Source organism: Dasypus novemcinctus, chromosome 10 (genome assembly GCF_030445035.2).
Source record: "Dasypus novemcinctus isolate mDasNov1 chromosome 10, mDasNov1.1.hap2, whole genome shotgun sequence".
In the NCBI taxonomy this organism is placed as follows: Eukaryota; Metazoa; Chordata; class Mammalia; order Cingulata; family Dasypodidae; genus Dasypus; species Dasypus novemcinctus.
In genome coordinates, this window is record NC_080682.1 from 22,870,760 (window position 1) to 22,942,848 (window position 72,089).

At 36.8% G+C, this 72,089-nt stretch overlaps 3 protein-coding genes and 1 pseudogene across 3 annotated transcripts; all 4 read left to right on the forward strand.

Moving 5' to 3' along the window:
• Positions 1–19,015: 19,015 nt before the first annotated feature.
• Positions 19,016–19,954, forward strand: LOC101432483 (olfactory receptor 5M5). Its single transcript, XM_004484646.4, has one exon. It carries the CDS (start codon positions 19,016–19,018, stop codon positions 19,952–19,954), a length of 939 nt encoding a protein of 312 aa, XP_004484703.1.
• Positions 19,955–42,344: 22,390 nt separating this feature from the next.
• LOC101447184 (olfactory receptor 5M8) lies at positions 42,345–43,277 on the forward strand. The gene has a single exon (XM_023586387.1). It carries the CDS (start codon positions 42,345–42,347, stop codon positions 43,275–43,277), a length of 933 nt encoding a protein of 310 aa, XP_023442155.1.
• Positions 43,278–57,126: 13,849 nt separating this feature from the next.
• LOC101447623 (olfactory receptor 5M8-like) lies at positions 57,127–58,062 on the forward strand. Its single transcript, XM_004484669.4, has one exon. The coding sequence runs from the start codon at positions 57,127–57,129 to the stop codon at positions 58,060–58,062; it is 936 nt and encodes a 311-aa protein (XP_004484726.1).
• Positions 58,063–68,984: 10,922 nt separating this feature from the next.
• Positions 68,985–69,754, forward strand: LOC101410667 (olfactory receptor 5M5-like; annotated as a pseudogene).
• The last annotated feature ends 2,335 nt before the right edge of the window (positions 69,755–72,089 follow it).

The following is a 72,089-nucleotide window of genomic DNA, read 5'->3' on the forward strand; positions in this document are numbered from 1 at the left end:
CATCAACAGATAAATGGATAAGTAAACTGTGGTATATACATGCAAAGGAATATTACTAAGCTGTAAGAAGGAATGAAATATTAATACACAGGATAACACGGATGAATCTTGAAGACCTTATGTTGAGTGCAGTAAGCCAAGCACTAAAGGACAAATATTATATGACCTCCCTGATATGACCTAAGCAAATTGAGCAGACTTACAGAGCTAGAGTCTGGAAGATAAGTTACCAGGAGATAGAAAAGGATTAGAAGTTGGTGAGTTGATGCCCATATAGGCAAGATCTATGATAAGGCAGAAAGTGTGGTTGGGCAGTGGATTAGTGTGAGTGTGGTACAGTGATGTTATTGGGCTCAGGGGTTCAGAGCTGTGAAGAGCAGTAGGGCAGGTGGGCTTGGTTGGATTATACATGGAACTGGAGGGAGGGTTGGGGGATGGAGCAGGTGAACTCTGGGAATTTGCAGTTCTGTGATTAAAACTACAACATTGGAAAATATCTTTTGGCAAACATGGCAGGGGAGGATTAATGGTGTAGGGTTTTAAGTGTGGGGGATATACAGAACAGGGCACACTTGGGCCGTGCTTCTGTGGAATATGTAAATGTTCATCTTGTTATGACTTGTTATATCAGTGGGTGGAGAATATAGGAAGTGCATAATAAAAGAAAACAGACCAACATGTCAAGCCCTAAATATATTGAAAGTACCTATGTATCTTTTTCTTCAAAAATTGAAACTTAGTGGTTACCATAGGTTCTGAGGGGAGGAGGAGGGAAGAATAGAAGAGATGGAACATAGGGCAATTTTAGGGCAATTTTAGGGCATTAGAATTATTCTGCATGATCTTGAAATAACAGATACAGGCCATTTTAAATTTAATCAAAACATATAAAAATGTATTTTCCAAAATGTAATCCATAATATGAACCATTGACCATGGTTAGTAGCATGCTTCAATATTTTTACATCAATTGTAACAAATGTACTATCAGCATGTAAAATCCTATAAATAGGGAAGAGTGGAAAAAGGTGAGAGGGAATACCCTATATTTTCAATGTGACTTTTCTATAACCTAAAGTTCCTTTAAAGAAAAAATGAAAAAAAAATAACACACTGGGGGAATGCATGGAAGAAAATGTCAACTGTACAGATAAGACAATGTAAAGTGTAAAGTGAAGAAAGATACAATGTTTAAAAATTTTTATATCTTTGCACATTTTTCCTATTTTATTTTAAAACATTTTTATTATTTCATTTTCTTATTAATTTTATTTAGTAATTTTGTTGGCTTTGTTTTTGGAGAGGTTTTGGGTCACAGAAGTGTCACAACTGTGTCAGGAGATGATCACTGGTGCAGGGTGTTAGTGATGGGGGGATGTATAAGGTGGGGTACACCTGTTCAAGTGTCCATGGGGCATAGGCTCAGTGGGTAGAGAGCCACACAATAACTGAAAGAATATTGAATTCCCATCCTGGGGAGTTTTGCTATGTTCTCTAATAGGATGGTAAGAATCCCCTGAGTCCAAGGGCAGAGCTTAGTAAAGGAAGAGAGATCATTATGCCAGGCCCTTGATATTGGTTACTGTACTTATGAACGTTTTCTTGTGAAATTGAAACTTAGCCTAGTATATACTGCCTAAGAGTTACCTCTTGAAAGCCTCTTTCCTTTTTCCACAAATGTGGCCTCTCCCTAAACCAAACATAGCAGATAAACTCACTCCCTTCCCCCACAGCATGGAATATGACGCCCAGGGATGAGCCTCCCTAGCACTGAGGGATTATTGCCAAGTACCAATTATCTTGTCCAAAAAGGGGAAAAGGTAAAGACAAATGAGTTTTTATGGCTAAGAGATTTCAAAGTGAGTCAGGAGGTCATTTCAGAGGTTACACTTAGGCACATCTCTGCAGGATCCAATTGACTGCCACCGTAAACAGTGTCTCAAACAGCAGGCTCTAGAGACATCCAGACACTATAAACAGGAAAAACAAGCTCAGGAATCTGGCACCCTGTCATTGGGCCTTACTTTGGAATTGATGCTCCCCAGTATAATTGAGTTAGACTCATTTATAGTTTCTCTGTACATGGCTCTTCTGCCCCTTTTATTTGAACCTATAATCAGCATTATACTTCTTAAATATTTGTTCCAGAGACAAATCTTTGGACTATTCATGTGCAAGTTGAGTCCTGAATCTCAGCAGAACTGCAAAACCTACTTTCCATTTCACTGTACTCACCCAGGGAAACTAACAAGGAGATGACAATGGACAATACCTATCCCAAGGACAGAGAGTCTGCAACTGCAAGCAAGATAATTTCATCCATCTGCCCCATGAGATCTAAGCCCTCTCTCAATTAGAAACAGAGTGGGCATCACCGTCCCCCAAATCCTCAAGATTGGGGAGTGAACAATGGACTAAAGTGGACATTATTATTCAATTATAGACTTTTATTATTTTATCAATGGAAGAACTTTTATCATTGAAATAAAAGCAGTAGCCATCAGAGGTTCTGAGGGGAGGGTGAGGTAAGAGGGACATTGGAATTTTGCTACATGACATTGCAATGATGGATACAGGCCATTATATATTTTGTCATAACCTAAAAAATTGTGTGGGACAGAGTGTAAACTATTATGTAAACTATAGTCCATGGTTAGTAGAAATGCTTCAATATGTATTTGTCAATTGTAAAAAATGTACCACACTAATGAAGAATGTTGTTCATGTGGGAACATGTGAGAGGGAGAGGGGATGGGGCAAATGGGAATTCCTTATAATTTTAATGTAGTATTTATGTAATCTAAGGCTTCTTTAAAAATAAAACAAAAATGAAACAATGGGGATTTTTTATGAGCATACAGTATACCTCATATCAAACATCCAAGGCATAGAGTACAACTGGATTTCAGAAAACAAGTGAAATGTATCATGAGGAAACTTATGCCTCATTTTTCTATTCTGTATATATATATATATGTATATACAGAACATATATATATGTGTGTGTGTTTCTAAAATTTATAGTAATAAAATTGTAAATACTGACCTTCTCCCCTGCAACCTTGTCAATTTCTCTCATTATTTCTAGTTGGATTTCTATTTATTTCCTTTATATATTTCCTAAAATTTACTTCATGCCCTATGGGAATTTAGGCATTTTTTAATTCTTCTCTCAAATACTTATGAATTTTATTTCTCTTCATTTCCTTATTGCACTGGCTTAGAACATTAGTACAATTTTGAATCAAAGTCATGAGATCAGATACCTATGTATTGTCCCCATCCTGGTGGTGAGGGTGCTCCATATCTAACACATCACTAGGTAGGATGACACTAGCTGTAGGTTTTCCATACATGTCCTTTTTCCAATGAAGTAAGTGTGTTTTCTTTCTTTGCTGAAAATTTCAACATTAATGTTTGCTGAATTTTGTGAAATGTTTTCTGCATCATTTGAAATTGTCTTATGATATTCTCTTTTATTCTGTCAATGTGGTGAAATATTTTAAACTTCTATTGCCTTCTTGAGATTAAATCATATTGTAATGTTGTTTTATCTTTTCTATTGATGAATTCAATTTGTTGAAATATAATTAAGAATTTTTTCATTTATACTGAGGAGAGAGAACTGTTGTATAATTTTCTTTTTTAATAAGGTCTTTGTCCAGTTATATTAATAAGATTATGCTGGTTTCATTAAATGAGTTGAGAAGTGACAACTTCCTCCATTTTCTGAAAAGGTTTGATAAAGACAGTGCTATTTCTTCATTAAATATTGGTTAGAAGTTAGTGAAATCATGATGATCTGGAATTTCCATTTTGGGAAATTTTTATTTTGAGTTCACTTTTAGATATTCATATTTCCTATTCTCTCTTATGTATATTTGGGTAATTTTGTGATTTTTCAAGGAATTTGTCTGTTAATACTGACAAATATATTCCTATAAGGTTTTTTTTAAAATAATATGTCCTACTGTCATTTTTATGTCTGTACTCTCTTTTCAAGTTTGTGCTTTCTCTGATTTTTTCTTTTGCTGATTAGTCTGATAAGAGATTTAAAACTGTAATGAATCCTTTCAAAGAATCATTTCATTTTTTTCCCTTGTCTATGTTTTCTATTTTAATAGACTTCTGTTCTAACTACCTTATTTTTACCGCTTTGGGGTTTACTTTTTTTCTCTTTTAATTTTTCAAAATGAAATTTTGAATTACTGATGTGAGATTTTTTCTTATATAAGTGTTTAAAGCTATACATCCCCCCCAATGCTGTGTTAACCTCTACTTGCTAATTGTAATATTTTATTTCTGTCACTCCATTTGTGTATTTTGTTATTTCTCTAGTGACTTCTTCTTTAACCCTTTGAGTTAATTAGAAAAGTGTGCTAAATTGCCATATATAGGGAGATTATATTGTTTTCTAATGTAATTCCATTGTTGACAGAACATGATTCTTATGATGTTAATCACTTAAAATTTTTGAGACTAGTTTTATGTATCAGCATATGGTCTGTAACAGTGAATATCCCATGTATATTTGAAAGGAATGTGCATTCTGTATTTATTAGGTGTTATGTTTGATAAAAGTCAATTAAGTAAAATTCATTTATACTATTATTCAGATAGTCCAATTCCTACTGTTTTATGACCTACTTGCTTCAAAATTTAGCAAATTGTTAAGATCTTCAACTATAATTATGCTTATTTTTCTACTAATTTCTCTTAGTTTTTACTCATTAAATTTCAAAATCTGTCATTAGGTACATATATATTTAGGATTTTTTGTGTCTCCCTATTGAATGAACCCCTCTTCATTAACTATTCCTCTTTATTTCTGGTAATGTTTATTCTCATTTGGAGTATTTTCTTTGATACTTATATAACTATACTAGATTTTTCATTTTATCTATTCCACAATATTTCCTTTTTCATGCTTTTTATTTTTGTATTTTGTATTTTTATATTAATACTTGCATTTTTGTATTTTTAAAGTGCATCACTTGTCAGCATATAGCTGATTTTAATTTTTGCAGTCTAGAGATATGTGACTTTTAATTAATGAGTTTATTTACATAATATAATTATCAATATATTGGTATATTCATATAAATACACCAACTTCCTATTTATTCATCATTCAATTCTTTTTTGATGTTCTCTTCCTGTTTCCTATTTTTTCTGATATCTTTTGTATGAATTTAACATTTTTTAATATTCCATTTGATTTCCTTTATTTTTAACCACAACACTTCTGATAATTGTTATGACTTCTCTAAGGATTAAAATACACACTATTAACTTATCACAGTGTACTTATACTTCATAATTTACCACTTCGTATGTCATGTTTATGCTTCACTATGGTAGTATAAGTATATATCACCTCCTACCCTTTGAATTGTTTTTGATTTATTTTAATTCTACATACATTTTAAAGCCTGTAGTATATTCAGGTTATTTTTACTTGACCCAGGTGCTTGTGTGTTAAGGAATTAAAAAGAAAGAAAAATAATAGTTTTATACCTTCCCCAAAAGTTCCCATGTCTAATAGTCTTCATTCCTTCCTGTAGTTGCAAGTTTTCATCTGATCTCATTCTGCTAAAGCATTTATTTCCTACAGTCAAGCGTGCTGGCAGCAAATTAAGTCATCTTTCATTTATTGGATGATATCTCAGTTTTAAATATTTTCTTGGTGTATACTTTCACTGAGTATAAAATTCTGGGTTGATTTTTTTTCTCTTTATTAATTTTTTAAACACTTAAAAATGTAACATCACAATAACAAACAAAAAAATTAAAAATAAAAACATAAAGACCTAAAGAAAATAAAACAAAACAAAATGTTACTCTACTGACTTCTGACTACATATGTTTGAGATACGAAGTCAAACATCATTTGGGTCATTGTTCTCTTGTGTCTAAGTAACATTTCCCCCAAATTTTCTCTTTATTATCATTTCCCAGTAATTTAAATATTATGCATCTAGATGGAGCTTCCTTTGTGTTTAACTTGCTTGGGACTTGTTGAATATTTTGATCATTAAGTTGATGTTTTCACCAATTTGGTAAAGTTTTTTTCTCTTTGTCCCCCATACTCATAATGTGTATGCTAACTGATTTGTATTTTTTCTCTCTTTTATTTCTATTCTTCACATTGGACAATTTCTATGAAGTAGTCTACCAACACCAAGACCCTTTCTTCTTGCATATCCAATCTGATATTTAGTCCCTCTAGTGAATTTTTCAGTTCACATATGGGCTTTGTTCAGTTTTAGAATTTTTGTGTAGTCCTTTTTCATTGTTTCCAATGATGCTATTCTTCATCTTTTTAATTATAAAACTACCAAAAACATGTTTTCTTATATGTTCTTAATATTTATAGTAGTTGCAGTCGAGTCCTTTCTCTGCTAATTCCCTACATCTGGATCATCTTGACACTTGTTTATATTGACCACATTTATTTGTGTTTACTTTTCACTGATTTCCTGTTTTTCACATGTTTATTATTTACTATTGTATGTTGGAAATTGCAGATGTTACAATGTATATTATCAGGAATTATGTTCCCTTCCTTAAAGGAATGCTGACTTTTATCTGGGCATGCACTTCATTCTGGTGGCTCTCTATGTTCCCATGGAAGATAGATTTTAGGTTTAGTTAGGGCATATGTAGAGTATCCCTTATTCTGGGGTGGGTCTTGCTCCTAAAATGTGACCTTAATGCTGTATCAGCTGGATGGTTGGATTATTGATAAAGTATTTACATGTTATATGCATTTGAAATCCAATACCTTGTGATATCCTGTACCCAAAATATCTCTATTTTCCTTTCAAAAACAGAATTACTGTCTGCTAAGTATGGGACACCTTTTCTCAGGGAACTCAGTCCTGTGTTGCAGATGTTAATGCCCAATGACAGATTCCCTAAAATTTGGTCCAGTTTTAATGTTGTTTCTTTTTGGAAAAATTGTTAAGTGCCAGTACTATTCTGTAATTAAAAACAATATTTGGTAAGCACACTCATAAAATGACAGCTACATCATGAGGGTTGCTTGGACAACAGTGATAGTGAGGCACACCCTGATTTCATAAATATTGACATATGAAGAAAAACAGTACTTCTTAGACTCCATATAATATAGCAATTTAGATTTTTAAAGGAAAATCTAGAGTTGGAAGTGTCTGTTTATAAGCAATGGGAGAATGCATAAGGAAGAGAAACAAATCAATATGACATTTTGGGGACTATAGTCAGAGCATATTTCTCTTAGATAGACTAAAGCAAACAAAGCATGGATACATTTAAATGTACACAACTTACTGCTCCGGGAGAGTCAATATCCTTTAAAAAAATGTGTTACACATGAATTTGAATCTTGGTTCTTAAGTTTGCTATATGTAATTTGGATATGTGACAATTTCTTTGTTCCTTAATATTCTTACTTGTTTGGGAATAATAACCCCACATCCTAAGACTTTTAAAATTTATCTTATTCAAATAATACCCCATGCAATAATGTTACTATAAATCAATGTGTTTTCATAAATGTGTACACCTATAATAAAACCTGCACTATAATTTAGATATGGAACTGTGTCATCACTGACCTCTCCTCACTAATTTCCTTTTTATCTGTTTGACACCAGGCTGTTCCATGCATTCCCAGGATCTGGTAATCACTGATGTAAGAAATTTCCTCACTACTGATTAGGTTTTATTTTTTTCTGTTATATTATTTAATATAAATGGAAACATACTGTGTGCTTTTCTTTGTGTATATCTTCTTTGACTTAGCAAAATGTTTTTGAGAATTATCCAATTGTTGCCTGGATCAGTTGTTTGAATTTTTCCATTGCTTGGTCAGGTTCCATTTTAAGGATATACTATAATGCATTCATTCCTTCATCTATTGTTAGAATTTGGGCTATTATCATTTTTAGGCTTTTATGAAAATGAGCTGTCTATATTTCTTGGTATGGATGTACAGTTTTACTACATATGAGTGGAATTTGGGTCATTATAAAGTGTATTTTTATTATTATAAGAAACTGTCAGTTTTCCAAAGTACTTGTTATATTTCACTTTCCCAGCAGCAATGCATGAGTTTACTCACTCCAAATTCTTGGAAAAACTTGGTAAAAGAATTCCTTTGATTTTATTCATTCTAGCTGGTGTTTATATGCCTATCATGATTGAGGTGAGGCAGGCTGAAGTCTGGCTGGCAAGCATAGCCGCGCCCAGTGGGGGATATGCGCAGCCCACCACTCGGGTGTAGGGCGGCTGGAACGGGTGAACTGCCCTCAGCCATGGAACGGGCGCACTGCCCTCGGCCCCGCCCAGGCAACCGACACCGGCTTGCTGATAGCCAGCAGGAGCTGCCTACGCTCACATCCCCCCTCCCGCACTGTCAAGCCGCAGCACAAGCCGCACCATAAAAGGCAAGGAACTAGTCCCTACCAATCACTCCCAGCCCCTTTCCCCTTTCCCGCCGGTGCCGCCCCTTCACCAACCTAGAATCTGCCTCTTCCCCCCACCAACTGCTCGCCACTGCCAATCCAATCCCCCTTTGGCCACAGCCAATCAGTCCCCTGCTCACTCCCCCATAACCCTATATAAACACATGTACTTCCCTTAATAAATTAGGCCTGCGTGCTCACCTCGTCTCCGTGGTGGTTTCTCTGCCGTGCGCCCTCCACGCCTGCGAGCCCCCGCAGGAGCCTAGGCCTCTCCTGCCCCGTCGTCCACCGGACAGGATGTACCGACCGCACATGATGGTTTTAAATTTTATTTCTTGATGACTTTTATGCTGACATTGATTTATTCCCCTTGAATGTCCCCCCCAAAATATAACAATTTTGACACTTGTGTATTCTTATGACTGTGTTTGTTCATCACCTTTGATAGTAAAAATGGCAAAATAATTGAAAACACTTAAAATATTTAATAATGAGTTATTAGTTAATTGAATTATTTTCCTATGGTGTTATGGATCTATATATGAAGAGAAATTATGTACAAGACTGCTATAGGAAAAAAAACACTTTCCTGCTATTTTGTAAGAACAAATAAGCTCCAAAAATACAGTATACATGATGAATATTTTATAAAATATATAAACATAGAGGAAAACTATGATGTACTTAAGGGTTCACAGTGGTTGCTTCAGGGTAAGGAATTATGGTTAATTTATTTTATTTTGTGGTTTTATATTTCTTTTACCACTTTTGTGGAAAAAATGCATATATCATTATTACTATTTTATCATCATTATCATCATCATCATCATCTGATTTAAATTGCAAGTTAAAAATAAAGTTGGGAAGCAGATTTGACTCAACTGATAGAGCGTCTGCCTACCATATGGGAGATCCAGGGTTCAAACCCATGCACAGTGCTGATGCATGCAAGAAGTGCTGCTCCATGCAGGGGTGTCCCTGTGTAGGGGAGTCCCATGTGCAAGGAGTGCACCCCGCAAGAAGCAGCCCCATGCGATAAAAGTGCAGCCTGCCCAGGAGTGGTGTCACACACATGGAGAACTGATGCAGCAAGATGATACAACCAAAGGAGACACAGATTCCCAGTGCCGCCAAGAATGCAAGCGGACACAAAAGAACACACAGTGAACAGCCACAGAAAGCAGACAATGGGGGGAGGGGGGAAGAAGGAGAAGGGGAGAGAATTAAATTAAAAATAAATAAATTAAAAAAATAAAAAGTTCCTTAATATCAGCCAGCCTTAAGGACAGTGTGATTTCAGGTGCAAAAAGAAAGATCTTCCGCCAAACAGACGTAATTATAAACTGAGAAAAGATGCAATTACACCAATTGACAACCAGGACATTCTACCTTCACATATTCAGCATGTCTTTTTTTTTTCTTTGTTTTTTTTTTTTTTTGTGCTTCTTTTTTTTCTATTCAGCCTGTCTTGTTCTCTTCCTTACATCATCAAGGCAACGTGGCTCCAAAGTCATCCCTTATTATTGCATTACCTTGCTAAACGTCTCTAAATAGAAGTGACCATTTTCTCCATTATGTCCTTTTTCTTCCTTGTAACTAGAAACTTCAGTGCAACTCATATGCGGTTCAATACTGTGCTAAAAATAAAAAGGAAAAATGGTTATGAATTGGGGGAGGTTTAAGACAATGAGAAGAAGTTTGGGGGTCTTTGAAAAACTAAGAAGCATATAAGCTTTAAGTTAGGAGGGTGCTACTCCACTCCAGCCATTAGTTCTTTTGCCAGAATGCAAGTGAAGTGTCATCAGACTATTTTCATTTTTAAAAGTACTTCATACTATTGTAATTTATATGAAATTTGTCAATCTTAAAACACTGCATGAACCACAACAAAGGACATTGGTAGTTGAAATAAAACTATTTTTTTCAATAAATTCACTCAATAAATGTATATGGAAAACAACATATTTTAGGCATTCTGCATAATGTTGTGTATGTAGTGAACATCAAATGTATTTCTTTTCCTCTTGGGATTGAGTGTGGAAGGTAAGACAATTCTTAAAACAAATAAATAAATTTAAAACTAATATTCTGATAATTGTCATAAAGGAATAGATCAGTTTCACATAACAGAGGACAATTATGGTAATGAACAAGTTTCAATACAGGGAGAAGAAAACGTTGGTCAGGAATTGACTTTTAAAATGACAGATGGGGAGGCAAAAATTGATAAGAGTTTGGGAGAGAGAGCACTCAATGCAGTGAAGAAGCCTGTGGAAAGGTTCTGACATTGGAAAGAGCTTGGAACAAGACCATCATGGCCAGACCAGTGAGCAAGGGGGGAGGGTGACAGAATGATGAATTAGAGGTCAACCATAGAAATAGCTTTGGTTTCGTCTATCATTTGGAGATTGGGCCACCACTGAAGCACTGTCATGTCTCTCTTGATTTCAGAGTTAGACTAAGAACAATTTGAGCATATCAAAGTATCTTATTTTTCTTTGTGTCACTTGGATTCTTGATAAAAGGAAATAAAAGGCTGACAATATTTTTATCTTTACCCTATTTATTTTTGTTTGTAAGCAAATAAAAGCTTATTGTAGAATGAGTTTCATGCTCATATTTTGGACATAAAATGCCAACACCTGAATCTAAAACCTTGGAATGTCTCTGCCACAACTCATCATGTGCCTTTGTCCAAAGGATTTTCTCACTGAGTTTTATAATCTAACCACTCTATTCTAGGGATGAAAATCCTATTAGCAAACATTTATTCACTAGCCATATTGTGGAAGGTACTATGTAAAACACAATTTGGACCAAGAAGGGACCACAGAAAACATGAAAGTCCATGAATTATATCATTAATTCTTATCATTATTAGTTATACTAGTCATCTGATTGGAAAAGATGATGGCAAAATGTGAAAATGCCATGAGAATAAATTCCTGATCACACAAAGCAAAAAACCCAACATGATAGAAACTGATGTAATCACGTTGCCCAAATCCTAAGAGTCTAGTGAGTATGAGTCTATACTAATTACTGTTTTTCCCTGGAGTTGTCTCGTAGTAATATTGTAAATATTTCTTCATGTTGTGCTGAAAAAAAACTTTAGAGTTAAAAGTGAGTATAAATCACTCTCAGCAATTCATCTCTTGAGCCACTAATTTCTCTGAGTGAATCTATCCAGGGCTCAGGTAGGAATTAAAATTCTGAACTATACTTGCATTTTCTCTTTATGGTTCAGTTTTAGATCTTCATCAGATGGAGTCAGGAGAAAAGAAAAGCAGATTTCAACATTATTTTAAATACTCAACCTGTTAAATGAGTTGGTATGCATTTTTATTTAGATTGATCACTGAAAAATATTATCTTTTATTGGAATTATACATTTTTAGTGATCAATTTACTTTGCAAATAGCATTTTACCAATCATTTGACTACTGAAAGCATATTAAGTATACATTGGAGTAAGAACTTGAATTAATCAACTTATCAATATATCTAGAATTTTTGTTCAAGGTAGCCTCTGCAAAAACTTTATCAAATAATTCAAAATAGAAATAGACAAAAGCAAGGGGGAATCATACTCATTCTAGCAAAATAGAGCTCTTATAGAAATTTATGCATTTCTCTTTAAATTACTGGAAAGAAAAATTTGAGGGGTTGGCAAATTTAAAATTAACTAAGAGGTACAATCACTAGTAATAAGTGTATATAGTATAGATTGGTAATGAGCATATATGTCAAGTCCGAGTGTTAGAAATGACAGTCACATTAGATATATCCTTTAGTCAATATAGATGAGGAGCCAAGTACATATAAAGGAAATTACTTAATGCATGTAGAAAGTTTATATTATAAATAAAACATCAAAAGAGTTTCTCCTGAAATGTTATTGGCTATATAAATCCATGATGTGGGTAATAAGACCTAGAATTTAGGTTCATGAGTAGTCGTTCAGTAATCTGCTCTGCTGTGATGTTTATGAGACCTCGAATGCAGGACCCACTGGGAGAAGATGCTTGATCTTATCTTGGCAGAGTAGACAAGAAAGATACTCACTACTATGAAATGTATATTCACAGGCAATTCGTGGATACTCCGATAACATGACTTAAATTAGTTTTTATTAATTTTTGTACTTAAAATATTAATATTTTCCCCCAACGATTCTGGCAGACATATCTATGCCCAATTGAGGTAGTTTCTGGAATGAGTTACTTTCAATTAAAATTCAGTAATCCTTAATTCTATTTTCTATAGAGTCTTCCTTGACTTTATTGTCCCACTCAATCCATCTTATAGGACAGCAACATGGTGACCCTAGGCACAAGGATTAGTAATTGACAGCTGTTCAATGCTATCCTACTACCCAGGACATCTACATTTTAACTGGAGCTTTAAGGGGACAAACTAATTCTAAAATGAACATTTCAACAAGTAATATGTTGGGAACCATGACACTGGTAGAGTTGAGCATTGTAATTCTATTGACTGCTTTTTTTTCTTTGAGTGGGGGAAGAGGACATTTTTGGAACTGAATTTTATCAAGTGTTTTTTTTTTTACTACTTTACCATAAATGGCATCTCTGAAATTCTGCTTAATAATCACTACTATTCCACGAGTAATGATTTTTGGCTTCATTACAAAATCAACAATAAACTCATGACTATGTATATCCATATGAATCAAATTTATCAGAATGAATAAAATATGCGCTTTCTCTGTTATCTTTTGTTATCTATCCTCATTCCAGTCCCAAGAAAAGAACTTTGATATTATTGAACCAATAAAATCTAGTGGAGATTTATTTCAGTTGTGCATCCAGCAATAAGGATCATATATTTTTGAAAATTCACTGCTTCTTCCATTGATTCCTAATTACCTATAACCTTAGATGGGACACCAATGTCCTTCCTAGGAGAACATTTAAAAGGCTATCTGGTACCACCCCACCTAATTGAGGATTAGTTATTTATCTGATTGATATTTGTTATACGGAGATCAAAATATCCATGACCATTACACAACTGGTTCTACAATCTCTCTACTACTTCTTTATGAATTACTTGCCATGCTATATTGAGATAAGAATTAGGAAATGGTAAGAGCCAGGTGGGATATATTTTTCTACTGCTTGCAGAATTTGAATAAGCAAGCTATCTTTCTAAAAAGAAAACAGTGTACTCAGTCCAGTAAACTGGAAAGGAAATAGGAAGCTATGAAAGTTGACTTTCAAGGTCATTAAACATGAGCCTATGACATATTGGCAGAGCAAGCTCTTAAAGTGTTTGTGTATAGAAATAAGAATCCTCAGCGGGATTTCTGTTATACATGTCATGATCATTCCATTTTAATTTCAGCAGAAAACAGACCTTAGCTCTGATGCAGCAAGTTTGAGTTTATCATAGGGATTTACCAAAAATATTTTACGATTGCTGACAGTATTTATCTTATGCACACTTAATCATCTCATTTAAATGAGTAAGGATACACACATATACATATACATGTGCCTTTTTGTTAACTGAGAGTGTCTAGAAATGAAACTGGACTTTTAAAATGTGGTTATATACATACATAGAGGTAGTAAAGGTATTAAGTAGTAAGGTATTTAAGAAACTTTAGGTCTTGAAGAATTTTTCCTATTGACATTTGAGAGTGATGTTTCCCAGAGACCTTTAGCACTGAACATGTGAATTAGGCAAGAAACTCAATTAGACGGGTCTTAGGAAGGGATTATGGACGATGAGAAAGGGTTTACAAAAGAGAAGGGGGAGAAAATAGGAGGTGTGATAAAAGAACAACTTGTAATAATTGCAAGAGATAAAAGATAAAATGTGTGAAAACTTTCTGAGATATTTTTAAACATCTGGAACTTGCCTCATGTGCTATATTCACATATATGCAAATTTGCCATATGCCTTATCCTAAACAGATGCCTCATAGGCAACCATTAATATTTGTTAAATATGATACATTAATCAAACAGGTCCTAGTATTTAGGGCCAGTTATACAGATTGCATGTTTGAGACCAGAAAAGACTTATGCCCATCTGCAATTGATCTACGCAGCCTTTAGGTCACATTCTAATCTATTTCTCCCAATTCTCTTTAATTTTTTCTGGCTGTTTCTATTCCTATCCCCTTTTCGAGTGGCTCTTGCAAAGTCAGTATTTGCCTTAAACTTTTTTTTTTCTAAGATCATGAATCAGTGATAAATTCTAAGGTGCTTTACAACTCTACCAATGGCAGAATTGAACGAAGGCAGTTTTTGAAGTAGTGCTGAATATATATGATCTCTTTATATTTTGTTGAGCTCTTCAGGTGCAATGGTTCTAGCATTATCTTATCATTATGGAATTAAGGATTCTTAGACTAAAGAAAACAGTCGAGATGTTCCATAGTCTTTGTTTTTTTACAGTTATTAGATCACACAAAAAATACATTAGAATACAAAAGAGGTTCCCATATACTCCACTCTCCACCCCTCCACCCCCATAAATTTTAATTGAATTTTTTTGAAGATACATAGAACACAAAAAATGTTACGTTAAAAAACATGAAGTTCCCATATGTCCCTCCCCACACCCCACTCCTCCCACATGAACAACCTCTTTCATCATTGTGGCACATTCATTGCATTTGGTGAATACATTTTGGAGCCCTTAATGAATCAGCTTGTTAAATGCTGCATGTTCCTGCCCACACCTTTAGCACATAGATGTCTAAAAGGCTCTGGGGATTCCTACAATAGTGAAACCCATTTTGTCTCTTTTTCAAAACAAAGAATTTTCCGTATTTATTTTGTCATAGACCTATTTTGTTTCCCATTGTCCAGTAATTTTGTTGATCACAGTTTTGAAAATACTAATCTAAAAACACAGCTGGCAACACACAACATTTATTTGTGTCCCATTTTCCCATTCTTAATTGTAATTGCTCTGTGGCTGATGCAGGGCTTGTCTAAATGGAAAACGAAATAGAAGCAGTGTAATTACTTTATTAAAATAAAGTGTCTACATGCATGTCAGGTGGTATTATTATTATTATAACACATTTATTTTTTTCCTAAGCTATGGAGAATGGGTTGCTGCATTTTTGTAAAGAAAAGGTTTAGGAAATGGGGAGAATAAATTCCATTTTCCCTTTTGTCATTTTAAATAAATTAGCTGAATGCCCGTACGGCATTAAAACAGAAGATTTACATATATTAACGTGAATATTTTCCAAAGTGATCCTTCATCCCTGAGAGTGAGAAAAAAAACACTTAATATACAAATACTGATCCTCTTATGATGTATTTCCTGCCAAATTCAGGGTTGTAGATTTACGCCCTGCAGAATAATTCTGTTTCAAAGTAACAGGTATGTCAGTTCTAATACATTACCAGATTTTGGTACACACACAAACAGACTCCAAAACACTAGTAGAGACAGAGTCAAAGCTGTGTATCTCAACTTTCAGGAGTATCTACATTTTTTTGTGCTGCCATAAAAGGACTTTCTTACTTTGCCTGCTTATCACTTTTTATTTTTTTATTTTTTATTTTTTTAGTATATATTTTTTTTATTGACTTTGTAATAATATTACATTAAAAATATATATGTGAGGTCCCATTCAACCCACCCCCCCACCCCCCCTCTCCCGCCCCCAACAACACTCGTTCCCATCATCATGACACATCCATTGGATTTGGTAAGTACATCTTTGGGCACCTCTGCACCTCATAGACAATGGTCCACATCATGGGCCATACTCTCCTCCATTCCATCCAGTGGGCCCTGTGAGGATTTACAATGTCTCGTGATTACCTCTGAAGCACCATCCAGGGCAGCTCCATGTCCCAAAGACGCCTCCACCTCTCATCTCTTCCTGCCTTTCCCCATACCCATCGTCCACCATGTCCACTTTTCCCAATCCAATGCCACCTCTTCTATGTGGACATTGGATTGGTTGTGTCCATTGCACCTCTATGTCAAGAGGAGGCTCAGATTCCACATGGATGCTGGATGCAATCCTCCCATTTTCAGTTGTAATCACTCTAGGCTCCATGGTGTGGTGGTTGTCCTTCTTCAACTCCATCTTAGCTGAGTGGCTTATCACTTTTTAAAAGACTTATTTGCCACAATAGAAACTTCATCCCTACACATTTGTGGGCTATCTTTGCATTTTCCTACAAGACTTCTATCTCTGCATATATTGTTCACACTACCTGGAATATCTCTTTATTTTTGTCATCTGCGAAAATCCCTAGTTATCTTTCAGATCCCAGTTAAAGGTTTTTTTGTTTGATTCTATTATGATTTCTGACCACAATTAGACTCAATTTGTTCAAATTATTATTAGTATATTATTTGCATTTTAATTAACTTTCTCTTCTTAAGTCTCCCTTATCACAAGCATATAAATCAACTTTCTCAAGGCAAGTGTTGATTTCAGTTATATTTATTTTCCCAGCAAAATAATTTGTAGACGTATGGTGTTCAATGCCATTTGTGTACACACACCTTATTTCTTTTCTAGGGATTAAATCATGTAGCATCCTGGTAGCATCAAAGAGACAAAATAGCTAACTTGTGAGAGTTCCTGTTTTCATTCCTTACAGCTTAAAAACTGAAAATGTCTGTTTGCTGACGGTGGGATTGCACTGAATTATTATCTGCAGCTTAGTGGATCAAGCCTGTAAACTTTTTATTATATTTTGGTTAAATAGTGTGCTAAAACTGAATAAACTGCTAAAATTTTATATTTAACATATTGCCTATTAAAATGATGAATTCTGAGAAGTCTTTATAATTGGAAGCTTTTAAATTCTGGGGTTAAGAAGCCCACTTTACCACCTAGCAATAATTCTTTTGGACTGAGTAGCTGCTGATTCTTTAGATTAGAGTCACTCTCCAGGTCACATCAGTTCACTCGTATGCTTAACTCACTTACCTCATTTCTGTTATCTAATGGCCTCTGTAGGCCTCTGAGATATAAATTATCATTTATAAACTAATGTGTGACATGACAAAGGATCCGTGTATGATCTTGCAAAATCCTTCCATTTTAACTTTTCATTAATCATTATTATCTGAACTGATAATATTGTAGGAAAGTATAATCCTTGCATTATAATTAACATTTTCAAAACTTATATTATGGATATTTCTACTTTTGGTGATTAGTCCTTTTTTAAATAACTTCTGGACATTCATCTCTCTATGATAAAGAATACTGAACTATTTATGCATGTTACTTAAAAACTTAGAGCCAAATTTTTGCTTACCAGTAAGACAGATTTGCCAAATTCTGTTATACACTGAAAACTCCTTAAGTTCTTTCTGGTATAAATGAAGAACATAGATGGATAATCAAACAAATACGATGATCAAACATTTTTTTTAAAGATTTATTTTTTATTTCTCTCCCCTTGCCCGCCCCCGCCCCAGTTGTGTGCTCTTTGTGTCCATTCACTGTGTGTTCTTCTGTGTCCGCTTGTATTCTTGTCAGCAGCACCCAGAATCTGTGTCTCTTTTTGCTGTGTCATCTTGCTGTGTCAGCACTCCATGCGTGCGGTGCCATTCCTGGGCAGGCTGCACTTTTTGCATGCTGGGCAGCTCTCATTACGGGGTGCACTCCTTGTGTGTGGGCTCCCCTATGTGGGGTCACCCCTGCATGGCATGGCACTTCTTGCCTGCATCAGCACTGTGCATGGGCCAGCTCATCACACAGGTCAGGAGGCCCTGGGTTTGAACCCTGGACCTCTCATGTGGTAGGCTGATACCCTATCCATTGGGCCAAATCCACTTCCCATGATCAAAATTTTGAGAATGTTCTTTCCCTAAATTTTGAGAATGCTCTTTCCCTATCTGAGTCCCTCTTTCTTTATTCTTCCCTACTCTGCTAACTACAAGGTCTTCCAGCAGAAATTCAAACAAACTTTTGTTCTTTCCAAACTTGGGGACCTTATGTTTGATATGTTTGTGGAAGAATTTTCCATCCCCCTATATTTTTGGGTATAACAGTAAAACAATTCCTACAGAATTTTCTTTAAACCCATGAGATTATGGGCTCTCTAATGCACAAATAGGCAGTGTGATTCTCAAAAGTGGAATTTCTAAGAGATAGTCTTCTAAACACTGCACACACTACTGGTGATCACAAAAGTGTTTAAAAAATATAGGTCACTCTTTGTTTCAGGACCAGTTCCAGGCTCAATGAAGAAATATGTAATTTTTTCATGAACTATAAATAATAGATGATAGCTCAAACCATTTTTAGTTAAATTTCAGGTAATAATTACCATATTCTAAACAAGCTGGAGTCACAAGAGCCATTCTTTCTAGGAGTCATCTGCATATCATAATTCCAGCATTTTGGGGGTAAGACCTTCTAGTCACTATGCGCTCCTACATTCTAAGTCAATCTCTAGTAACAGCTGTGTGTGACGAAGAATGAGAGAGGAAGAAACAGACAGAGATGAGAACGACAGAGAGAATAAGCATATGATTTCTCATTCACTTTCTTAATTTGTTTTAACTCATCTAAGTGAACAGTGGCGTTTCCTAAGAAAATGGCCACAGGAAATTCCACCTTGGTGACTGAATTTATTCTCTTGGGATTAACAGACTGTCCAGAGCTTCAGCCCATCCTCTTTGTGCTGTTCCTGGTGATCTACTTGATCACTGTGGGGGGTAACCTTGGGATGCTGGTTTTGATCAGAATAGATTCACGCCTCCACACTCCCATGTACTTCTTTCTTGCCAGTTTGTCTTGCCTGGACTTGTGCTATTCCACTAATGTGACTCCCAAAATGTTGGTGAACTTCTTATCAGAGAAGAAGACCATTTCTTATGCTGCTTGTTTAGTCCAGTGTTATTTTTTCATTGCTATGGTTATCACAGAATATTACATGTTAGCTGTGATGGCCTATGATAGATACATGGCCATCTGTAACCCTTTGCTTTACAGCAGTAAGATGTCCAAAGAGGTGTGTATTCGACTGATTGCTGTTCCATATGTCTACGGGTTTCTTAGTGGTCTGATGGAAACCATGTGGACATACCGCCTGACCTTCTGTGGCTCCAACATCATTAACCATTTCTATTGTGCTGACCCACCCCTCATCCGACTCTCCTGCTCAGACACTTTCATTAAGGAAACATCCATGTTTGTGGTAGCAGGATTTAACCTATCAAACTCCCTCCTCATCATCCTCATCTCCTACATCTTCATTCTCATTGCCATCTTGAGGATGCGTTCTGCTGCAGGCAGGCGCAAAGCTTTTTCTACTTGTGGGTCTCATCTGGTGGCAGTGACTGTGTTTTATGGGACCCTGTTCTGCATGTATGTTAGACCTCCCACGGACAAGGCAGTGGAGCAATCGAAAATCATTGCTGTTTTCTATACCTTCGTAAGTCCTATGCTGAACCCAATCATTTATAGTCTGAGGAACAAGGATGTGAAACAAGCTTTTCGGAAACTGATCACAAGAAATGTACTTTCAAAATAAAATCGGAGAACATCTTTTTTTATAAATCAAACAAAATATCTACATTTGAGAACTGCATCTAACTTTAACAACATTTATAATAAAGTGAAATGTAAATCCATAAGGAGAAGCTATAATCTAATGACAAATCCTAAAGAACATAGGAACAGATGCATTATAGTTTCACATGTGAGATGAGTACATGTGTGGAGGTGGCTGGTATGTGTATATGTAGGTTTGGGGGATAATTTTCCTAGTTTTATATTATAACATTTATCATTCTTATACCAAAATATTCTATCTCTATTGAAGAATAAAAGCAAAAAATTGAGATTTCCCTTTTCTTTCTACTGCCCTGATTTCCTCTTCTCCTTTACCTATATATACCAATTTTAACAGTTTCTTAAGTTTACATAAATCTACAGGTAGATATCTGGTTATTTATTGGTGTGTGCACAAGCATATTAATATACATATTGACTATCATGAGCTAATATTTAGTGGTTCAAGTTTCTGTAGCATTTGCATTTTGGGCTTCTCTCTCACAATTAAGAGAGTAAGCACACTGCTAATGAGACTTGCTGTGACCTCTAAGAAAGTGGTCTTATGATAAAGCTTTCTTGTTCATGACTGCCACCTACATACTTCTTCCCCTTGAGAGAGTCACACTCTGTAACACACCTTCCTTCTTTAGCCACAAGAAACTAGAATCAAAACCTTCAAAGAATTCATTTTTAGATCTTAACATCTGAAACAAGCAAAGGATGTTTATTATAAATACACTTGGATGACCTCAGAAGAAACTGGGAATTCTGTCAACTTTTCAGTTACATTCCATACTCCTGGGGCCTGGATCCTTCATGCCTTCACTTGTCTCTACCCTGTTAGTCTATTTTTCAAGATGGGCCAGGTAGTTAATAGTTGTACCACAATTCAAATTGTACCCACAGTTGTCCTCTGTAATAATTAATCATTATTTATCTAATCTTAGAATGAAAGAAGGTGAATCATTTTTTTAAGGGTTTTAAGCCTAAAGGAAGCATATGGCAAGTGAATTAAGATGTAACATTTCCATTGAACTTGAACTTGCATAGTATAAGCAAAGTGAAGGAATGTGTATTGTTCATCTACTATAAGCCAAGCACCACGCCCAGTACAGTGGACTCTTCAAGAAGCTCTGGGATTGTATAGTTTCATAGAGGAAAAGAAAATATAAGGAGGGAAATCAATACAATTTCTTAAGTAATATACTACAAGAATATGAGTGCTGACGTAACTTAGGAAAGAAGAAATGAATTCAAACTATTCTTATTCCTTAGATAAGAATGTCATTCTTTTTCCACCAATCACTCATACTCCACCCATAGTTCTTAGAAGAACATTCTGTCAGACATGGCAGGGTCTGAAAAAATTAGTGTTGAAACTTATTTATGATCACATAGTAGATATTGCTTTAAATTAAAAGGAATAGCTGTAGTATTTTGTCACTTCCCCTAATCAAAATACCTTCTTTAATTTATTTCAACACAGCTTTTCTACCTTAGAGCTGGTTTTTACTCTGTACCTCCTACAGGATAATATTTTAGGTTCGTATATTCTACATTATTCAATACAATTATTTTTCCATCTCTCAATTACTAGACTTTGTTACTCAAATATTTTCCCTTTGAAAGTCAGATTGTCTACAATTCTGTCAAAACACACATATCAATAACCATTTTTGTATGTTATTACATTCAATTAATAGTTTACTGGATTTCCACATAAATACATACTCATTTAAATATGAAGAGCTACTCTGTTATTATTCCAAATTTTCTGAGCTCACTGTCCACGTGTCTATCTTTAAAGCATAGTACAGTCCTTGGTAGTAAATAAAAGTTCAATAATGGGAAAGTATAAAATAATAAATGAATGCCCATTTTGAAATTCAATAATATGCCTCCATTTTAATTTAGAAAAATGACTTCAAATGGACCAAAATGCCCTTGAGAAAATACATTAGTTAGTTATAAGCCAAGAGCATTTTTTAAAGAAATATGTGACCCATAATTATACTGACACTTATGACTGCCATAACAATATAAACCAATTGTTATACCCATACACACACAAGTTCAGGACAAGAGAGAGTGCAAAAGTGCTTTCATGAATTGACTGATTCATTGGAATTACACGATCAGCTTGTTAAGACAGCCTGTTTTATAGTTCACATTGCATTCTACTATACATAGAATAAAGATGTTCTAGGTTTTTTTTTTGAATTGGTGAATTATTTCAGTAGACCCTGGCTTTTACCTAACAAGTTAAAGAATCATTCCCTTGCTATTGATAAATTTCTCATGACAGAGTTAAGGAAGAAGCCCCTAAATCCATACCTGTCTCCATTTAAATTTAACTGCTGGATTGAGTAAATTGAGTAATGTTATCACGGAAGAATCCAGGAGAAAATAGAAGAGAATTTTTTTATATTTCTCTAAGACATAATAATTATGATAGGATATTTTGTAATGGTTCCCCCTACTTATCTGAAAGATCAGCACATAAATGGTTATTTCTGTAAGGAAAAATTATAACCAAATGGTTTAAGGAATGGCAATGCTATGGGCCTAACACATTTATTCATAAATCAAATACTTTCTTAGAAGCACTGAAAGACTGGAGAAGATTTAAACACTCACATACATGAAAACACAAAGGGAAGAGAAAGAAATAATAATGCTTATCAAAGTTCAAGCATGGTTTTAAGATATGTTGTTTCATTTAATTTTCCTAACAGCACTTTGAGTTCAGTTTTATAATCTCAATTTAAAGGTAAGGAAATGGAGATTCCCAGTTTAATCATTAATCTAAAATCATATAAGTCAGAAAGACATTCAAATTTTTCCTGCTTCAAAATTTGTTTTTATCTTAACCTACTTGTTCTACCATACTTTACTGAACTGAAAAGCCATGTAATAAATACAATCATTTTCTATATTTCCAAAATGTTGTTGATAAAGTATTTGATAGCTGCATGCAAACTGAATGATATAATTTACTATGAGAAAGCGTCCTATTTTACAACTTGTAAGCAAATCCAACTTATTGAATAAAGTGAGCTTTGAAGTCAGATCCTGACTCTAATTTATCAGCTGAAGTAACTGCAAAAGATATGAACTCCAGAATCAGACTTACTGGGAGAATTACTCAACCTCTCTCTGCCTCAGATTCTTCCTCTATGAAATGAAGATATAGCACTCTCTCATAGGGTTGCGCTGTAGAACAAATGGATGAAAATATATAAAGCACTTAACACCTTTGCTGAAGTATAGCATTCATTTAATATATATTAACTGCTGTTTATCATTAGCTAGACAGTTTTTTTCATATGTCTGAGACAAAATTTTCTCTATTAGATTTCTGCATTTATTTTTGATAAACTTCTCACTCTTTGGAGAATATATGCTAATATGTTTTGATTTTTTATTAATGCATGTGTTTCCATGATACTGCAGAAACACTGCTTTGAAAGCAATTGTTTTTTTTTTATTGCTTATCTTGATTCACAGTAAGTGCTTCATTAAAAATAGATTAAAAAAATTGGAGATTATAATTCTGTTCTTGTAAAGTGACAAGAATTAGAAGACAATTAAATAAAACTCTTGAGTAGAATTTTAAATGTGTATAATATCTTCATGTGTAGTTAATCGATTTTTATTTTCTTAAACAGAAGAAGAATTCATCTGGAAATGTTCAAAATAAATCAGACAAGAGAGAAGGAAATTCGCTTCCTGAGTTTGACCAGTATTCCAGAGTTGCAGCTTGCCTTCTTTGTCTTGTTTCTAGTAATTTGTATTTTCTGTATTGTGAAAATCTTGAACCTAAGCCTCTGGATCACACTCTCATATTATCTTTTCACCAATCTGACAATCATACAAATTCTATTGAATTTTTTATTTGACAAGACTATTCCCTTAGCCCATTTATTTAACATGGTCACATTCTTTTTAACTCAATATTTTGTCATCCCTGCTGCAGTCTGTGACAATCATGTCCATGTGTTCATCTGCTTTCCACTTAGTTACAATATTGGGTCCAAATGGTTCCACATTTATATGGTTTCTTTTATTTACATATGTAGTTTCATGTAGGTTAATTTTCCATGACAGTTATTTTCTCAAGAGCAGACCCCATAGGACATCATACTGTCTTGTCACTCTGCAGTTCTTCAAACCAAATACAACTGTATTTACCATACACCAGGGTTTGTGACCCTTCTTTTGAACTTCCAAATAAACACAAGGTAAAAGAATATAATATTTGAAAATATAAGGAAATCCAAAGCAGAATTGTTATGTACATATATTTAACCCATATTCATGAGCAATTGCCATATGCATCATTTGAAAGGGTCATATTTGTGCATGTTTACATTAAAGAATTTTGGAAACTGTCATATTTGTTTTTGTCATTGTTTGCATTTCTTGAGGGAAGATGATTCCTTATTTGAACAGCACAGTGAAGTCTTGTACAGTAAATTTCCCAAAAATGTCCAGTCAAAAGTCAAGAATAATAGTTAGCTGATCAGACACAACTTCAGCAACGAAGTATATTTAACTGAAATTTTGATTCATTTGTTTATAAATCCTTCTGTCTCACAACCCAAAAGTAGACATCAAATGGTGATTCCATTGTTGAGTTAATTCACCTGAGCTTTAAAAACACATTAGAAATGATGTGATGAATGACCTTAGAAAGTATGTACATGAGAGTAGACATTGATTTTGGAATTGCAGGTGATCATTACTTGGCCCAATGGCCTTGGGAGAAGGAGCTGTTAGAACAGAGTGGATTCTTTCTCCTCACTTGCCCTATTCAATGAACTTAATATCAATCTGCTTCAACCTGGCCAAGATCATACCAAGGACATATTAGCTCTTGCTTCACATTTCAACCCCTAGAACTATCTTCATATGTGTTTGTGTTCACATGTTAATTAAATTCAGCTCAACACATAGTTTTCGATGTCTACCAAAGCCATTACCTAACTCTAATGTTAAAAGACCCTGTACTATCTACAGGGAACTTTTAATTCGCAGAAATAATTATTTTAATTTGATTTTTTAAAAAGAAATACCAAAAGGAAAAGAAATCAACCTCAATAACTTAAGCAAAACTTCCTGTCAATTGTTATTTTTGCAGATTCAATGGTTTTCCTGTCTCCTTATTGGCAGGGTTATGTATTGGTCTGTGTTAGGAACTACATAAACATCAATATGCATACTTACAATCCAATATCTCATTTGGTAGGAATAAAATGAGGTTAGAGATGGTTAAATGACTGCACAGAAGGCAGTGTGCTTTCTTATATATGTACCAATGCCCATAATTTTAAAACTTTTTTTCTTTTAAACAGAGGGTAAGAAGAAAGCAAAATCTATTGGAATGGTTTTATGTGTCTCACAATTACCATAAAATAATTTGAAAGTTTTGTAATTGAGCATGTTTTCATGGCAGAATTTTGGTATCTGTCAAATCTGTTGTTTACATTTCTTGAGGGAAGCATCATCTATCCTTCTCTATCTCACTTCTGTCTATTGGTCTGTCCTTTATCAAATGCCAACATCTTTAACTAGGAGTCATACAGCAATTCATCATCTGAGCGCTTCTTCATTGGAACTACTGGGGAGATACCTTAGGTCAGGTCTTCCTTCTTTGTATCACTCTGTGGACTTCCCCAAGACTCTTCAAAGGAAAGACTCTGGTCTTCCCAGGGAAGGTGAAGCATTCCCTTTGTATTACAACTTTTCACGTGGTTCCCACTGAAGTATGATTTGTTTCCTTCTTTCCATCTGAATAAATGAATAAGTACCTAATTCTTTTGGAAGTTCTTTACTCATTTATTCTCTATGGATCGTCCTATTTCTCCCAGCAATAAACAAAATTAGATTCATTTGCTCTATAGCATCTTCTCGCATAATTTATCCTCAATCACAGTAAAGTAAACGCAATACACATTTCTGGTAGTTAGAGATGGTGGACGTTTGAGGAAAAGATATTCTTGTTCACACTTTGGTGAATAATTTTTGGGAAATTGCCTAATAAGAATTACTTTTAGACATTACTTCACCAGTTTGAGCTTCAATTATCATGGTGCCTTAAACCCAGAAACCTACTATATTAAGTACAAATAATCCTCCTCAAAGAAAACATCAATTGAGGAGGGCTACATAGTTGAAACTAAAAAATAAAATATATTATTCTTTCTGGAATAATAGATCATGATATTGTCATTCAACGGTTACTCTTGGCATGTTTAAAGTTTGATCTTTTCAGAAAAATGGAGTCATTGCATGAAACCATGTTGTATAGTCATATGTCACTTAATAGAAACTGAAATATCACAGTCAATACCATAGCCATTTTTATTGTCTTTAAAAATACATAAATCACAAAAAAATGTTACATTAAAAAATATGAGGCTTCCATCTGCCATGACCCTAGAACCTGTGCATCTCTGTAGCCCTCAGGAGCACTAGTACCTGGGGTGATATCTACCTTGGCTGTCTCTGGGATCCTGCTGAGAAGTACATAAGTGCAACACCTCTGATGATATCCTGACTCATTTTGAAGTCTCTTAGCCATATAAACTCATTTGTCTTTACCATTTCCCCCTTTATTCAAGATCTCTTTCTAGTTGCCTCGCCAGTTAGTGATTGGTAGTAATCCCTCTGTGCCAGGGAGGCTCATCCCCCAGAATCATGTCCCACACTGGGGGGAAGTTAATGCATTTAAATGCTGAGTTGGCTTAGAGAATGGCAACATTTGAGCAACATGGAGGCTCTCAGGAGGCAGCTTTTAGACACCCTGCAGCTATAGGTCTAGTTGAAATTTCAGGCACACATGTTCATAAGCATAGTCATCAGTATCAAGAGCTCATAATTGGACCATCCTTCTTCACTGGTCTCTGCCTTTGCATTTGGGAGATTGTTGCTGTTCCATTAGGGAATGTGACAGAGCTTCCCTTGCTAGTAACTCAGCACTCACTATATTTTTGTTTGTAACTCTACCTACTAAGACAATACCCAAAGAATATCTGAACATTTTTATATACCCTATATACATACCCTGGGGAACTCCCCCCCTCCAACCATATGTCTCACATCAATAACACCCAAAACTAGTGCTCTTCTCCTACCATAGCTCAACCCCTCTGTAATCTGAAATTTATTCAGAAATGAAGCCTAATATATTGCCAAATTCAATTAGTAGGAAAATGAAATAGTAATGACAGGATTAAATATTAGAAATAAAATACACTCTAATTTAGAAAAACTAAAATTAAGTAAAAAATAAATTGGGGTATTAAAAATGAAAAATATCATTAAACTTTGTTTTTGATGTTTTGCCTTTCATCACTGTAATAGGTGTTGTCCTGTATTTACAGTGGCAAGGCAATCTTGCTGCATTCAGCTCACAATAGGTTGGGTTGAAGGGAAGGCAATGCAGAAATAAAGGTAGAGACACAAGAGGGGAGACAAACCTGGGACCAGGGGACTCACAGCTTCTGGAACTGAGAGTCTCAAACCTAGTTTTCCCATCGCATTTATTGGGAAATTCCTAAGCAGCTGTTTGCTATCTGAACTGCAACCTCATTTACAATAACAGGGAACAACTGCAACATCTAACATTTAACAGATGTAACATTTACAATAACAAACAGATAAGACAGTTTCCCACATTAACCCCTTTTTGTTTTTACAAAGTCTATGCAAATGACGTTTTACTGATTAATAAAGCTTTTTTTTTTTTTAAGATTTATTTATTTATTTAATTCCCCTCCCCTCCCCCGGTTGTCTGTTTTCTCTGTCTTTTTGCTGCATCTTGTTTCTTTGTCCGCTTCTGTTGTCGTCAGTGGCACTGGAAGTGTGGGCGGCGCCATTCTCGGCAGGCTCTAATTTCTTTTGCGCTGGGCGGCTCTCCCTACAGGTGCACTCCTTGCGCGTGGGGCTCCCCTACGCGGGGGACACTCCTTGCGCGCATCAGCACTGCGCATGGGCTCCCCTACGCGGGGGACACTCCTTGCGCGCATCAGCACTGCGCATGGGCCAGCTCCACACAGGTCAAAGAGGCCCGGGGTTTGAACCGCGGACCTCCCATGTGGTAGACGGATGCCCTAACCACTGGGCCAAAGTCCGTTTCCCTGATTAATAAAGCTTTAACAACAAACAATAAGACTTCCCAACTAGCAGAACAGACTTTCATTTCTCATGGGCTTAAAATTTCCAACTGGCAAGGCTATATAAGCCAGTACTCGATATTAATGCTGGCCACATTCAATTTACAGGCTATTAATAAAAACTCTTACCCAGCCAAAGAGCACTTAATAATATGATAGAGTAGCAGGGACCTTACAGCTTGTCCCAATTATTTGCCTCTTTCAGGCCCTTAAAATACCATTGTCTCTGATGTTTTTTAGTAGGGCCACTGCCATAGGTTTCTTCTATGTGGCGGGATTCATTGCCATCAGGTCAGGGCAGAAAGCCTTGAGGAAGAACTGCAAAAGTCCTTTTTTGACCTTTTCACACAGGTTTTGCAGTTTTTGTATTCAAACAGGCTTCTTTCACTTTTACAAAACACGTTTTCTCACTGAATGCTACTACAATACTTTTACAGCTGGTATATGCATACTAGTTCTGTCCCACATATCTCCATATTAACTATTTTAAGACAAAATACACCTTAAATTTCAGTTAGCATTCCCACAAACCATTTACCTTTTTCAATATTCACTTAATTTTTACATTTTTCCTTTTATCCTATGAAGCAAATTAAGCAAGAAGTCTATTAACCAAAACTTAACTAATAAAAGTGCTTAAGTTTTTTTGCCAATTGAATAGAGCTCTTTTAGATCTCATTATATCAAAATATAACAAAAACCATTACTACACACATTGAAAAATTACGACACACATGGACATTGACTTTCCCATACACACTGGAACAATTACAGCATACACACTAACATGGCACAAACACTCTTTTGGGCTTCTTGGGACCCTGGGCTCCTGCCCTCTTGGGGCACTGCCCTTCTCTTTTTCTCTTTTGCTTTTTCTCTTTCACTCATACTGGAACAATTATAGCACACACACTAACATTGAACAACCATACAAACACAAAAGCAGTTTTAAATTTACTAATCTAGAATTTCTTCATTGCTTCCATTTATAATTCAACATTTCTTTTGCAGTTGTCCTCCTCTCAATTTCTTTCTTAATGTTTCTGTCCCCAAGTAATACTAGTTTTATGATGCCATGCTTGAACAAGTTCTGTGGTTAAGATACTTTGATGTAAAGTCATTCTAGTATTCAGAATGAGACCCAGCCAGGCAGTTTTCCAGCGTCCATCTCTCCATCTGCATGACCAGAGGTTCTGGGTCCCACAGGAACTTTTGTCTTTTCTTGGCGATCATGGCGTTCATGGTATGGTTTTACCCAACGAGCTGGTACCTACATAGGACATTCTTTCATTTATCAAACATTTCTGGAAGTCCTTTTCATAGTGTCCCCACGCAGAAACATTCCCGAGCTGTGGCATGAGCCACTGGTCTGGAAAGATTGTCCCCACAGTCCGGCAGCCACTGCCACTGGCTAGGAAGGTGTACATTCCACTCTCTGTCTCCTGGGGAAAACAAGAAACCCTCGAGGACTTTGAAGGCTTTCCAAACCACTCAGGTCTCTGCGCTTTTACACCAACTTTAGTTTCACTCGAGGCAATCCTTCTTTTCTTTGTGGCCCTGGTCTAGCACCAGTTATTGCGAGCCTTCTTTCCTTTGTGCCCCACGTTGGGTGCCACTTACTGCATTCAGCTCACAACAGGTTGGGTCAAGGGGAAGGCAATGCAGAAATAAAGGTAGAGACACAAGCGGGGAGACAAACCTGGGAGCAGGGGACTCACAGCTTCTGGAACTGAGAGCCTCAACCCTATTCCCATCGCATTTATTGGGAAACTACCAAGTAGCTATTTGCTATCTGAACTGCAACCTCATTTACAATAACAGGGAACAATTGCAACATCTAATGACTGCTACATTTAACAGGGGTAACAGTTACAATAACAAACTGATAAGCCCGTTTCCCACAACACAATCTCTTTCATTCCTTCCTCAGTGTCTATATCCTTTTTTAATTTTGTCTTCAAAAAAGTTTTAGATACAAGTAAAGTCACATATGCAATATAGGAGACTCCCATATATCAAACATCAAACTCTTTTCCCACTTCCCCACCAAAGATCTTTCTATATGTTCATGTTTTATTTGCATTTGCTGATGTACAAGTACTGAAACATAGCTACTATTCATGGTTCCATTTTGGTTGGCATTATGGTTTATATTTTAGACTGTACACTTTTCTAAATTTTTAGCTACATTATGGTCTATATTATGCTTATAAAAGTACAAAGTCTAAAATGTAATACCAGATACATTTTCAAATGAATTTTCTTGAGATAAATTCACATATCATACAATATATCTAAAGTATACATTCAATGAGTGTTGCTATAATATAATCACAGAGTTGTGCATTCATCAACACATTTCCATTACTTCAAAAAGGAAAATACCCTACCCCTTAGCAGTCACTTCTCAATCCATCTATCCTTTCCCTGCCATACATAACTGCTAATCTAATTCTATTTCTATAAATTTATTTATACTTACATTTTATATAAATCAAGTCAAACAATAGGCAGAAATATATGTATCATTTCTTTCACTAAGCATAATTATTTTATAATTGATGGAAAATATTGATATATTACTATTCACTACAGTCCATACTTTGCTTTAGATATAATTTTGCCCAATTTCGCACCCTATTATTAACATCTTATAATAATACACATTTGTTCTGATTCATGGAAGAACATTCTTATATTTATACTACTGACTATACTTATCATTCACAACAAGATTCACTATGCTATACAACCTCATATTTCATCCTCTAGTTTTCCTTCTAGTGGCTATGTGACTTACCTAAGCTTTCCCTTTCAACCACAATCATACAGACATATTAGTGCAGTTAATTACCTTCACTATAATGTGCTATCATCACTCCATCCATTTCCAAATATTTGCAATCAACTTTATTAAAAATCTGTACAAATTAAGTCTCTATTCCCATTCTCTTGCCTCTCTATCTTCTGGTAACCTATATCCTAATTATTACCTCAATGAGTTTTTTCATTATATTTACTTCATATGACTGAGATCATACAATATTTGTCCATTTGTATCATTTTATTTCACCAGCATAATTCCTCTAGGTTCATCAATTTTGTCAAATGCGTCAAGACTTCATTTCTTCTTACAGCTGAATAATATTCCACTGTGTGTTTGTTTATCCATTCATTGATTCGTGGATGCTTAGGCTGTTTTCATCTTTTGATAATTGTGAATAATGCTGCTGTGAACATCGGTGTGCAAATGTCTGTTTGTGTCTCTGCTTTCAGTTCTTCTGAATATATACCTAGTAGTGGGATTACCAAATTGTATGGCAGATCTCTATTTAGCTTCCTGAGGAATCATCAGTCCTACACAGTGGCTATACCATTCTACAATCTAGAGCAGTGAGTAAATGTTCCTGTTTCTCCACATCTTCTCCAAAACTTGCAGTTTCCTGGGTTTTTTTTTTCTTTTTTCTTTTCAGTAGTGGCCGTTCTAGTAGGTATGAATTGATATTGTGTTGTGGTATGGATTTTCATTTCCCTAACAGCTGATGATGTTGAACATCTTTTCATGTGCTTTTTTGCCATTTGTATTTCATCTATGGAAAAAATGTCTATTCAAGTCTTTCCCTATTTTTTAATTCAATTATTTTTCTTTTTATCATTGAGTTGCATGTTCTCTTTACATATCATGAATATTAAATCCTTATCAGATACATGGTTTCACCCCAAATATTTAGTCCCATTGAGTAAATTGCCTGTTCACCTTCTTTACAAAATCCCTTGAAGCACAAAAGTATTCAATTTTGAGTAGGTCCCAATTATCTGTTTCTCTTTTGTTGCTAGTGTTTTGTGTGTAAGGTTAAAAATAACCTCCCATCACCATATCTTGGAGATACTTCCCCAGATTTTCTTCTAGAAGTCCTGGCTTTTATGTTTAGATCTTTGATCCGTTTTGAGTTAGTTTTTTTTATAAGGTATGAGTTGTGGGTCCTCTTTCATTCTTTTGGATATGGATATACAGTTCTCTTAGCATCACTTGTTGAAGAGACTGTTCTGAAACAGCATGCTATTACCATAAAGACAGACACATTAATCAATGGAATCAAACTGAGACCCTTAACTCTAAGGGATTGTTGACAAGGCTACCAAGTCCACTCAGCTGGGACAGAACATCTCTTCAACAGATTCATTTTAAAATGAGTAATTTAGTTGCAGCAAAAGGAGGAACTGTCCATTTTATATATAAAAATAAAACTTCTTATGCATCGAATGAGACCCTGTGTGGCTTGATCTCTGGGTATCTCTCCAACCTACTCTCTCAGCATGTTGTCACTGCTATCTGTGCTTCAAGCTCCCTGGTCTCTTTCAGTTCCTTAACCTGCATGACTGTTACTCTTTTTCTTGATCTTGCACATACTATTTCCTCCACAGAATACTTTTCTTATCCTGCTTTATGTTACATATCTCAGAGGCCAATGTTTATGACATTAAATCCCCCTACTATATGATCTCATAATGCCATGTGTAACTAGCTTATGGAATTCATCACATTTGCAATATTATTTTCATGAAGCTGATTAGTTAATTTATGTCTGTCACATCTCCAGCTGGTAAACTTCATGAGAGCAGTACCCACATCTGCTTTTCTATACTTCTTATTACCAGAGACATGCACAGGGATTCATATATAACAGCCGATTCAAATATGTAAATGAATGGATAAATTGATTTTTATGGTATATTAATGCTGTTAGTTTAAATTTTATTTGTTTAACTTTAAAATGTGTTTTGCTTTTATAATTATGTTTAAATTAAATGATTATATTCTGAATTAGGTTTATACTACTGATAATTAAATTATAACTTGGGTGAAAAGTCTATCATCATTTATTTTCATTGAAAGGAACCCAAACTTTCTTCGGGAAAAATTGACAGACTAGGTATTATACTAAAAATATTTGGCCACACAAGATATAAATATGTAGGATATAATACACATTTAAACAACTTTTAAACTTATTTATTAGCTTTCAGGAAAATGTGTAAAATTAACAGAGGTCAAATGAATGGAGAATCGAATCAAGAGTGCTGAATTGTCCCCTGCTCCCACCCTGCCTTTCGCTTCCTTACACTTTGCCCGCCTGTTCCTCGTAACCCCTCTGTATTATGGCCCTTCTCAGCAGCAGTTTGTGCTGCTGCCTCCCTCCGCCCCTCCTCCCAGCCACTGTTATCTTCCCCCTCCCAGCCGATCGCTGTTCTCCCCGCCTCATTTCAACCGCCCTCATCCCGTATCCGCCCCGGCACAAACTCTGAAACAACCCCCCCTGCCATCAATGGCTTACGTCATAAACCGCAGGTCCGCCCTTGCCTCTGCAGCCAATCCTCAGCTGCCCCGCGGACATGCCCCTCCCACAACCTCCCCGCCTCCATGACACTATAAAACCTCATGTACTTCCCGAATAAAATCAGACCTGCGCATAGACCTCGTCTCCGTGGTTCTTCTTCCATCGAACCACGCGTCCCCCAAGCCTTGAGCCGCCCGCTGCCGCCCCGGTCCGGCCGTGGCGTAGGCCCGATCCCCGGCAGCGACTCGCCTGCAGTGACCCGCCTGCAGTGCCGCAGCGGCGGCCACAGTTGGCGCCCGGAACAGGGACCCCAGCTTCGGCCCCTCGCTTGGCCAGTCCGCTGCTGAACCTCGCACGGGACCCATCGCCGTCCTCCCGTGCCGCCGCTCAAGGTAGGGACTCTCCGGCGTTGCTCCCTTCACCCCCCTCCTGAGCCCTCTGCCGCGATGGGGGCCTCCCTCTCATCCCATCAGGTTCCTCAAGTCCGCTTGCTCGCTGCCCTTTTAGAGACTCACCACGTGAAGGTCTCTCTCCGTCAGCTACAGCGGTACTGGGACCTTCTCCTACCCTTTAATCCTTGGCTCACCACCTGTGCTCTCTGGAGCCCAGAGACCTATGAACGTCTAATTCAGCGGGTGACGTCCGCTATGGAGCACGATCGCAAGCAGTTTCCCCCCGGCCTTATCCCGACCCTCGTCGCTATCCGCGCCTGTCTCCAAGGTGTGCCCTCCCCTGCCTCTGCTCTCGCTTGTGAGCCTAGCCACCCTCTCACATGCGATCCTGATGGAGACGACGATACTCGTTCTCTGTCCGCCCAGCTAGAGGCCGCGCTCGAACTGGATCCCCCCACAGCCTCTGATCCGGACCCCAACCAACATGGCGACCCCCCGCCTTCTTCCCCCCCCACCGCGTCCTGCAAACAATGCCAACATGGCGCACCTCCTCCTTCTTCTTCCTCGGCGCCCTCTTCCCGCCTTTACCCACCTCTTCCTGTCTCATCGCCATCCGGTCCCGTCCCGGATGCCTGCCGATCGCCATTTTCGGCTAAACCGGCAGAGCCTCCGGTGCCATCTTGGCCTGTACCTGGAAATGACGTGGCCACTCCTCCATCTTGGCCCGAGGCCAGAAGTGATGTCAGGCGTGACGTCACCGTGCCGCCATCTTGGCCAATCAGAAGCACCGTTGCCGCCACGCCCTCCTGGCCGGCGCCCAGTGGCACCACCAGTGCCTCACCTCCATGGCCCGCTTCACCTCCCGCCTGCTCCAGCAATAGCGGGAGCATCGGGAATCCTCCTCCACCAGCGTACGACACCGCCTTTCTCACCTCTCCCACTCCGCCTCTGGCTCAGATGTTCCCCCTCAATCCCGCTCGCACTCCGCAAAACCCACAAGCGTGGATCCCCTTCTCGCCCAAAGACATCCAAATGCTCCGTGATGCAATCAAGGAAGATGGCCTTGCCAGCCCTCATGCCCAAGACATTCTCGAGCGTATGACCATCCCTCGCTGCATCCCTTACGACTGGATCTCTCTAGCCCGAGCGGTTCTCTCCCCGGGGCAATTCATTGACTGGCGAGCCCATCTCGGTGTCCTGATCGACAGTCAGATTGCCGACAATGCTCGTCAGGGTGTGCATTACCCTGCAGACGCATTTCTCGGGTTCTGCCCTTACGGCGATCCCAGCGCCTACACTGCCACCCCGCCTGGGTTTTTCATCCAGCTCCGTGACTGTGTTTTTCGAGCCTTCCGTTCGTGCGCCGCGGCCGCCCCAGAGCCCCTCGTGAAGCTTTTCCAAAAACCCGAGGAGCCGTTTAACGAGTTCGTAGCTCGTGTGCAGGCCGCTGCAGAGAGGCGAGTTGTCGGCAACGCAGCCCGCGAGTCCTTCGTCAAAGATCTCCTACAAGAGGGAGCTAATCCAGCCTGCAAGGCCATCATCCGTCCCCTTCGTGACAGGCCCCTCCAAGACTGGGTCCTTGCTTGCTCCGGAGTCTCCGGCCAAACCACCGCCCTCGCTGCCGCCCTTGTTGCCGCCGTCCAAACCATCAATACATGTTTCCGTTGTGGCGAGCTAGGCCACTTCGCACGGGAGTGCCCTAACCTCCCGGCACCGCCGCGCCCGGCCCCTCGGGGCATGGAGCCGCCATCAGCAGCCCCCGCTCCCCGCGCGCCCTCCACTCCTTGACCGCGATGCGGGAAAGGCACCCCGCACGGCCCTGCCGACCTTCCACCCCCCGACCCCCTTCCCCCTGATGACTCCCCCCTGCCGTAATGATGGCCCTTCTCCGCATCTCACCCCCCCGTGAGGTTTTTCTCCTCTTGTCATTGCAGATGACGCCTCCAGTTGCCCAGTCGAGCCCGCCTGAGTCTGCCCCTCCTGCGCCATCACCCGCAGGGACCACGCCAGCTCTCTCCTGCCGCGTGCGACGTCGACATCGTCTTCTTGTCCGCCGCTTGAGCCATCTCTCCCTCGAAGATGCCTCCATCGAGCAGCAAATTCTCCAGCTTCTCCGTCGTGTTCGCGCCTCCCCTGCCCGGCGCCCTCCTACCACCCCCTGCCTCCTACACCTTCTCATCATTATGCTCTCCTTAGCCTCCTCAGCCCAGGCCACACCCCTTTGGGCCGCCCTTCTCCAACCGCCTGGTTTCCTCTTTCTCTCCCCTCACTCCCCCACCTTCCCCACCATGTACTCCCCCAACTGCGACTTCCTCCCAGAAAGCTGCGACCCCCTCGCCCTTCCTGTCTCCTCGTCGTTGCCAAATGTCTCCATCCCTATTCCCCTCGACGCCTTGCAGTTCGTCACCAACCTTTCCATAGCTGTCCTAGTCCTCTCCCAAAGCCATCCCCTTCCCGAGGAGGCCCGGCACGCCCAGGTGTGGCTCACGGAGGTGGCAGGAGGCGGCCATCGATAGGGCCCATCGTGGTCACCTCGAGCTGCGGGTACGGGTTCTCTGCCCTCCGCATGGGGAATCTGGCGTCTCAGCCGCCCTCCCCTCTGCTCACGCCCCCCTCGTGCCCCCACGCCCCCTGCCGGCAACCCCTCCTCATTCCTTTCTCTCCTATTTCCCCTCCTCTCACCCCCCCCTCATCTTTCCTCCCCACAAAATGTCAATCCCGCAAAACCTGTGCGTTCTTATTTTCGAAAGAGGGAACAATTGTCCCCTGCTCCCACCCTGCCTTTCGCTTCCTTACACTTTGCCCGCCTGTTCCTCGTAACCCCTCTGTATTATGGCCCTTCTCAGCAGCAGTTTGTGCTGCTGCCTCCCTCCGCCCCTCCTCCCAGCCACTGTTATCTTCCCCCTCCCAGCCGATCGCTGTTCTCCCCGCCTCATTTCAACCGCCCTCATCCCGTATCCGCCCCGGCACAAACTCTGAAACAACCCCCCTCTGCCATCAATGGCTTACGTCATAAACCGCAGGTCCGCCCTTGCCTCTGCAGCCAATCCTCAGCTGCCCCGCGGACATGCCCCTCCCACAACCTCCCCGCCTCCATGACACTATAAAACCTCATGTACTTCCCGAATAAAATCAGACCTGCGCATAGACCTCGTCTCCGTGGTTCTTCTTCCATCGAACCACGCGTCCCCCAAGCCTTGAGCCGCCCGCTGCCGCCCCGGTCCGGCCGTGGCGTAGGCCCGATCCCCGGCAGCGACTCGCCTGCAGTGACCCGCCTGCAGTGCCGCAGCGGCGGCCACACTGAATGTCAAAGATAAATCCATAAATCTTCTAGGAAAAAGCATGAGAATATGTTCCCAAACATGAGATGGCGAGTATTTCTTAAATAAGACAAAGGCAAAACTACACTTGCTTTATATTAAAAAGAGTTCTTTATCTCCTGGGAAGAGACTCCCTGGCACTGAGGGATTATTATCAAGCTCCAATTAGTAATGCATGTGGAAATAAGCCTAGACCAAAAGGGGCACATATTAAATACAAATGAGTTTTTATGGTTAAGAGATTTCAAAGTGAGTTAGGAGGTCATTCCAGAGGTTATGCTTATGCATATCTCAGGAGGACCTTGCCAACTGCAACAGTAAACAGTGCCTCAAGCATGGGTGTTCCTAAGGGCTCTAGAAATAGCTAGGCACTCATAGGCAGGGTAGACAATCCCCGGAAATCAGTACCCCACGGGTTGGCCTTACTTTGAAATATTTGATCACCTATCTCCCCAATGTATCTGTTAGGCCCCCTTATAATTTTCCTACACATGGTTCTGCTGCCCCTTTTATTTAAACCTATAATTAGCACTATACTCATTAAGTAAATTTCCCAGAGACTTGAATCTTCCAGTTGTTCATATGCTGGTTGAGCCCTGGAAGTTGCAGCCAGCACAGCACCTTCTCTCCAATTCATCAAACTCACCAATGACAACTAACAAAAGGATGATGATGGACAATAACCATCCCCTCAGAGAGTATCTACAACTGCAAGCAAGACAGTTACATCCATCTGCCCCATGGCATCTAAGCCCCCTCTCAGTCAGAAACAAAGTGGGCATCACCATCCTAAAATCCTCAAGATTGAGGAATAAACAAACAAAAGGGGGATTGCAGATAGACTAAAGTAGACTTACCATTGTTCTAGTAATGGAAGAACTTGTAACATCGATATAAAGGCAGTGGTCACCAGAGGTTCTCGGGGGAGGGAGAGGGAAGAATAGGTGTAACATGGGGCATTTTTGAGACACTGGAATTGTTCTGTGTGATATTGCAATGATGGATACAGGTCATTATACATTTTGTCAAAATCTATGAAATTGTACAGTGCAGAGTATAAACCATAATGTAAACTCTAGACCATGGTTAGTAGCAATGCTTCAATATTTGTTCATCAAATGTATCGCACTAATGAAAGATGTTGTTAGTGGGGGAAATTGTGGGAGATGGAGAGTGTGGGGTATATGGGAATCCCCTATATTTTATTTTTGGTGTAACATTTGTGTAACATAAATCGTCTTTAAAAATAAAGAATTATTTTTATTTTAAAAAGAGTTATCAAATGACAATATAAGTGACTGAAAAGGTGAGATACAGATTGGGGGAATGTAACTGCACTAAACATTTCTAATAAAAGTTTCATATCCAGAATATTTTACATATATTCTGGATGTATAAATAAAAAACAGGTAGCTTAGAAAAATAGAAAAATATATACAAGGGCTTCTAAAAATAATATTAAGAGTCACTTTAACATGCAAATATACTTGTCTTCAGTGATCATTAGGGAAATGAAAATTACAATGACAATAAGGTATCTCCCTCTACACCACTTACCAGAATGACAAAAAATTTAATAAACTGATTGTTAGAGGTTTGCAATAATTAACAAGCTGTAGCTCAGTTTCCCCTGATATGCATTGGGAAAGGGCTAATCCCATTCCCCTAAGCCTACATGTCCAGGGGCATGGCACTTCCCCACAGGTTAAGTTAAGAAACCACATAGAGATGGGAGTAAAGGCAAATGGAAACCTTCCCTGCCTACATATCAGAGGGAGATAAAATTCCTATAGAACAAAGAAACATCTGCTCTTACAGCATTCCAAGAAACCATAACTCTCTAACCCACTATCTTCTAGTCACTATCAGGGAAAGTTTTCATCTCTAGGGCTTCCTTTTGGTCCCTGCACTTCACTTGGACCCTCGATCTCCTCCCACCAACTATCATTTCCCTGCCTAAGAGTGTTCTGTATAAATCCAAATCCCCATTTCCAGGGATTTTCACCTACTATCTAAATGGAACAAATACATAAATATGTTCATAAAGAGTTGTGTGAAAGTATGTTTTTTCTAATAGCCAAATGTGGGAACATTCTAAATATGTAGCAACAGTGAAACTAATTTGCAAATTTTGGTATAGTCAAACAATAGAATACTGTACATCAATGGGAATTTAAGAGCTATTACTACACTTATTACATTCATCAAACATGAATGAAACTTACAAACATTTATGCTCAGAATCAGCATGGGTTTCTAAGAATCTGACAATAGAAAATTGCAAAGAAAACAGGCAGAATCAATCAATCTGAACTGTTACAAGGGAAGATATAGTTACCATGTGGTGTTGTGATTGAAAAATAGCAAGAGGAGGGCTTCCAGAGTTCTGCTAATTTTCTACTTCTTGATTAAGAGGTTAGTTAAACAATTATATTCAATTTGTAAAGTTCATGAAGGTGTACACTTAAGATTTGAACATATTTTCTATATGCATATTAGGCTTCAATATAAAGTTTATTTAAAAGTAACAAAAGTAAAGCTAATCTTTAAACAGCATAGCTTTGTTCCAGAATCTTCCAGTCCACACATTGAAAATGGTTGAATGATAATAGAGTTTTGACACAAAATTGTTACAATAGTTTTGAAGAAAAGGTACCAGAAAAATAGATTAATTAGAAACTAACATGGTTAACATAGTGCAAACTCAGAGTCAAAGACCAACATCAATTCTACCATATGGACCTCCTAATAAAAGAACAATTTTCAGTCTGAACATAAAGGAGAAATACCTAGTATTTGACTCCCATGTCATTGTGCCAATTGTTTTTTCCTAGATAATGACAATATTATCTAATAGAGTCATTGCTCCATCTATACATAACTGTGGAATCCCATAGGGAAATGGAATCAATATACAAAGTATATAAATTCTGCCTACAATAGTCATCTGGGGAGCCACTGCTGTTTCTTGTAAGGAAGGTTCTTCTTCCACAGGTAGGTACGTTTTTTATTCTGCAAGTGTCCATAACAATGAAAACTCCATTTATTTGTGCAACTCTATGTATTATGAAAGTTAGATATATTGCTCTGATGATCAAATAACTAGATGGAAAGAATAATGTCAATTACAAGAAAAGTATAGACATTTATTATTTGAGATAATGTTACTTATGAAAGTAGTTGAGAAATGGGGATAGATGATAAAGGAATCAAAATATACTTAATAGTATTCTCCAGGATCTTTCACACCATGTACACACACACACACAGTGATAACTAACACTTATTGAGGGCTGCTTGTAAGCACAGTGTTATACATATTGTAAACATTATTTTATGCAATCCTCAAAGTAACTTTTTCAGGCAGTACTTTTATTATTTCCAATTCAAGAAGAAATTGGAATTCAGAACTATTTAAAAACATGTCTTCAATCATCAGAAAAGTTAAAGAAAGAATATGAACTCAACAAATTGACGCCAAAGTGCTTGCTTTTACCAGTATACTCGATTGTTCACAATTGTATGTAATAGACTGCTGCACTAAACTGGAAACAAACAAACAAACAAATATGTTATTTTCCTTTTCTACAAGGGTCAAGAACCATAGTACTGGTTTAATGATCAAATTAGTCAATATTTAGGAAGCATTTTAATCAGAGCTTGGAACGTTACACATACAATGTTAAGTGTTGCTATTATTATTTTAAATAAATAAATTAGTGATAAAATTGAAACTCAGAATAAGGAACTTGCCCAACAAGCAGAACAGCATCTCAGAAATGTCTATTCATGAATGGGTCTGTGGTAAAACTATTGGAGCTTCACTGAAACCATATATGTTGACCAATGAAAGGTGCACATCACTGTATAAATTTCAATCTCAAAAAGAGCAGTAAACAAACAAATAAACAAAGCTAAAAAGTGAAGGGAACCTAATATGTAGAGCAAACAAGGCAATATCACGACAATGATCAGATTTAAATCAGATTCAACTTCATGTTATATAAATCACAAATTAAACATTTGTTGCAGACATGCATATAACAGTAAGTCTCCAAAGGATGTCCTTAGTGAAGACAGATGATCTCCATAAAGAAAAATACACCTACACGTTTTAGTTAATATCATTTGTGTCAGTTTTTTCTTTGCTGAAAATAACAGAAGTCAGCTCTGACTATGCGAAGTTCAAAGGAATTGTTCTGCCTGAAAACTGCGACTCACATATCAGCTTGCGACCAGAAGAAAAGGCACAGAGAGGAGACAACAACCAAGAAAGGTCTGGAGGCTGAGTAGTACGAACCACAGGGCAAGTGTACATTTATAGAATTAGCCTGGTTTTTAAACAACGACTGCAATCAGTTCGAAGCATAAATAATTTCTTTACCCTGAGTCACTCATTTACTTAAGATAACCAGGGGCAAGCATTGCTTCCTGCTATCTCCTGTCTGAATCAAGGATCTCTCTTTTCAAATTTCATATGAAATCTGAAAAGGATAACCAAAGAAAGAATTCCCTTCATTTAATTCTATGTAGTGACATATTCTTTCTAAAATAATTGTGGTGTTATTGGCTGGAGAATTTTGATTTGTGGCAACCACCAAATGCAAAGTTTTAAACATTTTTCATAGTAATAAGAGAAATATGAAAGAGTCACCCATGTGCCTCTTCCACCTCTCTATTCTAATGAGTTTGGAGGTGTATGAAAGCATCAAAGTAATCCACCTTGATTACACACAATTATCTAGTTGGGAATGGATTTGGTCAATATTATTCAAAACGACACATCTAGAAAAATATATAATATTCTTTTCTTCCTGTCAATTCATGCCCTGCTCTCATTATAATGGAGGACAAGGAAATTCTTTGGTTTTACAGATTATCTTTGTGACAGATATGCCCATGAAGTACATATTTTCAAATAATAGGCATGCAGAAGAACAGAAAAAATGGGTAAGAGGGCAAAGAATGAATTGACGAAGAAAAGAGAATGATTCAATAGAAAATGAGTAAAAATACTGCTGAATTGGAAGGAGTTTGGTAGGATGGATGATCATTACTATAACAGTGAAATTTATTTATTTTGAATATTATAGAGAAATCCAAAAAATACAAAGTTCTCATTTCCCATTCAAGGAAATCATGAGAAGAAACTTCACCACAGTGACTGAATTTATTCTCCTTGGGCTCACCAATCGCCTGGAATTGCAGGTCCTCTTCTTCGTGCTATTTCTGGTGGTTTACATGGTCACAGTGGCAGGCAATCTCGGCATGATTGTCCTCATCCAGGTCAATGCCCGGCTCCACACGCCCATGTACTTTTTCCTGAGCCACTTATCCTTCGTGGATCTGTGCTTCTCTTCCAATGTGACTCCAAAGATGCTGGAGATTTTCTTATCACACAAGAAATCCATTTCCTATGCAGCTTGTCTGGTGCAGTGTTACCTTTTTATTGCCTTGGTCCACGTTGAGATCTATATCCTGGCTCTGATGGCCTTTGATCGGTACATGGCCATCTGCGACCCTCTCCTTTATGGCAGCAAAATGTCCAGGAATGTCTGCACGTCCCTTATCGTGGTGCCTTATGTGTATGGAGCCCTTACCGGGCTGATGGAGACCATGTGGACCTACAACTTAACCTTCTGTGGCCCCAATGAAATTAACCACTTCTACTGTGCTGACCCTCCTCTGATTAAGCTCGCTTGTTCTGACACCTATAATAAGGAGCTGTCAATGTTTGTTGTGGCTGGTTTCAACTTCTCGTATTCTCTCCTTATCATCCTCATTTCCTATATCTACATACTTCCTGCCATCTTGAGGATCCCTTCTACTGAGGGCAGGCGCAAAGCTTTCTCTACCTGTGGCTCCCATCTGACAGCTGTCACCATATTCTATTCAGCTCTTTTCTTCATGTATCTCAGAACTCCTTCAAAGGAATCTGTGGAGCAAGGAAAAATGATTGCCGTGTTTTATACCACAGTTATCCCCATGTTGAACCCTATGATTTATAGTCTTAGAAATAAAGATGTGAAAGAAGCATTAACCAAAGAGCTGTTCAGGAAAAAAAATACTTAAAAAAAAATACAAAACTCACTTCTCTTTTATCTAAAAGATTGTGCTAGGTATTTTCCTTAATATTAAAGATAGATTTAACAAGAAAGTGAGACATAAGATTTACCAAGGTGATCTATGTGTCTTTTTTTTAAATTAAATTTAAATATATAAAAATTTTAAACATACAACAGAATTTTTATTGCAATTTTTCTCATATTTTTAGTAGACATTTATGTTGTTCACTAAATTTTTATTTCTTCTCCTTGTAGGGTCACAAGAGAATTAAAACTTTGATTCCTTGGGTGTATGTAGGCCATGTATTTTTATCTGAGTTGGATTTGAGTTCACATGTGTTGTTTCTCAGTTGAGCATTTGTGATGAAAGTATCAGATGATCTTTCTAAAAAGTTATTTTCATGTGGTACAGCAAGATTTAAGATAGTGGTTGCTCAGGCAGCATGGTTTCTTGTGTAAGGAAAGATGGATCAGAGCCTTCAGATACCTCATATCAAATATGTAGGAAGAGTGAGAAATATAACATTTTTTATATAAACTACCACAATATATTGAGTTTGCTGTTTCCCCACAAAGATTTGCCTCTTCTACCTGACAAAATATTAATTTATACATAATTCAAACTTGTAGAAATATTTATCTCAAAATGAACACCCCTGACACATAGAAAAATCACATTTGAGGTTTTATATTTTATTCCTCTTGTATTTTTTATACTTTTACATATATGCATTAAGTAAAAATTTGCCTATTGTAATTATTATTTGGCTAAGTAATGCACTATGAATGCAACTCTTACTGCACAATTATTTTGATATTCATAAGGCTAATCATTACCTCCAGAGTTCCTGTTGTTGTTTTTTTAAATATATATACTTTTTCTTAAACACTTGCCATCACACAGGTGGTCTATCACTTCCACATTTTCCCTCTGGAGGACTCCAGAGCTATTATTTTCTGCATTGGGTGATTTCTAAGAATGTTGCAAAGTTGTCATTTACACATAATGATTTTATCATCTATTGGAATTTTTTCATATATTTAAAATGGTTTATTACCAGTGATTTTGTTTCATACAGGAAACTCAGCAGTTAACAGGAAAGAAAATATTATATATTATATTTCAGAGTAGGAATTCAGATAGTGGGATACTATGCTGAGAATAATAACATCATGTCAGGTATTGGTAAATGCTTTGCAGAAAGTAAAGCCAAGATTAGAAATGAGAGGTGTAATACAGTGCAAAAATATGATGGTTCCCATGGGTGGGAAGGAGGAGGGGACGTTGGAGTTGATCTTACACAGTGAAAAGAAAGCAAATTTAAGTAGATTTTGGGGAACTGTAGCTAGCAGAAATAATACCAGAAAGCCTGGCTTGTAAGGCAGTATAACTGAGCTTAACAAATGGGAGAGATAATAGGAGTTGTGGTCAGAAAGGTGGCCCCTTGATTATTGGATTCTGCTACAGGTGGCCAGAGATGATGAGGCAAATGGACTATAGCACTCCTGCTTACATGTCCATATTTTAGTTGCTACCTCAACATAAGTGGCCAATAGTACTTCAAGTTAGACAGAATGAGAGAATTAGTAATTCGCTTAATGAAGTTTAGTACTAGTATTAGTATTAATATTAGTATTATTACTTAACAAAATAAGTTTTATGAAACAAGTAATAGATTTTCCTACTGGCCAACTCTAAATTCCTTCCATACTTCCTTTGATTATTTAAGATTTTGCTGAGGCTTTGTTCCCTCCGGCAATTCTCCCCTGATAAATTCAGTTTCTGTTAAATACCACATCATGGTTTACCCACAGGTTTATAAATCTATCTTTGCTTGTGTTAAATCAATACTGTAATTATCTGTACATGAATCTGCTTTTTCTAATATTCTAAGAAATTCCTGAAGGAAGGGGCAATGACCACTCATTTTTTATCTTTATTAACATAGGATAAACTCAAAAAGAACTATACCACATTATGTGAGTCATATTACTCAAATTCAAAATATCAAAGGCAGGCAGAGAAAAAGAGGCACATTTCCTTTAATAGAACAACATTAATCCTGACAGTGATTTCTTAACAGAAACAATTAAGGACGTATAACTACATGATTTGTTTTTTTTTAAATTTCCCCTTTTTTCTATTTATTTATTTATTTTTAAAGAAGCTTTAAATTACATAAAGGTTACATAAAATATAGGGGATTCCCATGTGTCCCATGCCTTCTCCCTCCCACACTTTCCCACATTAACAACATCTTTCATTACTGTGGTACATTTGTTACAATTGATGAACACATTTTGGAACATTGCTGCTACCTGTAGATTAAAATTTACATTAGAGTTTACAATCTGTCCCACACAACTTTATAGGTTATGACAAAATGTATAATGGCCTCTATCCATCATTGCAATGTCATGCAGGACAATTCAAATGTCCTGAAAATATCCCCATGAAGTATTAAAAGAAAACAACTCCCCACCTAAAATTTGATATCCAGTTTTGAAGCACACACAAAAAGTGTGTTTGTAAGAAGGACTGTCAAAGTCAAAGCCAAATAGAGATATTTCTTCAAAAGAAAGAACAAGAACTAAGAAAATATGACAACAATAGGCCACATTAATTTAAAAATAGATGTCATTTTTCAGGCAGATGCAGGCACATACTGATATAATCACTTCATTTATTACAAAAGTGGGTACTGAAAAGCAATGGGAAAGCATGACCCCTTAAACGAATGCTCTTGGCTATGTAGAATACCCATGTGGAATAAATCAGAGGTTACCCCCAGACTCATCATACACAATATCAATTCCAGTTAGTTTATCTAATGTCAAAGATAAATCAATAAATCTACTTGAAAGCATAAGAAAATAAATTCACAAACTTGTGAAGGCAAGTAATTTTTAAACAAGACACAGTGATAAATTGCACTGTCTTTACATTAACAACCGTTCTTCATCAAAAGACAATCTAAGAGAGTGAAAAAGTAAGGAACAGTTTTGGAGGAATGAAAAAGTAAGGCACAGATTGGGAGGAGATAACTGCTCAAAACACCTCTAATGAAAGTTGCATATCCAGAATATTATATATAAAATTTCTTAGAATAAATAAAAAACAGATTACTTATTAATATGTCAAAATATAAATAGGCAATTTTCAAAAATAAACCTCAAAAAGAGTCAAATAAACAGGAGACTATACTAGACTTAGATGATCATCAGAGAAATGCAAATTACAACTATAATAAGATAACATGCCATACACACACATCCTAGAATGAAAATATAATAACCAAACGAAAATATTAAGCATTTTTGAGAATGTGGAACAAGTGACTTGCCATATAATGCTGGTAGGAGGTTAAATTGATATAACCAGTTTGAAATACTATTTGATAGAATCAGCAGAAGCTGAATATATGCATATAGTTTAAACTAGAAATTCCACTCAGTGTATAACTGGAACAAATGCATATATATGTTCACAAAGAGATTGTGAAAGGACTTTTTTTTAAACTATCTAATGTGGAGGGTTTCTAAATATCTAGCAACACTGAAAGTGATATGGACATTATGGTACAGTCATAGAGGAATCTACACAGCAATATTATATACGGTTTATTTATCTTGTGATTCAGAGATAATTTCATGGAGATCAATAACTAAATTCAAACCAGGAGATTCATAGAAAAGAATTGTGCAGAGTCCTAGTTTTTGTGCTTAATTCTAAAAAGCATGCTGTCCTATTTTCACATTACAAATGTGAGAGACCATTCAGACTTGTATTCCTAAATTTTCTTTACTACTAGAAAAGAAGATGATTTACTACTAGAAAAGATGCTGATTTTAACTGAACTTTAAATATCCAATTCACACCCATCATTGCTATAAAAGTGAAGGAAGAGGAGAAGTTTAAGAGCTACAGCAGGACAGATAATGTCACATGGATTTACAAGCTGAGATAACTGACAATAAAATATATGTTTTCTAGTTATCAAAGTGATGGGGGTGGTAATTATTGCATAAATGAGAGATACAAACTAACATTTTTAAGTAGATGAACCCAATGCCAGATGCTATTATTATAAATTAAAGGCAACAGTAGTGGATGCAAGGCACTTTTGTTGTTAGGCATGCTGCAAATTTATCTTAAGATCATCATCTCTTGAGACCTTTTTATATATTTAACATGTTTTTTTACCAGTCATTTTGTTTCAAACAGGAAAATCATCAGTAAATAAGATAGAAAACATTGTATATTATATTTTAGAATTGGAATTCAGATAGTAGGATATCTATGTTAAGAATAACATCATTTCAGTTATTGGTAAGTGATGTGAAGAAAGTAAAGTGGGACAACATAGAAGAGAATGACTTGCCAAATTCAGAAGTGAGAGGTATAATTAGGTGTAATAATCCAATCGTTCCCCATGGATGGGAAAGTATATTTCTTTCCCAGGAGGAGGCGAGGTTGGAGTTGATCCTACACAGTGAAAAGAAGACAAACTTAACCAGATCTTGAGGGACTATAGTTGATAGAAGCAATACCAAATACAAAGCGTCAGTGATGAAGCCTGGCATGTTGGAGTAGCAGAAAGAAAGGCAGTGTGGCTGAGCTTCATATATGGGAAGAAAAATAGGAGATGTGGTCAGAAACGTGGTCCCTTTGATACTGGATTCTGCTACGTGTGGCCAGAGTTGACGAGGCAAATGGAGTGTAGCACCTCTGCTAACATGCCCACATTTTAATGGCTACCTCAACATAAGTGGCCAATACTCCTTCAGGTTAGACAGAAAGAGAGAATTAGTAATTTGCTTAATGAAGTTTAGTACTAGTATTAGTATTAGTACTACTATTTAGCAAAGTAAAGTTTTATGAAACAAGTAATAAATTTTCCTACTGGCCAACTTTAAGTTCCTTCCACACTTTCTTGATTATTTAAGAATTTGCTGAGGCTTTGTTCCCTCCAGAAATTCTCCCCTAATAAATTCAGTTTCAGTTAAATACCACATCATGGTTCACCCACAGGTTTACAAATCTACGATTGCATGTGTTTTAATTGGTCATGTAGTTTTCTGTACATGCATCTGTTTTTTCCAGTATTCTAAGAACTTCCTGAAGAAAGGGCCAATGTCTATTCATCTTTTTCTATTTACCAACATAGGATAAACTCAAAGAAAACTACATTGAGTTATGCAAATCATATTGACCAAAATCAAAGACAGGAAAAATGATCAAAGGTAGCCAGAGGAAAAAGGCACATTTCCCAGAATAGAAGAGCATTAATACTAACAACTGATGTAACAGAAACAATCAGGGACTTAAAACTGCATGGTTTTTAAAGTGCTAAAAGAAAACAACTGCCCACCTAAAATTTGATGTCTGGTGTCTGAAGTGTTTTTGTGCATTTGCAGTTGTTTGCATTTGTAAGAAGAACAATCAAAGTCAAAGTCAAATAAAGATATTTCTTCATAAGCAAGAAGAAAGAACTAAGAGAATATGACCAGGGAGCCAATAGTGCCTACAGGTGCAAGCAGAAGAATTGCATCCATCATCCATGTGGAATCTAAGCCCCTTCTTGATACAGACATGAAGTGGACATAACCATCCCAGGGTTCGTAGGATGAAGGAATAGAGTATGGACTAGAGTGGACTTACTGATATTGTACTATGGAACCATTGTGATTAGTAATGGAAGAAATGATGGCAGTGATGTGGAGAAAGTGACCCCAGTACCTGCTGAGGGTAGAGAGAGGAAGAAGAGGTATGACGTGGGGGCATTTTCAGGACTTGGAGTTGTCCTCAATGGTATTGCAGGGACAGATGCTGGACATTATATGTCCTGCCATGGACCACTGGGTGGACTGGGGAAGAGTGTAAACTACAATGTAAACCATTATCCATGTGGTGCAGCAGTGCTCCAAAATGTATTCATCAAATGCAATAAATGTGCCATGGTGATGAAAGAGTTTGCTGATGTGGGAGGAGTGGGGTGAGGGGCGTGGAGAGTATATGGGGATCTCTTATATTTTTTGAATGTAATATTTTTTAAAAATAGAGGAAAAAAAGAGAATATGATACCAATAAACCCAGATTAATTTTAAAAAATAGATGTCATTCTTTAGGCAGATGAAGGCACATATTGATATATTGTCTTTATTTTTTGATAGGAGGACAACAAAAAGCAATGGGGAAGGATGACCTCTGAAACAAATGCTATGTAGAATACCCATGTGAAATAAATCAGTGGTCACTTCTAGACACATCATACACAACTATCAATTCCTGATAGTTTAAATTCTCTGATGTCAAAGATAAACCAATAAATCTTATAGAAGAAAGCATAACAACATATATTCATAAATGTGAGAAGGCAACTATTTCTTAAACAAGACACAGACAGTGATAGATTGTGTTGTCTTTACATTAACAACTGTTCTTCAACTAAAGACAACATATGAGTGAAAAAGTAAGGCACAGACTGAGAGGAGATAAATGCACAAAACATATTAATAAAAGTTTCAAATTCAGAATATTTTCTATAAAATGTCTATGATAAGTAGTTAACTACCAGATAATTTATAAATATCGAAATATAGAAATAATACTTCTCAAAAGTAATATTCAAAAGGTCAAAAACAAGAAAGTATATTTGACTCAGTGGTCATCAGAGAAATGCAAGTTACAACTACAATAGGATATACCCGACATGTACAAACCAGAATTTTTTTAAAAACCCTGAAAATATTAAGTATTGGTGAGAATGTGAAACAATTGACCTTCCATTCAATGCTGGTAGGAGGGTATATTGATATCAGTTTGAGATACTATTTGGTAGCATCAGCTGAAACCAAGTGTACATATACACTGCAAACCAGAATTTCTATTCAGTGTATAACTGAAACAAATGCATATATATGTTCATGAAGAGATTGTGTAAGGATGTTTTTTTAACAATCAAATGTAGAGGCATTATAAATATCTAACAACACTGAAAATGATAGGGATATTTAGGTATAGTCATAAAATAGAATACTACACAGCAGTATTGTGTACTATATGCTAGTTTATTTATATTATGATTCAGAGATAATTTCATGATGACAGTTATCATAACCAATTACAATACCAGGAGATTCATAGAAGAATATTTGCAGAGTCCTTTTTGTGCTTAATTCTAAAAGTATACTGCCCCATTTTTACATATAAAGGTGAGAAACTATTCAGGCTTACTTTGCTAATTTTTCTTCATTACTTGTGTGAACCCAGGGATGGGGGTGCCCCTTTAAATGAAACAGCCTGAAGCATTTTGCCACATGGCATAACCTGAACACTCACTAGTAAAAGTATAACAGACCTCCCAGAGGGAAAGAATGTGCAAATGGTCCCACAAACATTAATCCCCTCAAGGTCATATACTCCCTTCCTATGAGAACATCACCAAACACCCGGTTTGCACACCTTATCTAACATTTGCAGAAATTCTGTTCTCACACTCTATGGAATGTCTTTGTCCTGAGACTACTTTTATTGCCCCTCCTTTTCTTGCTTCTATGTGGAGCACTGACTTCATTCTTTGACCTGCTGCCATTGAAGATTCTCTCCTGTTTGTAAGTCCCCAAAAAACTCTCGTCTAATGATTTGCCTGGTGTATTATTCTTTGGCCTTATGACTGCCCCAGCTTGTGCCCTTCAAAACTGGGTTGAAATAAATTGGTGAGCAAGCCAGGAGAATGAAGGACCACTGGCAGTGGTGGTTGTGAGCTCCAGGGAGGAAGAATCCTCTGGGGAAATCCCTAGTTTGTGTGGGAGGAGTGATGGGTGTGGAGAGTGAGGTATATGGGAACCTCTTATTTTTATTAATGTAGCATTTTGTGTGATCTATGTAGCTTTAAAAAAATAAAAAATAAAATGGTGAAAAGAAGAAGAGCATCGGGTATGCATGTATGTATATATCTATTTATTGATATATCTAGTTCATGGATCAATACCCTTAACTTTATAATTCTTCTGTGTGCAATATCCTTTTTTGTTGTGTCAATCTCATTAAATTCTGACTGCAAAGACAAAAAATAATAATAATAGGCTGGGCTGGGGGAAAATACACCAAATGTAAAATATGGACTATAGCTAGAAGATTTTGATGGCCTACTAGTTTTTAGTGGAAGACTCTCATTATTCCATTGTCTATCATATGGTTGCTGTGAAGTATAAATGCAATGCAGGTACTAGGCTCAATGAACTCTGCTGCTCAGGGGTTGATTGTGGGAGCTCAAGGCCTGGGATGCCATTTCGCCTTTGAAAAAACACAGCCTGAAGCACTTTGCCACCTGGACACTCACAAGTTAAAGGGTAACAGACCTCCTTGAAGGAAAGAATGAATGAATGGTCCTGAACTTTTGAATTTTCATGGCTGTATACTCCCTTACTTCAGTAACATCACCAAACACCACATTTGTGTGCCTCATGTAACTCTTTCAGAAAATCTGTTCTTATACCTTATGGAATGTCTTTGTCCTGAGATCCTTTTTATTTCCCCTCCTTTTCTTGCTTTTTTTGTGGAGCACTAACTTCATTCTTTGACCTGCTGCCATTGAAGAGTCTCTCCTGGTTGTAAGTTCCAAATAAGCTCACGTCTAACAATGTGCCTAGTGCACTTTTTGGCCTTACAGCTGCCCCAACTCGTGCCCTTCAAAGCTGGGTTGAAACACTACTGAAAGGATGATGAATTCCAATGAACCTTAAATACCCAATCATGCCTATCAGTGTTAAAAAAAAGAAGGAAGGAGAGAAAGCCAAGAGATGTAGCAGGACAGATAAATGCCGTGTGGAATCAATAGTTGAGATAACTGACAGTAAATATATGTTCTTTGGTTAACAAAGTAAAAGGCGGGAAATTATTACATACAGGAGAGATACAAATTAGCATTCTAAAGCAAGAGATCCCACTGCCAGATGGAAGGACTGTTACTAGAAATGAAAAGCAGCCATAGTGGATGCCAGGAACTTTTGTTGTGTGCCAGATTCTGAAGTCCAGATAGAGTAGGTTTTCTGGGGGCAGGACAGGCTTCAGCTACTGCAGCATAACAACCAATCCCAAATTTTTCAGTGATCTCTAGATTCATCACGTTGAATAAGACTCACAAACATTATGTTCAGCACTATCAAGGTTTTAGGAAGTCAAAGATATAATATTTAAAAGAACTAATATGTGCAGTTAATCAATCTATAGAGTTATAAATGAAAATGTAGTTAACTTTTTGTGTTGTGACTGGGAAGGGCAAAAGGCAGGCCTCTGGGGTGCTGTCACTTTTCTTGATTTATACATTAGTTACACCATTACATTCAATTGGTAAATTTTCATGGATGTGTACACTTAACACTTGAGCATATTTTCTATATGCATGTTAGACTTGAGTTTAAACATTACTTAAAATTTTAAAATTCAAATTATTCCTCAAACCATCATAGCTTCCTTCCAATATCAAAGCAGTGTATTGTATTGGATGGAGTGAGAGCAGTTGGAGGATAACAGAACTTTTTCACAATGTTGTGCCAATAGTGCTGAAGAATAGGTATCAGAAAAACAGACTAATTAGAAACTAACGTCATTAACATAATGCAAACAGAAACATTAACAAATAATATAAGGGAGAAAAGCACTGCCCAGGGTGTGACTCCAATGTGAAATCTGTATTGTATCAACTGGTTTTTCCCCAGACAGTGAAAAACTACCTAATAAAGTAATTATTTCATGTATTTGTGAAATCCCCTAAGAAAATGGAGTCAACAAACGAATTATATAAATTCTGCCTGCTTTATTCATCTGAGGAGCCCTTGCTATTTCTTGTAAGGAAGGCACTTCTTCCACAGGTAGGTAGGTTTCTTTATTCTGTAAATGCTCACAGCTATGAGAACTCTATTTATTTGCGCAACTGTATGTGTTGTAAATTTTTTTTATTGTTGTGATTACCAAATGACTAGATGGAAAGAAAAAATATCAGTTAATAGAAGTGTAAACATTTATTATTTGAGATACTACTACTTATGAAAGCTATTGAGTAATGGGGACAGAAGACAAGGGGATACAAATATATGGAATGGTATGCTCCAGGATCCTTCACACACATGTGCACAAACACACAGACACAATGATAATTAACATTTATTGATGGATTGTATGTATTAAGCACAGTGATACATATATTGCAAACTCTGTTTTGTTTAATTCTCAAAATAACCCTCTTAAAATGGACCTTTAAAAAAAAAAGATTTATTTATTTATTTATTTATTTCCCCACCCTGTTGTCTGTTATCTGTGTCTGTTTGCTGTGTCTTCTTTGTCTGCTTCTGTTGCTGTCAGCGGCACGGGAATCTGTTTCTTTTTGTTGCGTCATCTTGTTGTGTCAGCTCTCTGTGTGTGCGGCACCATTCCTGGGCAGGCTGCACTTTCTTTCATGCTGGGTGGCTCTCCTTACGTTGCGCACTCCTTGTACGTGGGGCTCCCCTACGCGGGGACACCCCTGCATGGCACGGAACTCCTTGCGCACATCAGCACTGCGCATGGGCCAGCTCCACAGGGGTCAAGAAGGCCCAGAGTTTGAAACCCGGGACCTCCCATGTGGTAGATGGACGCACTAACCACTGGGCCAAGTCTGCCGCCAAAATGTACTTTTATTACTTACATTTCAAGAAGAAATAGAAATCCACAACTGTTAAAAACATGTCCTACTTTACTCAGATCAGAAGTGCTAAAGCCAGAATATGAACAGAACTGGTTGACTCCACAGCAATTGTTTTTACTAGTATACTAGACTGTCCATAGTAGTATTTCCTCTGCAAAAAACTTAAAAAAAAAAAAAATGTTATTTTCCTTATCAGTGAGGGTCAAGAATACCATAGTATTGGTTTAAGGGTCAGATTAGTTAATATTTCTGAAGCATATTAATCAGAGCTTGGCATATTACACACACACTCTACAAGTGTTGTTATTTTTATTTTAAATAAAGAAATTCATGATAAAGTTGAAACTAAGAAAAAGGAGTTTGCCCAAGAAACAGAACAGCATCTCAGAAATGTCTAACTACTCATGAATTCGGTTGTGTGGTAAAGCTATTAGAGCTTTATTTAAACTCATTTCTGAATGCCCCACAGTTAGTTACACAGTTTAGACTTTTGTTAAAGCATATAGGCTTGCAGATTCATGAAAGGTACACTTCAGTGTATAAATTTTATCTCTAGAAGAGCAGGAAAAATAAAACAATGCTAAAAAGTGAAAGAAACCAGACATGTAAAAGTGGACATGGCCACATCACTACTATTGTCAGAGTTAGACCAGATTCAACTTCATGTTGTATAAATCACAAATTAAACCTTGTTGCAGAAATTTGTATGCAAAGAATAGTCTCCCATAAGATCTCCTTAGTTAATATCAGTTGTATCAGTTTTTTCTTTGCTGCAAGTAACAGAAGTCAGCTCTGACTATGCTAAGTAAAAGGAACTTTTCTGCAAGAATACTGTGACTCACAAATCAACTTGCTACAAGAAGACAAGGCACAGAGCAAAGAGCAACTCACAGAGGTCTGGAGGCTGAATAGTGCTAACCACAGGGCAAGAGTACATTTCTAGGATCAGTCTGGTTCTTAAGCAACAAGTGCAATCAGTCTGATGCATAAATCTTCTTCACCTTGAATCACTCACTCACTCTCTTAAGTCAATTAGGGGTAAGCATTGATTCTTGCCTCCTCCTGTCTGAACCAAGGATTTCTTCTCTCAAATTTCATAGTGGAAACCAGAAGGTGACCAAGAAGATGGAATTTCCATCACTTAGCTCCATGCAATGGCACATTTCCTGTAAAATAATGTTATTTTGCTGCTAATGATTAGAGAATTTAAATTCTGCACAACCTCCAAATGCAGAGGTTTAAACAGTCTTCAAAATAATAATTTAAAAAAATTTTAAATCCCCCATGCCCTACCTGTAACTTCCGACTCCAAAAGGTCTGGAGCAATATGAAGGCTTCAAATTAACCCTGCTTGGATGGCCATGTGTTCTGCTAGATAAAATGCTTTGCTAATACTTTGCTATATGTATATATATATATAGATATAATATATCTATATATTATATTGCTATATGTATTTATATATATTTGCTATATGTATATATATTGATATAATATATATATTGATATAATAAATCAATTAACTCAGCAAAGAAACAATACACAGACATGATTTATTTTATTAAACTTCTGTTAATAATTGGGAGAAAATGAAATAAGCAAAGGATTGTCTACAAACTAGGGTATAACTGCCACATCATAATCCTTTATATCTATATATTGTTAGTGAACCTAGATTAATTAAAAGAATACAAAATAAGGAAAGGATTGTCTTTAAACATGAGTCCAACTGCTATATCCCAACCCTCACAATATGCATATATACATTCATAAGCTCACTGAACTGAAGGAGACCCTGAAATACCCAGACCACCTCTGGCCAAAGTCCCATTTGGATGCAATATAAATATGTATATGCATAGCTAATTTAATAATTCTATGTAGACAATTAGAGTTAGAAACAAGAATAAAGTAATCAGTCAAAAGATTAAATCTATATTGATCAGAGTCACAAAAGGATAGAAAAATCAAACAGTCTTACATAAAAAACTCACCAACATCTAGCGCATGGCTTGGAAGCCCCCAATCAGAAGCCTATACCGGAGTCTAGATGGAAATCAACACCTGTGCAGAGCACCCTCTCCAAGGGTGGGCCTTCAACTGGCCTGACCAGGGACTGTCCCTTTTATCACACTTATAATCAGTGAACTCGTACTATACATGCCAACTTGCCAGTTCTGAGTTAGGTCCCGAGGAAGTGGCCAACCTCCTCAGGAAGGAACACAATACTTCCTGGGCAGTACATTCCAAGGTTTATGCATCAGTCCCCAAGAAAGTGGCCATCCTTCCCAGGGAGGAACACAATCCTCCCCAGAATGCACCCTGTCTGTTCTTATTTGTTACAAAACATCCCCAATGTGCCACTCTTCTAGTTCTCATCAGTCCTGAAATATGAAAAGTACTGACTGGCAATGCATTGGTGTGCTGATTAACAAACCTTCCTGCATGATGTTTCACTTTTAGGTTTGAACAATTTTCACTAAACTTTTCCCCAATACACCATGATTATCTAACAGGGAATGGATTTGGTCAAAATTATTCAAAACAACACATCTTAAAATAGATGATATAATCCTTTCCTTTCTGTCAACTCATGCCTTGCCCACATTATAGTGAGAGACAAGGAAATGCTTTGGTACTATTGATTACCTTTTGGGCCAGTTAAGCTGAGAAAGTATCTTTAAAAATAATAGACAGATGGGGAGCATTTGTGGGTCAGTGGTACAGAAGTGGCTTCACACATATAATATCCCAGGTTCAACCCCTGGCCCAGTACCTCAAAAAAGAAAAAGGAAAAAAAAAACCATCCCAGATGCATAAATAATAGACAGAAGAAGATAAGAAGGGGGTAAGTGGGTAAGTAATAATTTGAAAAAGGAAAAGCAATGAGTGGAGACATGATGGGCCAAAATAAAAGAAGAATGATAGAGATCTATATATAACAAAAAACAAAGAGCTGCTTTGAATGACTCCAGTTCCTCTTCCAATATCTGGCTCTGTTTGAATTTAACAAAAATGAGGTTCAAAAGAATCAAATGAGCAAAAATACTAGGAAGAGAAAGAAGGAATTTGGGAGGAAGATAATTATGATAAAAGTAATATTTATTTCTTAAATTATACCAAAATCCAAAATAAATACAAAGTTCTCATTTCTCATTCAAGGAAATCATGAGAAGAAACTTCACCACAGTGACTGAATTTGTTCTCCTTGGGCTCACCAATCGCCTGGAATTGCAGATCCTCTTCTTCGTGTTATTTCTAGTGGTTTACATGGCCACTGTGGCAGGCAATCTCGGCATGATTGTCCTCATCCAAGTCAATGCCCGGCTCCACACACCCATGTACTTTTTCCTGAGCCACTTATCCTTCGTGGATCTGTGCTTCTCTTCCAATGTGACTCCAAAGATGCTGGAGATTTTCTTATCACACAAGAAATCCATTTCCTATGCAGCTTGTCTGGTGCAGTGTTACCTTTTTATTGCCTTGGTCCACGTTGAGATCTATATCCTGGCTCTGATGGCCTTTGATCGGTACGTGGCCATCTGCGACCCTCTCCTTTATGGCAGCAAAATGTCCAGGAATGTCTGCACGTCCCTTATCGTGGTGCCTTATGTGTATGGAGCCCTTACCGGGCTGATGGAGACCATGTGGACCTATCACCTAGCTTTCTGTGGCCCCAATGAAATTAACCACTTCTACTGTGCTGACCCTCCTCTGATTAAGCTTGCTTGTTCTGACACCTACAACAAAGAAACATCAATGTTTGTTGTGGCTGGATGCAACCTTTCCTTTTCCCTTCTCATCATCCTTATTTCCTACCTTTTTATTTTTCCTGCTATCCTGAGAATCAGCTCTTCAGAGGGCAGGCGCAAAGCTTTCTCTACCTGTGGATCCCATCTGACAGCTGTCACCATATTCTATACAACTCTTTTCTTCATGTATCTCAGAACTCCCTCAAAGGAATCTGTGGAACAGGGAAAAATGGTTGCTGTGTTTTATACTACAGTTATTCCCATGTTGAACCCTATGATTTATAGTCTTAGAAATAAAGATGTGAAAGAGGCCTTAACCAAAGAGTTGTTCAGGAAAAAATTACTTTTGTAAACAACTCACTCTTCTTTTGGTCCTAAAGCTTTTCTCAACCATTTCCTTAATATTCAGGATGGACTTAATGGTGAAGTAAGAAATAACATGCAGCAAGGAGAACTCAACTCTGTCTTTTTTTAATTTTAATTATTTTTATAATTCTAAACATATAAAACACAATTTTGATTACAAAATGCATGTGTTTCTAGTTGTCACTGGTGCTGTTTACCAGATATTATTCCTTTGCCTTTTAAGCTCATAGTAACATCAAACCTCTGGCTCCCTTGGTGTTATGTGAAGGCATATAGCTATGGATAATAAGTTGGATTAGAATTTATATGTGTTGCTTCTCTGTAGAGCATTTAAATGTAGTGAGAGGCCATTCAAGTGGGCTTATAAAAAATAATTGTCATAGTGACCAGTAAAATTTAAGATAGTGATTGCTAAGTCATTATGGATTCTTGAGTGAGCAGATATGGAGCAAGCATGTAGAAAACGTGAGAATTAAACCGTTGTTTACAAAATGACCACAGTATAATCAGTTTGCTGTTTCCTCATATTGAACTCTCCTCTTCTACTTGTCACAATATTAATTTATACATAATTTATGCATGCAGAAGTAGATTTCACAAAATGAGCAATCCCAACCCTAAAGAAATCACATTTGAAGTTTTATTTTGTGTTGTAGTATTTTTCTATATTATTACATATATGTGTTTAACAGTTACTTTTTATAATTGATTATAATTTGCCTAAGTAATGTGCAATAAATGCAATTATCTTCTTGCCCAAGTATTTGATTTTCATGGAGTAAATAATTTTTTCTATTTTTCCTTTTTTAGTGTTTACTTGTCCCTCAACTTTTGCTGAGAAGCCTAAAGCTCTTCTCTGTGGGTTCCCACCTCATGGTTGGCCTATCATTTCCATATTTTCCCTCCGGAGAACCTCTGTCCTATTATTTTCTACATTGGTGGCTCCCTAGGTTTGTTGTGAAGCTGTTATCTAGAGACAATGTTTGCTAACCTATATTTAAAACTTTTCATTTATTTAACATATTTTGATTACAAATTAATGTGTATCAAACTAGAGGTTTAGCAGAAAACAAAACAGAAACCGTCCTTAATTATATTTTAGAATTGGGCGTCACATAGTAGGACACATAAGTAAAGAATAATAAAATTATTTCAGGCATTGGTATCTGATATGAAAAAGGGAACATGGGACAACATGGAAGAGGGCAACTTGCTAGAATCAGAAGTGAGAGGTGTGATCATAAGTTTATTTTCATGGGTGGGAAGGATGAGGTGACATTGGAGTTGAAGCCTTGCTGAGTGGCAGGGTCCCCTCCCCCTGGGGTACAAGGAGCACAAACTTGCCTCTCTTCTATGAAGCAAAGTGGGATGTGCAACTGCCATCTGTGGACCCTGACCCCAACAGTTTTTGTCATTCCTGTGAGAATCTTCATGGTGGAATCTCTTCCCCTGCTCTTCTGGAAATTTAATGTTCTGTAAGTTAGAAGCAGCCATTTGCTGAAGGTTTCTTTTGTGTCTGAGCCTGTGTCCTGTTCTCCGTGTTACTGGGTTATGATTTGAGGTGTTGGGAACGAGAAAGAATGCCATTTCTGCTCCGGCAGGGAAGATGTTCGGTGGGTATCTGCCAACACACATTTACTGGGACCAGGCAAGCTCCAATCCAGAAAATAATACACTTTGACCTCTAGAAAAGACCTGACTGTGCAATACGGGGTTCATGAATTCCTTTAGGAAGTGTGTATAAAAATTGGAGGTTATTTTCTCTTCACCAACCATCCAGAGGGTCACAGCACCTCTTAATACATTCTCAGCAACTTTTCTGTTAGCAAATTATTTTCTTCACATTGAGACAGAAGAGTGTTTGGGGAAAAGATTGGTTTTAAAGTTATCTGGATCTGAGTTGAGTCTGTCTTAATATTTATTTACTGGCTGGATAACCTTAGAGAAGTTGACTCTCAGCATCAGTTTATTCAGCTGAAAAGTGTGGGTAATGGCACTCATCACATGGTTTTTTTTTTTGTATATATCAAGTATTATTTGTAAAGTACCATTTTCTCAATTACATTTTGAAGTAATTCTTCTCTGGCTTCAATTTTGACCCAATTTCAGTAAGTAATTTCAAACATAGGAGGCATGATACAAAAAAATCTAACATATGTTATTCAGGCATTCCTTTATTTAACATATACTTCCTGATAATATCAGGCTTTGTTGTGACTGGCATGATATCAGTCTCTTCCTTCTATGACCTGCCATTGCACTATGTGTTTTTCTTCTAAACATTTATCATTTATAACTAGTTATTTTCTATTTTAGGCATGCCATCAACACGCAATCTCCTTTAGATGAAAGATATCTTTTTCATATACATATTATGCAGATTAAACATCCTTGCACTTTTCCCTTTGTAAATATTTATGTGAATTGTTAAAAAGCAAACTACATAGGAAATATGTTAGAGACAGTGACGTGATGAGAACAATGATGTGATTTATTTTCATGAGAAGTTAAGAGTGTTCCACAGTACCTTAGATTTCATCTTTAGCACTACCAAAGTCCCATTAGCAGATAATTGGATTAAACTCTAGTGAACTATAAAACACAGCTGTTTTTCCTAATATCCTGGTTCAAGGAATTACAGTGGTTCCAATTAGTATCTCCCCTTCTGAGAGTACTCTCCACTGGGATTCTATTTCAAATTGCTTCCTTTTCACTCCTTTGAGAATATTCCTGAGATAACTTCTCAGATCAATAATTTGGATATAAATCTTCCAGCACTAACTTGAATTTGACTTTTGAGGTCATCAAGAAAGCACTCTTCTTTTTACAGGTAGGAAGGGAAATAGGTTTGTATATTAGTTTTCAATATCTGTTCATTTATTTATTCCCTTCATTAAATCATGTAACTTTTAGATAACAATGTGTTAAAATAGGCACTTTGGGGGGAAATTTGCCCAGATGATTCATTTTTCATGAAACAACATCTATAGGGTGCTTGTGAGCTCTGGCCTTCCTAATTTTTTTTATTTTTTTTACCATCACCTCTTTTATTTTTAAATATTTACGATCAACTAATTAGGAATTCTATACAAGTTAAGTATCATTACCCCCATTCTTACCCTATTTTATCTCCAGGGAACATATATTTTATTTTATTTTATGTTATTTTCCTTTGGTTACTTAATCTTTTTAAAATTTTTATTCATTTATGTATTTATTTTTTTATTGTATTTTTTATAAAACAGATCCCAAAAAATGTTACATTAAAAAATATGAGGGGTTCTCACATACCCGTCTCCCCCACACACTCCTCCCACATCAACCTCTTTCATCATTGTGGCACATTTATTACATATGGTGAATACATTTTGGAGCACTGTTGCACCACATGGATAATACTTTACATTGTAGTTTACACTTTCCCAGTACATTCAGTGGGTTATGGCAGGATATATAATGTCCAGCATCTGTCCCTGCAATATCATTTAGGACAACTCCAAGTCCCCAAAATGCCCCCAGATCACATCTCTTCTTCCCTCTCTCTGCCCTCAGCAACTACTGTGACCACTTTCTCCTCATCAGTGCTACAATTTCTTCCATTACTACTCAGTAGAATACCAGTAGGTCCACTCTAATCCGTATTTTATTCCTCCACCCTGTGTACCCTGGGATGGTGATGCCATGCCACCTCTATATTGAGAGGAGGCTTAGATCCAACAGAGTTGATGGATGCAATTCTCCTTTTGATGTTGTCATAAAACATACATAGTATGGATCCCCATCAGATGTTTTCACTGTTTCTGTTTTCCAATATCCTTTTTATGTTTTCCCATTTCCCTATTATCTTAGTGTCTAATGTCACCATGCTCCACAAGAAAAGGACACATTAGAAGTAATTTAGGGCTATGTAGCTTCATTAACCATTTTCAAAATGTTCTAGCCTCTAAGAAGTAAGTCAGTGCTCAAACAGGAATTTTCTGGTGACCACTAAACTTTTGAGAAAGCAGTCTAGTAACTGAATTATGTAGAGTTAAGAAGTTGGAGAAAAATTCTTTAAGGACTTTTTAGATCTCTTATTTTTTTGAGATTCTTGTTTCTTTTCCAATCTCCTGTTACTACTTAACACCTAGGTTTTAACAAGTGATGCTTATGCCCCTAGGAATCCCTTTTTTCCATAATATTTTTCTTTATGTTTTGATTTTCCTTTTCTAACCAAGACCTCAAGACCTTTAAAATATGAGTCAGTCCTGGCCATATTCAAAGAACTAAACTGGGTCAAGGACCTTATAACAATACATTGATGAAGAGGATGCTTACCATGTCATGCTAAGCTGCACAGGTATTTGCAGACTCACTCCTAATTATCAAAATTGCTGACGGCATGTGATTATTTGTTGGGGATATTTCTTGCCTCTCAACAGCAATCTAAAAGTCCTCCCATTGGTTGTATTAATAGTTTCTGTTTACCATACATCTGCAATTCTAAAATTAAAATACTACTAGGGATCATGATTTCCACTAAATAGTGCAAGTTCCTTTGACCATTAAGACATCATTTTAGACTGAGAGGTTGTTGACCTCAGCAAAGCTGAAAACTCCTTAGAGACTAAATCAGTATCAGAATCTAGTTTAGGTCTGGAGAAGTTGCTCATGGGCAGAGAGTAACCAGAAAAATTCTTGGCTTTCTTCTTGCCAACTGTGTCACAATTCCTAAGCACTACCCTACTTCCTTGGCCTGGATCTCTTCTTGTATACAATATTTTAGAGTACTGAAACTTTGGTCTTGACTCTGACTCCTACATCTCTTAACTTTGGTAGGATATGAGTCTCTATCATCTGTACTTCAAAGGGAACTCTAGTTCATGCTCCTGTTTTATTCATATGTTTTTCTTCTTGTTCTGTAGTGCCAGTCACTGACCCAGAATAAGGAAGCTTTAATATTAAGTAAATTGAATTTAAAAATTTTGTTCATGGTTATTTTTCCAGAAGGAGTCATTTAACTGAGGAAGCAATGGCTTATCTGGGAATGTAGCATATTACAGAGGAAGAGTGCTAGACAGGAAGCTAGGATGTTTGATTCCTTTCCTGGTTCCTGCACTCTGAGTGGTGAGGTGGGGCAACAATGCTAAACTTTCTGAACTTACTACTCATCTACCTGAACCCATAGCTCTCTCTTGTTCTACTCTATTACTTCTAGCATCCAGTACCATGTCTGAAACATAAAAGCTCCCCAATAATTACTTGCTATAAGCATGCATGCATAAATGAAAAAATGCTAACAAGACTTTACAGATGAGTTAAATTGTTTTATGAACTATATCATTTCATGACACTAATATTTGTACACTTGTTAAAAGACTGTAATATTTACTAGCTAGGAAAATGGGATTTGAGATCAGAAGTTCCTTCACTGTAAAATGAAATAATGAAGACCTGTTTCATAGTATTGTTGGAATTAAATGAGATAATGTAAAACACTTTTGTATGGTGCCTGCAAGGTAAGAACTCATTAAATATTATTACTATTATTTCCAATATCTTTTCAAGTAAGCAACTAGTCAGGCCTCCTAGTTCCACTGATATTTTTAAGATGGTTAAAGAATAAAGTGATACATTGATTTCCTGAGCCTAATCAGATTGTGAGAAAAGTTTTGCACAGCTTTCTGACAAGTTCTGTGATATTCATATTTGCGGATGTCAGAATTGTTCCATGGAAAAAGAATATTTAGCTATAAATTTTTGTTCCATATGTTTGCTAAACTACTGAAATTTGTTTGTAAATTAAAGTTTGGAGATGCATGTAGGTATATAATATTTTAACTTTCTATGTAGTATGCATTTAATATAATTTGTGATAAATTTAGTAAAGTAGATGTACTATTTATGTAAATTTATCATCCATTAATAATTAGGGAATACACATGAAGCACTACCCAGAATTTTAAAATATGAATTCTCTTTGGTATGAAGTAAAGATGCAATTAAATTTTTCTCATTCAAACAATCAATAAAGCCAACAAAAATTTTTGAAATCATTTCAACCCTGATCTGGGGTTAAGAGAATAAATTGAAGATATCACAAATTTTACTGATTATGGACCTTGATTTCCAGATGGCACAGGATGACCACCAAAGTTAGGGAAAGATGAAAGTAGGCAAGCAACTCTGGGAACAGAGGCTGATGAGGATTAGTGTAGAAGAGATGAGGGATGAGTTGGGAAGCTGGACTTTCTTGTGTGGTTTCATAAATAGAGATGAGAAGTATAGTGAGATAAATCCTTGAGGATTCTAGGCAGATGATGATAATGAGACTCTGAGCACTGGGGATTAAGGGAGGATCAGATTTATGGGTGTATCTCTTCATCCCAGATGACTGTGTTAGAAGACAAGAGGAAATACAGTCTTATTCTAGTGTACAGATTCTTTGTTGTTTCCTGTTGGGGAAAGAAAGATTTTTCTTGAAATGTGCATCTTGGCATTTATTGAAAGATTTGGAAACATCTGGGGAAGATGGTTTAAATATATGCATCCTAAGTTCACTTCTCTTTACCAGCCTTTCTTCCTTTTTAAATATAAATATTTAAGACTATACATTTCTCCATTAATACCTCTTTTCAATGAATCAAATATTTATTATGCAGTATTTTAATTATGATTCAGTTCTAGTCACTTATAAATGCCTGTTATGATTTATCCTTTGACGTATATGTTATTCAGTTTTTTTTTTAATTTGCCAAAGTATGGCAATTTTATCATTTTACTTTATAATTGTATTAGGTTCCATCTTAATTGTGTAGTGTGATTATACACTCTACACAATTTTAAGATAGCCATTTTCGAAATGTTTATAATTGCTTGTGATAATTTTTGTAAATCTTTCGTGTAGTCTTAAGAAAAAATCATAATCTTTTATTTTTAGAGGCAGAATTTTTTATTTCTGTGAAATATATAGCTAGCTAACTGATTATTCAACTCCTTTAAATTTTTACTGTTGTCTCACTTGATAACAAATATTCTGGAGTGCTGTATTGAGAGCCCCCATTTTAATGGCTTATTTCTTAATCAAATTTTATATTTTAAGATCATTGTGTTTTGTTCACACATAGGTTAGAATTTGCTTATCTACTTGATGAACTAAATATTTTATCATTGTACAGTAACCCTATCTATTCCTAACAATGCTTTTAGTGTACAAGTCTTTTTAATGACCTTGAATAAAAGGGTCAATTAGGACCGGCAGAATATCTCAGTCTACGTATAATACCAGGAGTTAAAAATGCTTTTCAATCTGAATAAAAGGGGAAATGGAAAGGACAAATTAGTTTATATGGCTATGAGTCTCCAAAAAGAGCCGGGAGGTTATCAGAGGGATTGCCCTTATGCACACCTCAGCAGAGTCTCAGAGACAGATAAAGTAGATACAACCCCAGGTATTGGTTCTTCTGAGGGCTACAGAGACCCACAAGTTCCATGGTCATGGTGGATGGAGTTCAGTGCCATGAAGTTGGCCCTACTTTGGAGTTTGTGTTTATGTGTGATGGAGCTGGACTCAGATGTGGTCTTTGTCCACAAGCCTCTCCTGTTACTTTTACCAGATCTGTAATTGGTTCTGGGGTTTAGTGTATACCCAGGGGACCTGAATCTCTGGACTGACCATGTGATAGCCAGGCCCTGAGCCTCAACAGATTTGCAACTACACTCTGGTTTATTGGACTTACCCCACTCAGCTAACATGGAGTTGAAGAAGGTCAACCACCACACCAGAGAGCAAGAGTGCCTATAATTGAAAGCAGGAGAATTGCATCCATCATCCATGTGGAATCTAAACCCCCTCTTCATACAGATGTGGAGTGGACATAACCTTTCCAGGGCCCACAGGATGGAGGAATAGAGTATAGATTAGAGTGGACTTACTGATATTATATTTATGAACTATTGTGATTAGTAATCGAAGAAAATGTGGCATTGGTGTGGAGAAAGTGGCCATAGTGGCTGCTGGGAGTAGGGAGTGGGAGGAAGAGATATGATGTGGGGGCATTTTGGGGGTTTGGAGTTGTCCTGGGTGGTGCTGCAGGAACAGTTACCAGACATTGTATGTTTTCCCATGGCCCACTGGGTGGACTGTGGGAGAGTGTGGGCTATGGTGTGGACCATTGACCATGAGGCGCAGCGGTGCTCAGAGATGTATTCACCAAGTGCAGTGAATGTCTCATGATGATGAAGGAGGTTGTTGTTATGGGGGGAGGAGTGGAGTGAGCGGGGTGGGAGGTATATGGGGACCTCATATTTTTTGAATGTAACATTAAAAAAATAAAGACAAAAAAATAAAAAAATAAAATATTAACAAGCAAGCTTTATTTTGACTATTGCTGCCTATTATATACTTTTTCATCATTTTACTTTTTCATGTCTTTGTTTTGAACATATCTTTTTAAAAAATCTTGTCTGTTTTTTTACATACATTCTGAAAATCTGAGTTATGTCCATTTACATGATCATTGATATAATTGGAATTGTTTTCACTATCACAGTTTTTATATCTATTTGCCATTCTATCTGCTTATTTAATTTTTCTTTTGTCTTTCTTTTTGTAAAAATTGAAACTTTTATTTAATGGTCTCTCTACTGGTTAGAAATTTATGTACTGTTTTTGTTCTTCAGTTTGTTACTCTGAGAATTATACCATGCACATCTAACTTAAATTATCTCAAATTAACATCTAAATACCCTTTATAAAAAGTATTTGCGTTTTAGAAGACTTCAACTTTTATAATTTAATTCTGTGATTATGATTTTGTTTTGCAGAGTTCAGGTTTCTGTCCTTTTTTAAACAACACATTTTAAAATCATCCTCCTCACTATCATCATCATCATTGTCATTACTATTATTTATTGAGGCAATATTCATTTGGATTTATATATAAATTTAAAATTTTATTTGTACATTTTTCCTTTTTTCATCTCAGGTCATTTATCTTGCTTTTTTTTTTTCTTTTTCCTGAGATATATTACTTAGATTTCTTTCTTCCTTTCTTCCTTAATTTCTTTCATTCATTCTTTCTCTCTCTTTCCCTTTCTCCCTCTCTTTTTCTCTATTTTTTTTAAAAGAAAATTTAGATTACATTAATGGCTCATAAAAAATATAGGGGATTCCCCTATGTCCCACTGTCTTCCCCTCCCACACTTTCCCATATTAACAATATCTTTCATTAGTGTGGTACATTTGTTACAATTGATAAATAGATATTGAAACATTGCCACTAACCGTGGATTATAGTTTATATCATAGTTTACACTCTGTCCATTTAATTTCGTAAGTTATGACAAAATATATAAATGGCCTGTATCCATCATTGTAACATCGTTTTTAATTCAAGTCTTCATGGTCATTTTTCATATCTTTATTTCATCCCATTCTGTTTCCAGAGGGCTGTTTGATAAACATTTGTTGAATGAATGAATGTTCAAGAATATTTAGTTTTCTTTTAGATTATATTTCTTCTTTTATATATAGCTATATTTTTATTTATATATGCACACAGGCACACACACAGATAGAGCACACTTGAGTTTTTCTGGCAATGGTATAAACGCAGATCTGACCATTAAGTGTTCTGTGTGTATTAATAGGAAAGAGGTACAGATTGAGAATCTTAAATCAATTTTTGCATCATCTAGAGTGATTAAGTTAATTCCATTCCTCCAAATGAGTAACTGTCCATATAAAGAGATTGCATAACTAAACAATATTAAGGAGGATGTACTCCAAGCCAGGGACTATAAAGATGAATCTGAGCAGCAGCAATGTATTAAGGTTGTGATGAATTGGAAAAAGGAACCAATTTAAACATAGGCTTAGACTTCAAAAATATGACTATAAATATTTCATATAGATTATAGGTATCTATGACAGAGCATAAATTTATCCACTCAAGACTAGCTACAAATTGAGCAAAATGGGATGTGGAAATGGAAGGGAATGGTTACAAGTACATGCTATCATTATTATATTGTCAAATAAATGACTGGTTTACCTGAGTACACAAATAACCAGGATATAAAACAAACTGTGCACACCACCACAACACCACTGCCACAATCACAACAACAAATATATAAATAAAACTTCTCTTTGGGTTCCAAGCAATGGTTTGAACTTGTTGAGATACATAAAAGATCAGCAGATCACTGAAGTGGGAGATGTGAGAAGAGGGTCTGCTGTTGGTTAGGTGCCTGCGCTTGGATAAGTCTCTTCCCACTCTAGAATTCAGTTTCTCCATCTTTACAATGAGGATATTTATGCAGGCTCTCTTTAAAATCCTTTCTAACTACCTCTGTGTCTATGTATATATATATGAAATACTACATAGAGAGTTCTATACCTTTCTAAATTTCTATTATAATTTTTCATTTGAGATATCAGTTATATAGTATTATTTTTAATTTTCCAAAGTATGGGGATATTTTAATTTATAATTTTGTTATTAGTGTCCACCTTAATTGCCAATTGTATTCACAAAATACAACCTGAAATAAAGTAACTTTTTGAAGAAAGTTTAGACTTGCTTTTGCATATCTACTCATAACTAATTACAGAAGTACTACCGAGATATATAACTAAAATACTCTGAATCTTTTTATACAAAGTACAATATTTAACCATGGTTTCTATGATTTTTCAGAAAATTTTTCTCTCTCTTTAGATAACAAAACCAATGCCTCTCATATGAAACAAAGAAATGTCCAGAAGAAACTACACAGAAGTGACAGAATTTATTCTCTTGGATTTAATAAGCCATCCAGAGTTGTGAACTGCCTACTTTGTGCTTTTCCTTGTAGTTTACATCGTCATTGTGGTAGGAAACCTGGGCATGATTGTTTTAAATTAAAATTGATTCTCGACTTCATACCCCCATGTACTTTTTTCTCTCAAGTTTGTCTGATCTGGATCTGTGTTTCTCTACAAACGTCACTCCTAAAATGCTAGAAAACTTCCTATCTGAGAAGAAGACCATTTTGTATGCAGGGTGCTTAGTGCAGTGCTATATTGTCATTGCTGTGGTGCTTAGAGAGCACTGTATATTGGCTATCATGGCCTATGACTGCTACATGGCCATCTGTAACCCCCTGCTATACAGCAGCAAGATGTCCAAGAGTGTTGGTGTCTGCCTAGTCATTGTCCCTTATGACTATGGCTTCCTCCTCAGTGTGATGGAAACTTTGAGGACCTACAGCCTCTCCTTCTGTGGTGCTAATGAGATTAACCATTTCTACTGTGCTGATCCTCCCCTTATCTAACTGACATGATCTGACCCCTATAGCAAAGAGTTGTTGATGTACATACTTGCTGGCTACAACAACGTCCAGTCCCTTCTGGTCATTCTCATGTCCTACATATTCATCCTTGTTGCCATCATCATAAGTCATTCAGCAGAGGGGAAGATAAAAGCTTTTTCCATTTGTGGCTCCCACCTGACAGTGGTTACAATCTTCTATGGGACCCTCCTTGTATGCATTTGAGGTGTCCCACACAGGAGTCTGTGGAGCAGGGCAAAATGATGGCTGTGTTTCATATCACGGTGATTCCCATGCTGAATCCTATGGTCTATGGTCTCAGGAACAAGGATGTGAAAGAGGAATTGAGAAAAGTGATAAGGAAACAAAAATTTATAAAATAAGAGTTTGAAGTTGCCATTTAAAAAAAATCCTGAAATGTTTTTTGATGTGATATTATTCAGTTATACATTACATTTTAGGCTACTGGTGCACAATACTTTTCTGACTTTACTAGACAGCTGACTAGATAGAAATCACAGAATTTAGTAGTCAAAATGGGTAGAATAGGAGGTACCACTTAAACAGTTCATTATAATTCCTGGTTGTATTAATTAGTGTCACTTTTTGTAAGAAATGGTTGCTTACACAATGTATGGTTTTGTTTCCATTGTTTTTCTGTCAGATAAGAATAGTTTGGAGGTATGTATTCCCTGACTTGTAAACCAGAGTTATTAGGTTAGGTTGCTAGACTCCTTACATTTTTTCTTTTTCTTTTTTATTGTTTTATACACTTTATTTTACTATATGGTTTTCATAGTCACTAATCTTTTGTTTTTTGTTTGTTCTTTCTCTCTTTACTTTTTTTATGTTACATTAAAAAAATGTAAGAGTCCCCATATACCCCCCACCCCCCCTCACCCCACTCCTCCCACATCAACAAACTCTTTCATCATCATGGTACATTCATGGCATTTGGTGAATACATTTTAGAGTACTGCTGCACCACATGGATAATGGTTTACATTGTAGTTTGCACTCTCCCCCAGTCCACCCAGTGGGCCATAGCAGGACATACAATGTCCAGTATCTGCCCTGCAGTACCACCCAGGACAATGCCAAGTCCTGAAAATGCCCCCACATCATATCTCTTCTTGCCTCTCCCTACCCTCAGCAGCAACCATGGCCACTTTCTCCACATCAATGCTACAATTTCTTCCATTACTAATTACAGTAGTTCCATAGTAGAATATCAGTAAGTCCACTCTAATCCATACTCTATTCCTCCATCCTGTGGACCCTGACTTATGATCTCAAAGTTACCTCATGATCCAAAATGACTGCTAGAGTACCAGCTTTCATGTCAACATGTTCTCCAGATACACTAAGTTTTCCATACAACATGTCTGCTTATATTTCATTGGCTAAAACTTAATCACATTTCCATAACTCCTTGATAAAGAGACTTGGAAATGCATATTCAAGGACACTGTGGACCAGAATAAAAAATGAGAGTTCTATATCTATGGAACTAACTACCTCTCTCTTCCACACCAACAGTGAATAAATGTCTAAAATTACATAGGAGGATGGCATTTAAGTTAGCTTTGAGATAACAGAGATCATAGGAAGGTGACTTCATACATGCAAGCACACACACATGTGCAAACTAAGCTGTTCTCACTTCAATGCTTCTGCATTGCCAATAGCATGTAACTCAATCTTTTGATTTACTTTCAATTTAAGATCTCATGGAAACCTCTCCTCAACCAGTAAAAACACTTTTAATTAATCTTTCAGTGTAAAACTTTCTCTGTGTTTTGATATCTTCAACTGCTTGCTAGAATTAGAGAATTTTAAAACCAGAAATATCTCAGAGACTATCTGGCCTGAAAGCTTTATATATTGAGTAGAGTTGAACCTGGAAAACTTTCCTATAGGGCTAAACTGAAGTTGTCCATCATTCTGTCTTTGTTTTGTATTATCTACTTACAGGGATGACCTAACCTTGAATAACCTAAAAGTCTTGAGGCATACTGTATCACATACACAATTTTAATAACCAATTTTTTTCTTTTTAAGAATATTTGTCTTACCCCATCGTCATTTAAGTAATGCGTTGCTATACCACTTTCAATGATTACCAATACTTGAAATGTGAAACATTTTATTCACAAATGGGAGATTTTGGGATACATGGTAAGTATTTTTGAGTATATTCTCTTCTAAAATATTTTTTCAAATAAATCATATATTTTCAGAGATCCAGTGTTAAAATCACATAGGCTTTTCTTACATCATCAAAAATGTCTTGCTCATCTAATCTTTTGTAGACTTATTCTAAGGGCATCTGGCTGTGTTAAAATTGATTATATAAAAGAAATAATTTTACCTAACATTTTCTTCCTTTTCTTTTCAAGGATCTTTTTAACACATAGAAACAACTTTTAACAGTTGCTTCATTAAAAATATTTTATAAACCATTATATTTTGGTATTGTGCACAGCTGTGTTTAGATGTAGACATGGGTAGTGAAGTTCACTCATATGTCAAGTAAGGACTTACTACCATTCTGACTTTCCACTCATTTCTTTACCATCCTAGCACCTGAGATTCTAATATAGCCTTAGTAACATTACCTAATGCCTGAACCTTTGAGGTTATAAGAGCATGGTCATAATTGCTAGTCCTAAATCAGCAAAGAGCATGACTACACTATAATTTTCTTAATTTCTTTGT

Bases quoted from the DNA above. Each gene is read 5' to 3' on its own strand.
- LOC101447184 (XM_023586387.1), top strand. From the start codon at position 42,345: ATGAGAAGAAACTTCACCACAGTGACTGAATTTATTCTCCTTGGGCTC.
- LOC101432483 (XM_004484646.4), top strand. From the start codon at position 19,016: ATGGCCACAGGAAATTCCACCTTGGTGACTGAATTTATTCTCTTGGGA.
- LOC101447623 (XM_004484669.4), top strand. From the start codon at position 57,127: ATGAGAAGAAACTTCACCACAGTGACTGAATTTGTTCTCCTTGGGCTC.